This window comes from Hakea prostrata, chromosome 8 (assembly GCF_041222555.1).
Source record: "Hakea prostrata isolate BN-2017 chromosome 8, UWA_Hpros_2, whole genome shotgun sequence".
Taxonomy (NCBI): Eukaryota; Viridiplantae; Streptophyta; class Magnoliopsida; order Proteales; family Proteaceae; genus Hakea; species Hakea prostrata.
The window spans coordinates 47,766,484-47,836,296 of NC_142607.1; the positions used below are offsets into that span (position 1 = coordinate 47,766,484).

The 69,813-nt window shown below is 37.5% G+C and overlaps 6 protein-coding genes and 2 long non-coding RNA genes across 9 annotated transcripts in view; 5 read left to right on the forward strand and 3 right to left on the reverse strand.

Moving 5' to 3' along the window:
* Positions 1-2,134: 2,134 nt before the first annotated feature.
* Positions 2,135-5,438, forward strand: LOC149008281 (2-oxoglutarate (2OG) and Fe(II)-dependent oxygenase superfamily protein). The gene is made up of 2 exons (XM_089167561.1): positions 2,135-2,963; positions 4,624-5,438. The coding sequence occupies exons 1-2, from the start codon at positions 2,163-2,165 to the stop codon at positions 5,002-5,004; spliced, it is 1,182 nt and encodes a 393-aa protein (XP_089023687.1). The 5' UTR covers positions 2,135-2,162; the 3' UTR covers positions 5,005-5,438.
* An 825-nt stretch (positions 5,439-6,263) lies between these two features.
* On the reverse strand, positions 6,264-15,098 carry LOC149008282 (internal alternative NAD(P)H-ubiquinone oxidoreductase A1, mitochondrial-like). Its single transcript, XM_089166352.1, has 9 exons — positions 14,448-15,098; positions 14,092-14,305; positions 13,809-13,969; positions 13,539-13,604; positions 10,947-11,110; positions 10,687-10,801; positions 7,491-7,670; positions 7,243-7,410; positions 6,264-7,084 (listed from the first exon to the last, which is right to left on the reverse strand). The coding sequence occupies exons 1-8, from the start codon at positions 14,898-14,900 to the stop codon at positions 7,258-7,260; spliced, it is 1,506 nt and encodes a 501-aa protein (XP_089022478.1). The 5' UTR covers positions 14,901-15,098; the 3' UTR covers positions 6,264-7,084; positions 7,243-7,257.
* A 2,243-nt stretch (positions 15,099-17,341) lies between these two features.
* On the forward strand, positions 17,342-20,792 carry LOC149008283 (uncharacterized). Its single transcript, XR_016175182.1, has 3 exons — positions 17,342-17,520; positions 20,172-20,229; positions 20,695-20,792. It is a non-coding gene; the product is annotated as an uncharacterized LOC149008283 (long non-coding RNA).
* A 3,134-nt stretch (positions 20,793-23,926) lies between these two features.
* On the forward strand, positions 23,927-39,574 carry ACX4 (acyl-CoA oxidase 4). The gene is made up of 13 exons (XM_089164921.1): positions 23,927-24,116; positions 25,004-25,108; positions 29,423-29,529; positions 29,814-29,891; positions 30,023-30,146; positions 30,266-30,339; positions 30,421-30,480; positions 30,642-30,751; positions 31,165-31,324; positions 31,634-31,710; positions 31,805-31,976; positions 32,061-32,153; positions 37,451-39,574. The coding sequence occupies exons 1-13, from the start codon at positions 24,089-24,091 to the stop codon at positions 37,580-37,582; spliced, it is 1,320 nt and encodes a 439-aa protein (XP_089021047.1). The 5' UTR covers positions 23,927-24,088; the 3' UTR covers positions 37,583-39,574.
* A 1,739-nt stretch (positions 39,575-41,313) lies between these two features.
* On the reverse strand, positions 41,314-48,334 carry LOC149008285 (uncharacterized). Of its 2 annotated transcripts, XR_016175245.1 has the most exons (4): positions 48,063-48,334; positions 45,880-45,954; positions 44,830-44,969; positions 41,314-41,818 (listed from the first exon to the last, which is right to left on the reverse strand). It is a non-coding gene; the product is annotated as an uncharacterized LOC149008285 (long non-coding RNA). The 2 variants fall into 2 exon arrangements; XR_016175244.1 differs by having other exon boundaries at positions 41,314-44,969.
* Positions 48,335-54,004: 5,670 nt separating this feature from the next.
* LOC149008286 (protein trichome birefringence-like 45) lies at positions 54,005-58,254 on the forward strand. Its single transcript, XM_089166766.1, has 5 exons — positions 54,005-54,387; positions 54,491-54,662; positions 54,737-54,915; positions 55,511-55,669; positions 57,553-58,254. The coding sequence occupies exons 1-5, from the start codon at positions 54,077-54,079 to the stop codon at positions 57,848-57,850; spliced, it is 1,119 nt and encodes a 372-aa protein (XP_089022892.1). The 5' UTR covers positions 54,005-54,076; the 3' UTR covers positions 57,851-58,254.
* A 7,387-nt stretch (positions 58,255-65,641) lies between these two features.
* Positions 65,642-67,797, forward strand: TBL3 (trichome birefringence-like protein (DUF828)). Its single transcript, XM_089165638.1, has 6 exons — positions 65,642-65,952; positions 66,045-66,294; positions 66,390-66,561; positions 66,761-66,960; positions 67,047-67,205; positions 67,415-67,797. Exons 1-6 carry the CDS (start codon positions 65,772-65,774, stop codon positions 67,746-67,748), a joined length of 1,296 nt encoding a protein of 431 aa, XP_089021764.1. The 5' UTR covers positions 65,642-65,771; the 3' UTR covers positions 67,749-67,797.
* A 246-nt stretch (positions 67,798-68,043) lies between these two features.
* LOC149008288 (asparagine synthetase [glutamine-hydrolyzing]) overlaps positions 68,044-69,813 on the reverse strand; it is a 3,825-nt gene continuing 2,055 nt past the window's right edge. The window contains exons 6-13 of the mRNA XM_089165637.1: positions 69,809-69,813; positions 69,626-69,706; positions 69,285-69,506; positions 69,003-69,137; positions 68,797-68,877; positions 68,632-68,718; positions 68,390-68,497; positions 68,044-68,304 (exon numbers count right to left, since the gene is read on the reverse strand). The exon at positions 69,809-69,813 is cut by the window's right edge and continues 157 nt beyond it. Coding sequence (XP_089021763.1) covers positions 68,044-68,304; positions 68,390-68,497; positions 68,632-68,718; positions 68,797-68,877; positions 69,003-69,137; positions 69,285-69,506; positions 69,626-69,706; positions 69,809-69,813 — 980 coding nt within the window. The remainder of the gene's footprint in view (positions 68,305-68,389; positions 68,498-68,631; positions 68,719-68,796; positions 68,878-69,002; positions 69,138-69,284; positions 69,507-69,625; positions 69,707-69,808) is intronic.

Genomic DNA, 69,813 nt, shown 5'->3' on the forward strand with positions numbered 1-69,813 from the left:
TTGCTATATTTAGGTTGTAATAGACATTTTTCCTTTCAATAAAATCCTTTATTTCTTACCAAAAGAAACTGTTATCTAAAACAAACAAGTGTGGTATATTCCACCAAAACCTATATAACGAAAAACATTTTGCTCCACGAGCAATCTAATCTGCAAATATGTTTTTAGATCTAAGGAATAAACTGGAAAGCTATTTACCAAAAAATAGGAATAATCCTCCGCACTTTCTAAAGCAATGCGAAAGAAAGCCAATCAAGCTGATGTCCATGACCATTGAGTGCTGAAATTATAGGCTGAGAATCCAAATGTAGCACTACTTTAGAAACCTGCACAGAACGAGAAGAAGGCCATTTGGCACTGCTTCAATCTCCATTGCTGTGGAGGAAGACCCACGACTATGCTTTGCTTGAGCAGCGATGAAAAAGCCAGCTTGATCCTGTTGGTGCAGATTCTGCCGTAATCCTTAGACTGTGAATCCAACACTGAACCAATAAGATCTGGATTGATTTGAGTCAATCTGAGCTGAGCTGGATTCTCGTTTCCTGTAAAATAGGGAACTCGTTAGAAACAGAGCCAATCTTCTTGATCGGCATCGCGTCTCCGACGATCTAATCAGTAATCGGTAAAGATTAGGGTTTCAGTGCTCTTTGAGAGCTCCTGAGAAACTTTAATGGAGGAAATTAGGAAAAAACGAGAGTTTCAAATCTGAGTATCTTACCCTTTGAATGAGTATGTCGTTTCCTTTTATAGATTTTCTCGCTTGATCTCCTTTTAACTGTGATCGTCGGATCATCATAATGAATTGGATGGTCATGACCAGACCTTTATTTGTCTTCTGGGCAGACCCATTGATGGCTTTGTTTTATGAGCTTAAATCAATCGTATCAACTTAAAACCATAGCGAACCGGCCCGAACCGAAATTATGGATATTTTATTTACAACACGAGCCCAAAGTAAAATGCCTCTACTGCCATGTCCATTATCTGAATTCCATGCATCATCGGTGTAAAGCCGAAAGGCATATGCATCCACTTCAATGCTAGTTGCCCCAAAGGTTGAGTTCCTAGTCACAACATTGGACGTATTAGTAAATTGAATATCCACAACTTGCATGGAAGAGAGGTTAATATTCATGATAGAGGGGGCCGGTGAAACCTCCAAACAAAGCATCATTTAATGTTTTCCAAATAAACCATAAGAGGAGGTTCAAATAATATTAACATAATGCATATTTACTGCATCTCTAGTAAGAATGAACATAAAGAATCCAATCTTAAAAGAGTGAACATAAAGAATCCAATCAAATAAAGACTCCCCAATGATGGAGGAAGTATCTAAACCGATGGATGACAAATACCATACCTCTTTTGAAAAAACTCAACTTGATTTATTTATTTGCGCAATTTTGAATGCATTGAGGCGGTTAGAAGCAAGGTTTAAAGTATCGGTATCGAGTATCGTATTGGTCAATTGATCTTAAGAGACATATCAAGAGACGTATTGTTTAGTATCGAGTATTGTATCGCTCTGGTTAATGTATTTTAGTGTAATTCAATGGAGAAATGATCAAGATGTATCGTATCGGTTGGGTCAAATATGGATACATATCGGCTATATTGTATGGTATCGTGGGATACTTTAAACTTAGTCAGAAGAATAAATGACTCTAATGTTAATGGTAGGTTAGTTGAGCAGTTAAAAGGCCAGACTTTCTTCGGGAGGTCTTGGGTTTGCACCCATCCGGCAACATTTCATTTCCGGTATTAAAAAAGCACCAATACCCAAAAAAAAAAAAAAACTCTAATGTTAAAAAAATAAAAAATATTTATTATTATTTTTACCATTAAAAACAACTGTCTCCGTTCGAGATATTCCAGAGGAATGGTCACAAAACGCCCCCGACAAAAGCTGATATGCTTGCTGTGTTTTTACGTTTCTCTTTATCTGCTTTTCTTGATTTCCTCACATTTAGAGGTAAAGTTGAACATAGCCGTACAAATGGTACCCATTCTGCCAATATTTGACAATTAATTTTGATCCATCAGATTCTTTTGTATGGGACCCACCTGCCATGCCAGGTTTACGAATAAATGACTAAATACGAGTTCATTTTCTTCTCCACAGACGTGAAGATCACTTTCAGTCTTAGCTCGAAGTTCTAATGGCGTCCTCTGCTCAAGAACATCTTCAAACCCTAGCCTCTTATGGAACCATGACAGCTCCGCCGCCGACGCCGGCCACGGAACCAAATCGCCACTCGTCTTCCAACGCCGCCGACGCTCTCTCCCGACTACTTCATCGCCTCCCTCCGACACTCTCTCTACCATCTCGCCTCTCTCGTCCTATCACATCTCCTCCAATCGTCTCCTCCATCAACTCCGATGAGATTCTTTCTTCCTCATCTGAATTCGGTTTCTTCCAACTCACAAACCACTCAATCCCCTCCCAACTAGCTCTCGCAGCAGAGCTCGAATCGCTCTCCCTTTTCAATCTCCCCGACGAACAGAAACAAAAATTATTCCCAAGAAACTGGCCTCTTGGATTCGATGAGGAGGATGAAGACGATGGAGATGGAAACGGCGTATCTCTCTGCTTATCCGCCGATTCTCCAACCGAGTCAACCGAGTTCAACTTATCATCTCTAATCCAGTTCATTCAATCTCTGGAAAAACTTGGTTTGGAGATCGTAGAAGCGTTATCGCAAGCCTTACAGTTTGAGAATCCTCTGCGTCAAACGGAAGAGACCAAAAGATCTCAATCTCATCCATGGAGTTCCTTGGTGTGGATTTCCGAGTGTGTTGCAGGAAACAAATCGGTGATTAATGGTCGGCTTTATCCGTATATAGTAGCACTACAGTATCAGATCAGGCGCAGGAAGCTTTCATTGCTTTCAGATTCAGGTTGGATTTCTGTTTCTCCAGAGGTTGATTCTGTTCTCGTAACCATCGGAGACATTGCTCAGGTGAATCTCTTAACTCGGCTTTTTTTGTTTCAGTTCTTGACCCGTGACTCATTTGACACTAAGTTGACCCGGTAGTATCATTGGCTCAAAAAATTTTGCCGCGAAAAAGTCGTTAGGGAATCGTGAGCATTTCTCGAACTAAGCGTGAAAGTCGCCAAGTAGGCCCTGGAAATGGGTTTTATTTAGTTTGCCACGTCATCAGAATAGCCAACATGTCAGTTTCAGACACCTGGGAATATGACGACAAATCCAACTCAAATTCCTAGTTTTTCTATGGTCGGTTGGTTGGTGGGTCCAACATAAAAGCAACTCTCCAATGGGATCTCCTGAATAAGAATCACCACAATTTTTTATTTTAAACGATAAGATGGGCTATGGGGCAATGGGCCAATGGGGTACAGGTATTGGACCTAATCCACCTATTTTCTATTTTGGTATTCTCTCCGGTCGCTAGCCAGTTGAAATAAAGCAGGTGAGTTGGGACCCACTGAACCCTACACTCTACTTTTGTTTGTTTTGCCAGAAAGTAGTATTCTCATGACTTTCTTTTTCTTGGTCATCATCAAAAGTTAGGATTGGGGCATAGGCCTAAGAGTTTGGGGTATCTCAATGGTTTGTTCTGGACTTAATGATTTTGGATTGAAAACAACAAATTCAAAAACGAATCATTTGTAAAATAGCGTTTCAGTTTAGTACTGTTTGTGGATTTGGATCGACTAACGGTTTGGATCGGTTTCGACACCATCAATCCATTATCAAACCTTTATAACTTATTTCAAATTAAGAATGATATAGATCTTGGATCTTGGATCTTGCCTCTTGGGCTTAAGATCCAAACAAATCCCTCTCTTTAACTTCTTTAACCTATTTAGAAAGTTAGCTCATACTCCTATTAATAAAAGGACACGTGAGATCAATGCAGAAACATAAAGGCCTATCGTTCTAACTCAATTAATAAGCCATCGTAACTATAAGGTTTGGTCTAGGTAAAGGTTCGAACATTTGATTATGTTTAATGGGCTGCTAACGGATTGGACTAAATCAGTTGAAACTGTTAGATTTTTTACCCCTCAACTCATACCAGCACACCTTGTTTGGTAAGCCTGAGTTTGGTTCCTTTTAGGTCATAATGGGTTGGTTCTGTTTGGTTTAAAAATTGACACCCTTAGTGTGGAGGGAACTGATGTTCAATCTCAAGACCAACTTGATCTTACTGGCTCTATTTAGGAGGTTGCCACCATTATGCCAGAAGACATACTATTCTAACGTTTCATTCTAGTAATTTGGAGTTGGGATTGCGGGTAAAAGGATTGTGTTCTTTCTCACACCCTTACATCATACATTGAAGAAGGAGATGTACTTTCGATCCATGTTGTCAATGCTTAAAAGTGGGCACCTCTCATAAATGTGTGGTTGATGATTATAAAGTGTGCATAATCCTCTACCTGTGAATTTGAATTTGAAGTGTTTATTATTACCTGACAAAGAAACAGAAATTGAAGTGGTTCATTTGATAAAACCACACTTGACAGCGAAGTTATGTTCTTTCATATTCTTTCACATTATGAAAACGTGGGTCTTACACTAACACTCTCGATTTAACTGAATCTTGTTTGTCTCTGTGGTTCTAATAAATGAATGAAATGAAATCTCTGTGAAGGTATGGAGCAATGGAAAATTGAAGAAGGTGAGAGGGACAGCAGTGGCAAGTTCAGGAGACGAAGACAAGTTGCAATGCATATCAATGACTCTGTTAGTCACTCTCCCAATGGAGAGTTCTGTCTCTCCTCTTCTTCCTTTGGCATTAACAGTGTTGAAAGATGGAGATAATGAACATGACCAAACCAATGGTGAAGGTGAAAAAGAACTTCGTAAGAGGATTCACCACCAGCAGGAAGAAGGTGTGACTGATACTGAGACTGAGATTGAGACTGAGAAGAGGGCACTATTTCAATCGTTCTCTTTTGAAGATTATGCATGGAGGATTTATCATGAAAGGCTACTCTTCAAGGACCCTCTTGACAGATACCGCCTCACATAGAAACTTTCTGTGGATTTATTTGCATTTCATGATTCAGACTCTTTTCTTCTCTCTTGTTCTGTTTTTCCCCAGAACTACTAAATTTATTAATTTTTAAATTTTGAGATATCACTCTGATCGGTTAGAATTCCAGTTGCATAGCATTGCATCATCTTTAGAAAGCTCTTTCTTTTTGGAATGTAAAATTAATTAATTTTTTGGTATAACATGTTTTGATTATTGGTTGATGGATATAGAGTAGAGCCTCGGAATTTGAAGTCATAAAATGTTTCTTGCATATATTTTTATATATGGGAGAATGTAGCAGGGTGTAAAACTAAGACTTGCATAATACGAGATACACTGAGATACATTTACAGACTCAGACAATTTTCTTGGGAAGAACTCTCCATTTTTTCTGTAAAATGCCTAGATGTAAGTTAATACACACTAATTAAGAGTTTTGAAATTCTACCTTGTGAAGGATATGTTTTAAGGTTAGCAGAACAAAGGAGGAGTATATGAGGTATGGTGGGTATTGAGGAAAGAGAGATGCGACAAAGTATCTTTTAAAAATTTGAGATCAATCGATTATAAAAAGACAAGGTGACCACCATGATATAGAGGACTCAACAGAGAATTAATGCGGATGGATGAGATGCAAAGTGTGCCTATTGTGTTTTTTCAGACTTTGTTCTACAAGACTATTCTTCTATCGAACATGATGTATAAGATGGAATGTTTGGTTAGTTAAGGAATGTGATAGTTATAAGCTCGGTGTAGCAGAGAGAAGGATGTCAAGATGGTTATGTGAAAAAACTAGGAACGAATGTATCAAAGTTGATTCACAAGTTACTTTGATCTATTACAAACTCCACGAGACTAATTATAAGGGTGGCATGACTACATTCAATGGAGGCCTAGGTGTGTCTCAAAAGGGGTGAAATGATTTTGATTGAAGGAGCTAAAATAAATATGAGTAGACCTAAAATGATTATAGGAGAAAAGGTGAGAAAGAAAATGCGTAGAGTAAGTCTCATTCCAAATATGACCTTAAATAGAGGCTATTCGAGGGCAACAATACATGGTACAGATCCTATTTAGCCAATGCTTGGCTGTGCACTTTTACTTTTAGCATTGTCTTCATCTTTTTTATTTTATTATTTTAAATTTTTTTTTTTTTTTTTTTTTTTTGTATTTCTCATTTCCCAACTCCCCAACCCAAAGGAGAGAGAGAGGAAAAAAAGAAAAAAGTTAGGTTAAACTCTGATTTCCCTTTATTGGATGCATGTAGCCAAAACCCATTTAACTTGGGATAAAGCTGAGTTCTTTCGTTGTTTTTGTCCACAACTAGGATAAAGCAGGGGTAAATGGGAGGTGAACATTAAAAAGGGTGGTCTTTGTTTCAAAACTTCATGGGGAAGTGTTTCCCATATGCTCAGAGTATGGAGTGGGTGGTGGGCGTTGGTGGGGGGGGGGATGGGATCACAAAGCTGAAGCATCAGCAACTGGTCATTCCCACTTCTGATGGTAGAGCGGTGGTCATTTCTCCCCAATAAAGATTCTCCAAACTTTTCCTTGCCACTTTGAATAAGCTAAAAAAAGAATCTCAAATGAAAAGGTTTTAAGTTTCTGGTCTTCATTTCCAACCATATTACCTAGAAACAAATGGATTCAGGGGTGAAAAGTATGTCTAATTAGGACTTTTTTTCTTTCAAATTTCCAAAAGCTTTTAATTGAACATGAATGTGTACCAATGCTACAGGAGATCTCCTCTGCCTTCAAGAAGAGTAACAGAGATCAAATGTAGTATCTAGTCAGTAAAGAATTGCATTGTCAAAACAAAATCCAACAATTTGGCTGTCAATATTGCTATATGATATATAAAACAGAGACAAAGAAACAGTAACACAGACAATATCTATTCATCCAAAAAGAACAGACAATATCTCATATAACGTTCAAATTTTCAAGTTCTAGACAGACGTGTTGGTATCAGAAAGTTCCTTTTCGGGGAGGGGTGTATGTGAAAGAGGCAACGAGAATGTGCCTTATTAATAGCCATACTGAGTCCATCTGGAGGTATTCCTGTGTATGACACCTACCATCCACAAAAATGAGCTAACAATCAATCTTGCATGCAACAATAAACATTTGAGCCAGCAGCCAATATTCTAATTGAATAGATTTTGCATCCCCTCCTTCTTGACCTTGACTAAAAACAGATATAGTTGGAGGCCATAAATGATAATCTAGTACCTTCAATTCTTGTTTTCAGATACGGTTTATATCGCGGCCAAAAACTAGCGTGGTAGCCCAATTGACTGCAACATAGATTCTGTTTCTCCAGCTTACTACTCTTGTTAAATAAGCTGACCGCCAAATAAACCAACTAACAAATCCTGTTAGAGACAACCCTTTTGCTTCCTAATGAAGAAAATCTGTATGTCAGCAAGCCCAATATCTAATAAAATACATCAACAGACAGAAAGTGATAAGAAACTCACCTTGCTTTGTCTGAGGTCCACAAGAGCTTTATACCTTCCAACGGTTGCCATGCTTCCCAAATGTCTATAAACAAATGGGGCACCCAGTTCCATGCCTGTTGCAGAGTTTGCATGCCCTCCGCCAGCTTTACCAATCCTGTTTAAAAAGCTTGCTAGATATTTTCCCTGCCGCTCTGCAACCTGGTTCAATCGTTCCATCAGATAAACAGTAAATTGTTAGGTTTCTACAACCTTGCATGGAACAATTAAAAAAGAACCAAGAACTTGTGTTACTCTTAAGAAATTAGCTCTTTGCATTATTTGTCTTCCAACAACTCAGACTTATCCCACTAAATGGAGTTGGTTACATGGTTCCTTAACTTCTAGTCAGCTCTATTTAGAGCTATGAAACAGAACCTACCCATGCATGTCTTCCTCTCCTCCAGACAGGAGCATTTAAGTGTCTCCATTGTACATGTCCATGCCACCTCAAGCAAATTTGTTGCAACTTTACCATATAACATAGCTGCTCCAAAGTCAACAATAATTAGTTCATCCATTACTTTATCCTTCCAAATTTTTACCATGCATCTATCTTAACATCCTCATCTCACTCACACTGAGTTGCCTATGTTATGTACATGTTCCATTGGATACTTCTATCAGACCCTGCAGTACAGTGTCTAGTTAGTTTAGGTCATGATAGGGGGTTCCTATTGTGCTGTGATATAAGTCATAGAGTTGCTTTATTTCTTTGCAATGTGACTTCCACTATTCAGAAGCTGCTTGCTAAAAATATCACTAGATATTACAAATACCAGATGGGCACAATAGGTTGACACAGAAATTATCATTCTCTAAAAGTACTTCCCCCTTTCTTACTATTCCCCACCCCCACCCAAAAAAAAAAAAAAAAAAGAAGAAGAAAAATCTCTTCTACTATGAAGGTACTGGATTCGGGTTCTTTCACTACATGGTATTGCAGTATAATCAATATCAGGGGCTTGAGCTGGCAACAGTCATCAGTCATACTAGATATTCTGTGGCTAGCTCAAGTTGCAGAGGCTGAGTATAGAGCTATGGCTCAAATTGCATCTAAATTGATATGGTTAAAGTCTTGCCTGCAAGAACTGGGATTGGAGCCGCTAAACCAATTAAGATTTATTATGATAATCAAGCTGCAATTTACATTGCTAGAAGTCCTATTTTTTCATGAAAGGACCAAAAATATTCACACAGACAAACACTTCAGCAAGCAATATGCTCACCGCAAGGTTAACCAAGAAGTCTGGTTTACTTCATCAATCTGTGGACCAAGCCAATGGGCTGTAGGGCCAATCAGCCTAGCTGGGCCAGCCAGCCTAGCTGGGCCAGCCCACATGGACAGGAGTTTGTCATTTCTCTCAAATCCAAAGCTGTTGGGCAGAATAGGCCAATGGGTTATTTACAAGGTGGGAACCATAATACTGCAACACCTCACAAGGAATCTTAAGTGGGGCCTGCAAAGAGAAGGCTGGCTGCTGCACTAGTAAAACATTTGAATGCTGTTATTCAATTTTTATTTTCAAACAGTCAAGAGTTTCTAGTTTGTAACTTGATAGGCAATATATTGCTGGCTATATTTATGTAATGGCTTTTAGGAGCCTCCTCACAACTTGAAGTTGAATGAGACTGCTTTCATGCAAAGATTCTGTTCTGATGACAGGATAAGAGGCTCAAAGAGCTGAAAACCTATCCTCCTCCTACCTTCTATTTCCCTGTTCTCTCCTTCAACTCCCAATCGACCCTGCTTTGATGCTACCTTGTGACTGCACTTATGTGCTGCTTCTGCATCTATGATGAACCAGAAGACATCCCAAACATCAAATGCCTGCCTGTTTATGATCAGGGACAAAGAAGTCCATCTCAACACCTATGGTTGTACTCCTTTCTGTGTTTCTACTGCTGGAATTGAAGGCTACAACTTCAGCACCTTCTTTCCAATCAGAGAGAGATTTAGAAAGTTGTTTCAGGCCCTAAATGCCCATTCAACATACCTTTGAAAAGCCACCTGACCATTGATCTGAGAGATATCAGAATTCTCCCAACCAAGTAGCCAACTGCTTTTTCTATACAATTTATTACTGCAGTAACTTCTGGTCATCAAATCTCTGGCCAAACCATGCTAAGAATTTGGGAGGTTTCTCACTGATTTCCAGGCCTGTACTTATTCACTGTTTAAAGCCTTAACTGTTGCTGATACACAAGACACAACCTTCCGTTGTATTTTCAAATCTAGTTTTTAATTTGACAACCTCTATATCTCTTTATCTACCTATCAAATTGGCCCTATTTTGGAGGACTAACTCATTGCACTTTGGCCTACATTGAACCATCAATTGACTTCTAGGGACCCTATCCACCCTCTAATTCCTTTTTTTGGTTGGATAGCTCTGCTTTTTTTTTTTTTTTTTTTTTGGGGGGGGGGGGGGGTTGGGAGTTGTTGTGAGAAGTACCATCCCAGAGGTCAAACTCAAGGCCTCCTGGTGAGCATGGGCTTTACTAGCATTACTGCTCACCAACTGTGCAAAGCGTACAGCCCAGCCCAACCTCTAATTCTAGTTGTAGGGCCCAGTTCGATCCACCAGCTATGGTTTCCTTACTTTCTGATTGGTTATTATAATCTGGGTATTTGGTGTTAGTTAGCTACTTGGCTTGCTATTCTAAGCTCATATTATTTATTAAGGTTGGTCATCAACATTGGCAATCCAATTGGTGATATTTTAATGTAGAAAATGTTTTGACCTGAAGTTCTTGAAAGTTTTTCAAAGCTGGGTAAGGGAGATATACATACTCCAGCTTGAGGGGGAGTGTTAGAATACATGCATCCATTCCCTGGGATTATGATTCCATTCCTAGTTCTGCTGCTTGAATTAGGCTCTACTATGTTTCCTATGTACTTTAAACTTAGCTAGGCATGTATCCTATTCAGATTCTTCTGGATTTCCTTAATAATATGAAGTTCAGTGACTGAACAATAGAGCAACATAGTTCATCATCACCCAGTTCTCTTCCCCCTTCTATTCCAAACACCTCACCCCCTCTCTCCAATGTATCCTATCATCACAATGCAGTTTATGTTTCACAACAGAAATAGGAAAAGCATTACCAAATGGTCCTTTGAAAACTCAAAAACAAAAGCAATAGAAAAAGGAAAGAACACGATTCCCAAACTGACCTGGGCTAATGCTGGAAGTACTGGTTCGCCAGTGCTTTCAAGAAATCCGCAACAATCTCCTATTGCAAACACATCCTGCATGGAAGGAACATGCAACCATTGATCAACACCGATCCTGTTAACATTCATGCAAATAATTAGAGACAAACTTCTTGCAAACAATCATATAAAGCTCTTGTAAAATGGAAACTGCATTGAGCTATTCTAATTAAGATATGAAGTCTAATCACAAGTTACTGTTCCAGAGAAACATGATGTACCTTCCTCCTGGAGATTTTGGAAGTTGCAGAGATCTTATGAAAGAAGAGGGACCAACACCTGTAGACCACACCAACAACCCATATGGAACCTCTGTTCCATCGTTAAGAATAACCTTCTCTGGCTGGACATCTTTTACAATTCCACGGACAAGGTGTACACCTGACTGGAAACATGAATACAAGATTTATGAAAGAGCAAAATTGTACCACAATTGAACATGACATGACAGACTGACAAATTATTCAGGTAACTTTGGGAAGATGCTTTCTTGCAAGTTACAGACAATTGCAGTCTTCAAGCATTAGCCTATGAAATGATAAATGTAGTGGAAGTAGAGGCCAATAAACCATGAACCATGGAAGAATAATAAATGGAACCCGTTGGGGACAAATTGGGCATTCTATTCATCACACTTGGTGCCATCTGCACTCTTGATTCTTATACAAAACTGAGACCGTGCTTACATGTGTAAATTAAACCAGATTACATGGGAATCTTGAATGGGCTATTGTCAGTTGTTTGGGAAACAAGATTCTCATTGGCTGCTTACTGTTGATACTTAGACCCAAGAAGCCCTCATTGCTGCAGTTGGACGCTATGGATTTCGGTGAACCAACAGTTGACGTCTATCGATTACATTATGGTTGCTGGATTCATTTTCCTTGATAGTGGATCCACTTCACCCATGGCACATTTTGTTAATTGTTTACAAGGGTTTAGAAAATACTAAACAAAATTAGGGGCCTTCATTCATCGCTATGAAGAGAAATAAATTGCTTCACAATGGCATTTTGGGACATCCTTTTCACTAATACAATTCAATATATTGAGGGCAGATACAGTTTACCAAATCCATGCCCCAGTTCCTCTTCTCCAGTCTCACCTCTTCCCTCTGCCACCTAATCCTTTGCATCTCCCCACTTCTCCCTGGCCAGCCCTCTCTCTCCTCCCACTTCCTCTCCCAACTCCCCTCCACATACTTTTCCCAGTGGGTTTCTGCCTCTTCCTTATTTTTAGCAATTAAGGGATTCTACGTAGAATGAAGATAGAGAGAAAGAAAGTTGTATGACTGGAGGATTCTTATCTAAAACTACAAGGGCGAGAGACAAGAGTATACATCCTATAACAACATCACTTGTAGTTTCAAATAAATAAGGAGAGAAGAGAGGGCTGGTCATCAGTAGATGGCTACCAAAATCTTCTGTTTCTTCTCATCAGGGTTTAAAATCCCTTCCCTAATCCTAATGGGTTCAAAATCTTCGTTGTATGACTATTAGGTATTGTTATGCCCTGGTTTTAATTGTGATTGGACAACCAGCCCAGGATTTTCCAATCAAACAGCATTGAATGCCAATGTGATTCATTTTATGGTAATGGAATCCCTTATGTCAGGTTGACGGAAGGGGTGATGATCTAAGTTAGCATAGGAGGCATTGTGCTTCTTTTCTTTAGAGAATCATACTCCCCTTCCAATGGTTGAAAATCTTTGTTGTATGCTAATACGTATTTGATGCTTGATTTTAATGTAGGACAACCAGCTAGGACCAATTCAAATCAGCATTGAATGCCAGTTCAAACTAGCCAACTAGTCAAAATAGAATGTCCACTTGTTCCCACAATTTTGACCGGTCAACGGGATCTGCTACAATAGGAAAAAAATGAGGAAACAAGGCCAAAACACTGTTCACATCACTGCTCAAGTGGACAGTGTAACAACCATTTATTTGCTATGTTGGGAATGCTTCATAGAAGATTTGTGGGGTCCAATATCAGATTTTATTCTTGGGAGATTTAGGACCTTAGTTTAGTTTCTATTTCAGCTATTCATGCATGTGGCTGAAATATAAAGCCTAGTAGTTTCTAATTTTAATTCATTTTTATATTTGTAAGATTCTATTGTCACTAGTTACTATGATATTAGTTTCTATTTTAGTCTACTAAGTTTATATTTCTTGTAAAACTTTAGCCAAGCTATAAATAGGCCCTTACATTGCAATAAAACGAAGACTTATGTTATAGAAAAAAGATGGAAGTAAAGCTTGAGCTTTGGGCGTTTGCAGCCCCCCTTCTCTCTCTCACTTCTTCTAGTCTTATTCTTATCAGCATCCTTCTCCTTTTCCCCCTTCTTCAAGACTTGTTTCTAAGACATCCCCTTCTTCCCCGTATCTTATTTATCCTTCTTTCTTCTCTATTCTGTCCCCCATCAGATTCATAAATCTAATGGGATTGTATTTCACTATTCCCCCATGTATCAGTTCCACTCTAACATCAATCTTCATGGTGCAATTTGTGATGCATGGGTAGCTAGGTGAATCTAGTCAATTCATTAGGACTTGAGCATCCTCCACTTCCACAAAAATGGAGGGCTCTCATTGAAACATTTGTTTGAAGCAGAGCAGAGGACTATACTGGAGGACAGGAACATGACAATGCTCCTTGGACCTTTAGCCAGGACTATAGGGAACTTTTTTGGCAAGAAGGATTCAAGTTATCATAAAAATATGTAAGCAACAAGGGATCGATATCAACAACATAATTCATGTAAAGTAGCTGCTCATCTTTATAATCTGAAGTGAGTAAAAATCTCTTACCTTTGTCAACTGCTTAGTAGCATAATGCCTGAGACGATCATCAAAGGAAGATAATATCTCATTGGCCTGCAAAACAAGGAAAAACCTTTTAGTTTTTACAGCTTTAGTTTATAATGAACATAGCTTTTGACAATCCCAAAGTGGGTCACTATGAATTAATTAAGCAAAACAAGTGTTCGTCTAACAGAATCAAACTTTAAAGGAATGGTGAAAATCAAGGAACATAATTCAACTATGGCGTCTTGATTGTAGAGGTCAAACTTCACAAACCTCAATTAGGGTCACATGGATATAATCTTTAACATGGGCATATCTTTGATGAACATCTTTGATGATAAAATCGCTTAGTTCTCCGCTGAACTCAACCCCAGTTGGACCACCTCCTATGACAACACAGTGTAACAATCTGCTTCTTTCTTCCTCTGAGATTCCTGCATAAAAATTACTGTAGCTAAGTGGGAGAATTTCATCATAATGAACATAACCAATAGAGTTCATGGTGAACCCATGAAGCATTACTGTGTTTGTATTGCAAATACTCAGGAAGTAGTACCAGGCACAACAGACAACATCAAGTTCAGGAGTAGCCTCCTACGGATCTCCTGAGCATGATGAACTTCACGGAGAAAAATAGCATGTTCCTTCACACCCTGGATTCCAAAAGTTGATGCCTCTGCTCCTGAAGCAATAACTAACTTATCATATGCGATTTTAAAGCTCCAGGGCTGCAGGGTCTTTTCTTCATCTATTACAGTCTCGCAGTGCACCTTAATGGCATCAGATAAACAGAGGATTTTAAGGCAAATAGCACAGAATTCTTTCAATCCCCAAAATCTATATCAAATAACCAGAAACTAATTCTAAATACCAAAACTTGAAACAAAAGTAAATAAGCAAAGACGAACGAACCAGATGGTTATCAGAATCAATTCCCTTGGAATTAGCAAGAAAGAAGAAAGAACCAGGTTCTCGGGAAATGGCAGGTTGGATCCTCGCGACAGGCTCAGCTACTGATCGAAATTCAAGTGTACCCACACAGGTAGAAGCCAGTAAAGGAGTGAAAACCATATGATTCCGAGGCGAAACGCAAACAACATCATAGATACTGGTATCTATATCCTTCATGAACCTACAACCAGCCCAACCTGTACCTAGCACCACCACCCTTGGCTTCTCACCAGGCTTCGTCGGCCCAAGACCGGAATGCTGATTATCAGTAGAGGATGGATTCTGAAGTGTCGAATGAGTGCTGAAATGGGACAAAGAATTGAATAGAAAAGGAGAAGATGGGTACGCGTTTCTTTGCTTAAATGAATACCCAATGGAGGAATTGACATGACTGAGCCTTCTGAACCAGGACATTCTCGTTGGATTACTGGGAATTTTGCTTTGCTCACTATAAACTTTATGTAGGATTCATGATTTTGGTGCAGGAGTTGAAGAAAATCAAATCGAGGGACATGGGTTCTCTGCAATGGGGATCAAGAATTCAAGTTGAAGGAAGGGACACTTTTACAGAATGCAGTACGAAAGTAAGCTAATCATCACAGCAGAGCAAAAGATTCAGTGATTAAATTAGAGTCAATAATTGGGTTCCTGTGATATACAACCGTTGAAAGTCTTTAGCCTCATGATTTGGATCAAATCGGTCAATAGGTTAGCAACAGTAGTCAAACAATACTAGCTAACAGTGGCTCTTAGTTTACAGAAATAATTAAAATAGTGATTTTGCCAACACATACTTGCATTAGCAGATTCACCTTTCTTAGTGAAAAGGTTGTGGATTCTACTGGCGAAGCAGGCGTGTCTTCTGAAAATGTAATCGAGGTGTGCTCAAGCAGTCCGATAAACCCTAGTTACTTTTCTTTTATCATTTTAAAATTATTTTTATCTTTTTAAAAGTACTAATTTCAGCGGATAAAAATGTATTAAGGTGAATAAAGTTACTGTTTTGATTAATTTTATGAATTGAAAGTTAATTTTAACTAATTAAGTTAATTGAAACGTGACTATTTTTATAAAAGGGACCTAAAAATAAATAATCATGTTTTTTTTTTTTTTTCCCTTTTGTCGTCATAGAATTTTGTCTTTCTTGAGAGTTGGAGAGTGGGCTTGAATGGACAGCTTTTTATATTATAGACTCTGGTCATTATAGTATAAAAAATAAAAAAAAAAATAGAAAAAAACTGAAATTTAGTTTAAATTAAACTTAGTTCCTTATTTGTCGTTAGTTAAGGATTAAGAAATATAACTTAGAGCAACCTTTCAATCCTTCCAATCCTTCCAATCATTTACCTAAATTATCTAATTAAATATTTTTTATTTTTATAAATTTTTTAAATAAAAATTAATGTTATCTCTTAAATTAGCTAAATTATCACTCAAACCCTTAATCATGTATTTTATTTTTTTATTTTTTTTTATCATGGGGGGTTTTGTTTGTTTTTTAGGAGTTGGGAAGGAGAGTTGAAATGGTAGCTTTCAGCTTTGGTCATTGTTAATTGAGCAATTTTTAATGTACGATGATCTAGTTTAAATAAAGCTTAGTTCCTTGTTTGTCATTAATTAAGGACGAAGATATATCCGAGAGCAACCTTTCAATCCGTCCAATAATTTAATTAAGTTATCCGATTATACTTTATTTTCTTATTTTTATAATTTTATAAAGGAAATTTTAAACACCATCACTTGAGTTATCCCTAAAATTAATAGTATCCATTAAATTAACTAAATTATCAGTCAAACCTTAATAGGAAAAATAATATATTAAATAATACCTTTGTCATTAAAAATTACACTTAAGTACTAATGTAAGCAAGTTAAACTAAATATGATATGTAAATTGTACAAAATGTTATCATTTCTATTTAGTTGACTAAAAATAAAAATGAAAATCATGCCAAACACTGGCTAATGACTAATTTGCTAGGTAACAGAATATCCGTTTTTGTTTTAATTGACTTACGTTAATTACAGGACTAATATCTTGTCCATTTCTAACATGGTCCATATAATGATAAAACTGTAAAACCTTATATACCTTTAGTTGAAAATTTTACAATTTGAAGAAGCAATTGGAGGCCACCAATCATATGGCATTTGCATCACTAGATCATGGCTGCCTTTCCCATTCGCCTTCCCTGAGGCTGCGTTTGTTTACTGGAATAAAGATGGGGTGGGAAAAAGGGGTGGGAAAATTCTTGAAAAACATGTAAATTTCTTACTTTTCCTTTAAATTCCAAAATGATATATTGTTTGGTTGCATGGGGTGGGAAAGTGGGAGACAAGTTTCTTTGAATCAAGGAAATTTGTCTGCTGATGTGACCAACTTTCCCACCCCATGTCATTTTAAAACCCCACATATTTGGTGGGACTTTGTGAGAAAGTTGGAAAAAGTAAAAAGTGGGACCCACCCCAATCACTTTTCTACAAAACCCTTTCCTTTCCTTCTCCCTCACCCCACTACACATGGGACCCACATATATATTTTTTTTCACCCTTTTTTTCTCACTCCACCTTTGCAAACAGGGGCTATTTGCTAGTCAGACAACAACAAACAAATTTTTTTTTTTTTTGGTAGAGACAACAACAAACAATTAGTAGAAGAAACTGTTACAATCTTGATTGCTTGTTCAAAGTTTGGACTTATTCATGAGGGATTACTTGTACTCTTGTAGTATAATATTAAACTAACATTAATGGAAGAAATTCATAATTTAATTTGAAGGAAGAATCATCTTGGTCGGGTTGAACCACTCAAATCTATATGATTGGGGTTTCGTTTCTGCCTGCGACTAGGGTTTTCGTCTCTTACCTGCGATTGGGGTTTTCGTTTTTTAGTACCTGCGATTGGGGTTCCGTTTCTTACCTGTGACTGGGGTTTCTTTCTTATCTGCGATTGGGGTTCCATATAATTTGTATTCTTGCTCCTTGCTTTCAGGTTGCTTTCTGCTTTCAGGGTGTTGTTGTTTCGTTGCAAATGGTAAGTTTGTAAGACTACACTTCTAGCCTGTAGCCGCTGGTGAGTGTATGTTTTTCACACTTTTATTATCTTTGAGCCTGCGATTGAACAGTGGTACGCTCGTAGAGCTTCTCTGTTTCATACTTTTGCTTTCCACATCTGGCTATTTGGATATTGCGTTTTAATTTTCTACTTGCTTACTTCTTGTTATCGTTTTGTCTCTTGTGTTTGTCAAGTAAGTGGATTTGCTGTTCTGTTACATTTGGTTTTTTTGTTTCTTTTGTTTCTTTTAATTTGTTAAGCGCTTTTGTCAGCTTATTTTGTGGTTTGTTTTTTTGTCTTGCATTGTTTTATTTCACTTTTTGTCTGGTTCACTTTTTTTAAGCTTAAGGTTATCAAACGAGTAACAGGTTACATTTTCACTTGGGTGTTTTAGAGGTTATTTTATCAGTGGATCGTGAGATTTTTCTGCAATTTCCAGCTGCTTGTTTCCCATTATAAATATGAAGCTATTACTGTGGAATTGCTAGGAATGTGGTCAGTCTTTGACGATTGCTTATCTATGCAGGTTATGTAGACAATCTAGACCAAGTTTATTGCTACTTTTGGAAACAAAACAACATGCCAAATACATGGAAATGCTCAAACTCAAATTGGGTTTTTCAGATATGTTACTTGTTGATCCACAGGGGAAATCTAGGGGAATCTCGGTGATGTGGAACACAAATTGTTCTGTTATCCCTCTCTCTTTCTACTTATCTTGTTGATTTAATGGTTTCTTGGAATGTTGTGGATGTAGATGTCAGGGTAACTTTATTATATGGAGCATCTACTCGAATAGGACGTGGAAGGGTTTGGCAATAGTTGGGACAACTGGGTAACTCTGTTCAAGGTGCTTGGTTGGTTTTAGGGGACTTTAATGAAATCCTAACTCATCAAGATAAAAGAGGTGGCAGAAGGAAACCTCAATCTCATTTAGATGCTCTGAATTCTACAATTTCCAATTTTGGTTTGATAGCTTTGCCTAGTTATGGCAGTCGGTTTTCTTTGTTCCAATAAACGGAAAGGGGATGCTAACATTAAAGAGAATATTGATTTGGTATTCTATAATTCAGAATTGTTACGTCTCTTTCCTGATCTTCATGCTTTCAAACATGTTAGACTTAGCTCAGATCATACTCCTATGGAAATAGAGCTTCTCAAAGGAGTTAAGAAACCACAAATGTTTTATTATGAAGTTAAATGGGAAGAGTATCCGGAGCTCAGGGATAACATTTTAAAGGGTTGGACCACGCCAAAACAGGTTCAGATGCTTACAGACTACAACATAAGATCTATAATTGTGCTAAGACCTTACGTTTATGGAGCAAGGAAAATATTAAAGTGGCTTCACGAGAAATTCTTACAATTCAACAACAATTGGTTGATATACAAGCTTCAAATTTTGCAAGAGATATAACTGTACAAGAGGCTGAGTTGTCGAAGAAATTGGCTTCTTTGATAAGTGAAGAAGAGAGATTTTGGTAGCAAAATGGTTAAAGGTTGGAGATCACAATACTGCTTTTTTCCATCAGATTACCTTGCAAAGACAACAACGAAATCATATTTCAAAGCTAAAATCGAGTACGGGGCATTGGCTGTCGGTAGAGTTCGAGATAATGTCAGAGATTCGGACTTATTTTAGTAATCTCTTCACCACTTCTCATCCCCAATCCCCTTTATATTTTTTATCCAGCTTTACACATTGTGTGTCCCATGATGATAATGTTAGATTATGTAGAGACTTTTCTAGGGAAGAGATTAAATATGCTTTGTTTCAAATGAAAGGGAAAAAGTTTCCAGGAATTGATGGTTTTCCAGCTCGATTCTATCAGAAAAACTGGGATATTATAGGTGAGGACTTCGTTACGGACATTCAACATTTTTTTGATAGGGGCTTTTTATTAAAAAGTTTGAATAACACCATCATTTCTCTTATTCCCAAGAGGAAACACCCTCAAGAGGTTGGCCATCTAAGGCCAATTAGTCTTTGTACTGTCCCTTATCGAGTTATTGCTAAATGTTTAGCTAACCATTTGAAAGTTATTTTGCCCAACATTATTAGTGAAACCCATAGTGCCTTTGTTGTTGGTCGATCCATTTCTGCCAATGTGTACTTGGCACATGAATGTCTTCACTTCATGAAGAACTCTACCTCAAAAGCGTGGTTATTTTGCTTTGAAACTAGACTTGTGTAAAGCATATGACAAGTTAGAATGGGGTTTTATTGAGGAATGTTTGAACTTTTTGGGGTTTCAGGCTAAGTGGATGAGGTGGATAATGCAATGCATCACAACCGTTACTTTTCAAATTAAAGTAAATGGTCAATTATTGGAGCCAGTGGTTCCAACTCGGGGCATTCGACAGGGCTGCCCTCTCAGTCCATCTATTTTCATTCTCTGTCATGAGGCTTTGTCTAGGAGATTAAGTGTAAATATTGGTATCCCTAGGTTGCCAGGATTGCGAATATTTCGACATAATCCTGTTATTAACCATCTTTTTTCCACTGATGATTGTATGATTTTTTGTCCTGCAAGTGAATACAATGCTCATCATATAAATTTTTTTCTTCAAGAATACATGCATGTTTCTGGACAACATATTAATTCAATGAAATCTTATGTGGTGTTTAGTAAATGTACAATTTTGGATGTTCAGAGAGCTGTCACTTCTATTCTTCAGATTGCTGAGGTGAGTTCCTATGGTACATATCTAGGTTTACCATCTACTTCTAGTAAATCTAAAACTCTAAGTGTTTCCTTCTTTTCGGGAAAGAATGGCTAAAAAGTTGGCCTGTTGGAAAGATAAGCTATTATCAAGTGCTGGTAAGGAAATTCTAATTAAAGCAGTTGCTCAAGCTCTTCCAACCTATGCAATGTCTAATTTGTTATTCCCAAAAGAAGTAACAGATGGGTTATCACAACAAATTAGACTTTTTTGGTGGGGAAGGGGCTCTCAAAAGGGTATTTCTTGGGTATCATGGGAGAAGTTATGTAACTCAAAAAAGCATGGTGGTTTAGGGTTTCGTGATCTCTATTTTTTCAATAGAGTTTTCTTAGCCAAACAAGCCTGGAGATTACTTCAGAATCCTAGTTCATTGTGGGCCAAGGTTATTAAATCTAAATATTTTCCTAATGATGATTTTCTTGATGCTAGGTGTGCGAAGGGCTGCTCTTGGGGGTTGGTGAAGTTTACACTTTGGGAAAGAAGTTTTTAAAAAGGGTTTGATTCGAAGTATTGGTAATGGTTACCAAACAAAGGTATTTTCTGACCCTTGGATTCCTGATTTACCTTTGAACCATATTTGAAGAGTTCCACCCTCTGGCAGTCCTATATGGGTTGGTGAATTAATACATTGGCCCTCAAGATCTTGGGATACCTCTAAATTGCGGCTTTGGTTTTCGGCACCTGAGATTAGTGCAATTCTTAGGATTCCTATTTTATCTGAGGTTGTGTAGGATAGATGGATGTGGAAACATACTCACGCAGGTACTATCACTGTTAGATCTGCTTATTTTATGGGGTTAAAACGCCTCTTTGGGTTTATCTGCTAGAGGCACCACTTTTGTCTTTCTATCTTTTTGGTCTAACCTTTGGAAAATTCATACGCTTTCTAAGATTAGACTATTTCTTTGGAAAGTAGGTCATAATGCTCTACCTACAAATTCTCTTTTGTTCCAAAGAGGTGGTTGTTATACTCCTTTGTGTCTTTATTGCAAATGTGCCCCTGAATCAATTGTTCATATTTTATTTCATTGTCCTTTTGCAAAACTGTGTTGGAAGTTCTCTCCCCTTCGGTTGGATACAGATCTTTTCCATGGCCATGACATTGTGGACTAGTGGAACTTTATTGAATCACTCTTTCAGCATTTTGGTAATTTAGATTGGGTACATACTATATGGAGTGTAGTAGCTTGGTTAATTTGGAAGGCCAGGAATGTTTATCTATTTGAAGGGCGTGAACCCAACATTAATACTTTTCTTTGGTATCTAAATGGTTTGTTGCAAGATATTAGTGGTCATTTTATTGAGGATGCTTCTACATCGGCCACAACTGAAGTGTTGGATCCTCCTATGTTGATTGTTTCATCAAGTGTATTATTTAATGATGTGTATCTACAAACAACAAATGTTGATGATATCAATTTTTTTTCATGTATTCTCAAATGGTTCATGGGACTCCACAACTTCTTGTAGTGGTCGTGGAGGGATTATCAAGACATCCTCTGGATCATTTATAGCTGCTCATATGAAAGCAAGTTGGGCTTTATCTGCACCGCAAACGAGCTGGAAGCAATGTATGACATCCTTCAAGTTGCTTCTAATATAGGGATAAAGAATATCAAGTTATTTTATGATTGTTAGGCTGTGGTTTCCAGTTTACATGGTGATTCTAGTACTTTGGATTGGAATTGTTCAAACTTAGTTCAGCTCGTTAAGAACTTTTTGTTGGGATTTGACACTTGTGTAGTATTACATATTTCGCGAGCAGACAATGTTTTTGCCGATTTGTTAGCTAGAGGTGCTCGTTATTTGGGTATGTCTAAAGTTTTGGTGGATGGAGCCACCACGATGTCTTGATCCTTTGTACTGTTTCCTATTGGGAGGATTTCCCCAGACTTGTTTTTATGAATGAATTTTTTTTTTTTTGTGTTTGGCCAAAAAAAAAAAAAAAATCTAATATGTGAGCAAATCTGAAGTAATAATTGCAAATCAAATGAAGACTAAATTAGTTGGGTTCAATTTGAAGTAACAATTGCAAATCAACTGGCAGCAACAGCGAGACTCCCACCAGTCACGTGAAATGTTATAACCTCAAGTGATTTTATGTGAGCAACTGTGCATCCACTGATGTGTATTTATATATTTTTTAATTATTTTATTAAAAAAAAGTGTCCATATTTTGACCTTGATTTTATACATACCATATAAGATTCTGTATCAATTTTACTAGAGAAATGTGTCCATCTTGTGTTCAATCATACAAAATTTTAGTGCAGATTTTGTAACAAATTTGTCTAATTCGGTATAGAAGCATAAAAAGTGAATTATATGTTGAATTGTAAAATTTAGTACAGAATCATTACCATACGATCCACGTCAAAATGACAAATAATTATGAATAAGTGTGTCAGAATCATTGTCGTGCAACCAAGGAACTTATTTTCGCTGAATTTCGGCGAAATATTGCCCAAATTCGGTGATTTCGCCCCCCGAGATTGCCTATCTTTCGGCGATATCTTGCCCAACTAGCGATATCTGGCGATATCTCGCCGGAAAATCAACATTGTTTGCCTCTTTCAGTTTTTCTCTTCTTTCTCTTCGTCAATCCGAGGGAGCTCTAGGTCTTCATCAGTGCTGCCTTTGGTGTTGGTGGTGGTAGTATGTCTTTTACCGGCGACCCAAAGGCACCACCGGCAGCAGCAGCAGTAGCGATAGCCGTGGGAGAAGCAGTTCAAGGAGAAGAATGGAGGTGACGAAACCAAGGGTGCCTACCTGAGCCTCGCCAAGCTTTATCATCTAGATGCAGATGCAGTGACTTCCGGCGACTGCTAGCGAGACTTCGCCCGACCGTCCATGGTGAAGATGAAGATGAGAAGATGAAGATGAGATTCAATCTGATCCCATAAAAATCAATGTTCACGCAACCATCATTCTCAGTCATTTATGAAAGTATTAAACATTTGGTAAATCATTCCCTCTTAACTTTTTTGGCATTTGAACCTCATGTCACGTGGCTCTTAAATGACCATGAAATTGTTTAAAAAAGCACAAAAAACAAAAAATCTTATTGTAAACATGAATCTGATTTGACTAATCGACTTTTCATATATTATTATTTTATGTACAAAAAACCAAAATTCATACATATGTTTTAAATTTTTAATAATAAATTTGGGGGCGAAATATCACCGAGATTTTGCCCTTTCGCGCGGTTCGCTGGGTAGCAAACCGGGCGAATTGAACGAAGTATCGTTCCTGGCATGCAACCCCTAATTTGCTATGTAACCGAACATGCGTTTGTGTTTTGATTGGCTTACGTTAATTCCATTTGTGCACCTGAGCTCCGACCATTTTCTTTTTAAGTACAACCTCAGTCAAATTCTTGTCGTTCGAAGGCCCTTTTTGGTATTTGAAGGAAATCGAATCCTCACCTCTTCGGGGTTTAGGATCCAGATTTGGAATTTGCTAGGTAACCCCAGAACATGCGTTTCGCGTTTTGCATTGGCTTCACGTTAACTCCAGTTGTTTATGCATTTCTGAGTTTCGACCATTTTCTTTTCGGAGGGTCTAACCTGCTTAGTGCAAATTCTTGTCGTTTCGCAATCATGGCTCCTTTTTCGATTCATTATCAAGGTGTAAATCGAATTGACCTCATCCGTCTTCGGATTTTATATATATATTTGGAAAATCCTCACAAACCTCCAGATCTGCGTTCCGCGTTGCACGCTACACGTAAACTGTTGCTTATATACATTTCTATGTTTCGTCTATCTGCTCTTCGGAGGGTCTAATCTGATCTTATTGCAAAGCTTGAGTTTTCGCAATCATGGCTCCTTCTTCGATTCAGAATCAAGGTGTATATCTAATTGAGCTTCATCCGTTTCTTTTTAAATGTATCATTTATTGCTGGTGAATCTGCTTGGGGTTATGTATGATTTGATTTTTCAGATGAAGTCTTGAACGATTACGTCGAAGCGGAAGAAAAGTTAAAAACAAAACAAGGATAAAATTTTAGAAAAATCGTGACTCTGATCAGATTTGTACTTATTCGGATCACTGAAACCTCTTTAAGATTTCTTATTCCATTTGGGACTCTTTGTTTTCGAAAAAGATTGAAACTTCAGGTGGTTTGAAACAATTACATATAAAGCGGGCTTCGAGTTGGCCAAGACAAAGAGAGTTGTGCTCCTGTCAGATAATCTGAACTTTTTTTTGGAAAACGTCCTACCGTGAGATAAGTTATAGTCAAAACAAGGATATTCTTTTTGAAAGGAATCATGACGTCTGATCACCAAAAACCGCTAATCGAGAGCTCCATAAGTCCTAGAGTTACCTACCATTTCTGTAAATTTCTCTCCCTCCAAATGTGATAAGCTCGTGAAACAATGGTAAATATTCAATGTCTCAGCCAAGACAAAGAGTGTTGTGCTCCTGTTTCCAGCAAACTCCCTATTGAGCCATCTCTAGCTTCTACTGAATGAATACAATCTCAGATTATGCCCTTTACCTTGTCCTTTTCTCCTTTCTTTGTATTTTGATGCAGTCATCTACCCCCTGTACTAAGCTTCTGTACCTCTTTATTTTTTATGCGTGTTAACTTTTAGTGTTCCAACTGATTGAATGAAAAGATTGGTCAGAAAATGAATGTTATTTTTATGAATGGAGGACTTGTCTTGTAATGGTTTATGTTCAGGATGATCTTTCAAATTAATCAAAACATGATTTCTTTAATTCCATGCAGATGATACTTATAAGAATTTCAAGACCTCTTATTTTGGATTACCGGCATTGGATATGTCTGCTGCATTTCCCCAGGCGACTCCTGCATCAATCTTTCCCCCTTCGGGTAACTAGACTTAGTTGATTATCTCCTGAAAGATTTCTTACTCATCTCCTTTTCTTGTGTTGGATATGTGTGTGGCCACTATTACAATATTGGATTATCTTCTCGGTAGATGATATCAATGGATGATAGATTCCTAATTTTTGTTGCTTTTTTTTTGTTCATTTGGTTTTGTTTAGGTTTTTCTCTCTTCATCTACTCTTGTGCTTTAAGATGGTAGCTTAACATTTCCTTTCTGTAATTTCTTTTAGATTTTCTTTTGAACTTGCTTGAACAACACAATTAGCAATAGACTTGAACGTATGTAGACTCTTAAAGAACTGAATTGAATACTTTATTCACAGCCCTAATGGGGTATTTATCGTTTTAGAGTTGAAGGAAACCAACTTAGAAAAGGAGAGAGACAGAGATAGACCCAAAGGAGGAGTCTAACAGAAGAGGAGAAGAGGGACTGATATCTCCTTAATTATCCTTCTCTAGACTGGCACTAGTGCTAGCTAGCATCAATCCCAAGAAAGATTTTTTCTTCCTAAGTTGCCTTTGCCTACACTTCTAGTCAAGTTGGTGCATAGATGTTACACATGCCCAACATGGTTAGAATAGGATGAAACATTCATCCAGGCAATCATTTAGTGAATACATTAGCTGGCTGTCTCCATACTTTGTAGAGGTTATATAGGTTACTCCACTTTCTAACTTTTTTTTGATGAAGTGCTGGTCAATCTTCACTAGATTTTGCAATAACATTCTATTTCCTTTTGAGTTAAGTGACTCGATTCCCGCCGATCAAAGTTCCGCTTGATCAAAGTTCAGTACCTTGAAGCGAGAACTTTGATCATGTGATCCTCCCCAATTCACATCACTGTGGGCCTCAATGTGGAAATGATCGTTGTGGGGATAAATGCACTCCCTTATCAAGGGTTAGCTTCAAGCAATGAAGAATACAAAGAAAAGAACAGCAGCTATGTGAGCAGAGTGTGGGTCATGCATAAATTGAGCAGCCATACTATCTGCAGTAGTATTTGGTCGAGTGTGACACAGATAAATTAATTTCCCCACAGGTAATTTGATAATGGCTCTTATCAACAGGTTCCCCTCTTTTTCTATGAGTCGAATACTAACATCCGAAAGGAGTGTCACAGGGATGGTAACCAAGTAATCCGGTTTCAAATTCGAAGTTGAGATGGAAATATGCCCAAGCAGAATGGGGAACCTCAATCCCAAGAAAGTACTGTAGCTTCCCTAAATCTTTTATTTCCACGACCCAAGAATTTCTTAAATGTATTATGTCATCACCAATCATTGCCTAACAACTTTACCATCAACATAGACAATTAAGATGGTTACCTTGGCAATGTCCTTTTGATGAAGAGTGTATGATTAACATTGCCCTATGTATATCCCACCAAAACCATAGCTTTATGAAACCTTTTGAAGCACATATGAGGAGATTGCTTCAACCCATATAATGCATGTTTAAATGTACACACCTTCCCTTGGGTTTTGTTGTTAGAAAAACCCGGGGAGTCTTCATACAAACTTCTTCCAACTCTTTATGCAAAAAAGCGTTTTTCACATCGAGTTGCTGGAGATTGCATCTTAGGTTCGCAGCACATGATAGTAAAATTTAGACTCTGTTTAATTTGACAAGTGGTGCATACGTTTCCCAATAATCATTTTTATAGGTTTGAGCATAAAACAAAATTCAAACTTGTTGAAACCTGGTTCAACCCAGCTTGGACCAGCTGGTTCATGAGAAGAAAAAAAATCCCAAATTTCGTGGCGAAACATGGAAAATTTCATGCAAGTTTTGTAGCTTTTCCAAATATTCAATTTTTTGTTTATTTCATGTTTCCCCAAATACCACGACAAATACCCCCTCCATCAGGACTTTCCTATCCAAATTGCTTATTCCCTCAGACTAGTTATCTTGATGACCAGACTTATAAAGTTACAGTTTTCGATTACCTTGACAACCAGAGGCATAAAATGTCATAAGATGTTTATGTTCGTCAGTTGAAGGAGAGGATGTTATATGCATAGTACTACTCAATTCACAGGATGGATCCACCAATGCACTCCTCTTGGCACTTAGTTGTACTTTTTTTATTTATTGTCAATTACTTTGTATTTGATGTTTTGAAGTTAGAAATTATATATTGAATGTTATACTGTTATGTACTTAAGTAGTTAAGTTTATAGTGTACTTCTCGGACAACTCTACATTGAATCATTGATGTTATGTACATTGAATGACAGATCTACGTTGAATTTTTTAGCAAAATACTGCCAATGTGTTTTTTATACTCTAATTAGCTTTAATGCAGAATCCCACCCTAAAATACTCCCTAAAACTTGTCGAAACTTGATATCGAAACTTGCACAAAAATGTCCTAAGTTTCCTCGAAAATTTTCAGTTTCCCACTTAGGTTTCCCATTTTCACATGGTTGAAACTTGAGTTTCCCTTGAATTTTTTTCTATGGGTTTGAATGAGTCCTTTTCCTATTGATCGGGCTTTGTACTAGTCTGCAGTTCCATCCATATTTTGCCTCACTACAAACACCCACTTACAACCAATAGGTCTTTTGCTTGGAAGAAGAACAATAAGCTTCCATGTTCCATTCTTGTCCAATGTTTTCATCTCTTCCAACATCGCTGCCTTTCACTTAGGTTCTGCATAAGCCTCCAGCCACTTTTGTGGAATAATAGAAGAAAGTTAAGGCACAAAACTGCGATAGGAAGGAGAAAGATAATCAAAGGAAACAACTTGGGATATAGGGTAATTGGGTGTCCTAACACTCTCTCAAAGGGCTATAGGCAACTTAGGGGAAGGCCTTTGATGTAACCAGATCCAGCAAGCCCAAAACAGCCCCTAGACCATACAGCAGCCAGGGCCGGTCAAATGCCCTATAGAAGATCTTTTTATGCAGACTGAAGACCTTTTTAGAAGCTTTGTTAAAACCAAGGCCAATCATAGTTTTGGTGGCTGGATTGTTTCTGACCTTAGGTTACAAATGTCTGTCATTGTCTCTAGTTTACTGATTTGTGGGTTGATTTAGGCTAAGGTATTCTTGATCTCAGCCTTACGTTAGATATGCTTGAAGGTTAAAGATGAATCGGATGTATATGGCCATGTCACAATTTTGCATTTAGTGAATTTCCATATCTCTTAACTTCTGATGTCATGTTTCGATGTTCACAGATGATAGATTATAGGCTGTAAGTTGGAAGAACAATTGATCATTGATGTGAACTCTGGGCTCATGATGCATGCTTCAACGAGGGTTCTTGATTGAAATGCTTGAACCATTAGTGTGCATATTGGTTAAATTTGTATCTCTTGATAGGGATTGCAGTTCTTGATGTGAGCTGGCAACAAGCCTGATAGACTTTCCACCCGACAGGTTGAACCTTCTCTCTTGCACGCATTTGAATTTGCCATCTTGACTTAAAGCAGCTCAAGAAGTTGAAGATCTCTACTACTGGAAGAAGTGGTGGGGAAGGGTCATAGGCTTCGTTTTGGTAGGATTTGTTAAGTTGGTTGATATAAGTGGTGGAACCATATTGGGTTCTCTGTATATGTTGGAAGAGAAGAGTTTGGATGTATTAATGGGAGGGGAAGGGTCAGGTTTAGGGTTTAATCAACAAAATATTATATGCAGAAATCAAGTGGAAAACAGGGTACAGGGAGGAGCTTTAGATCTGAAATTAAACTTCGATTTTTACTTAATGATAGGAATTGAATATATGATGAAAGATAGCCCAGCCTCTTGAAATCAGATAGCAAAACACAAACAACAACTAGAGATTTCTATCATACTTCAATTACAAACGATACTTGGTGGTAGAAAAGAGCAGGGAAGAACCCAAAGGAAAATTTACCTCTCTGAGGTCAGGTTTCTCACCCACTATACAGCACAGCGTTTTAAAGCCTATAGAAGCCCGATTTCAGTTACTCAATTATCTGACTTTTCAGACCATGAAACTGGAAATTGGGCTCCTTTCATGAGTAGGAATACTTACAACCTTGCTGGAATTCAAAATGAACTAACAATGATATTCCTAGTTGTGACTAGTAAAGGAATAAACTAATCAAAACTGCTAAGAAACTCATGTGGGCTTTCCAGATCAGCACACCGCAGCCAATTGAATTTGGGGCCTATCAAAAGGTCTAGAAGGCTGCTGTCTTTTTTGTGCTGCCATCCTTATTCCTGTGGCTGTGGTGCAGTCCAGTGTAACTATCTACATCAAATCCTAGACTTAATTATGCTTTTACTTCACTTGTTTTTAATGTTTTTGCCATTTTAAATATGCAGCTTCAGACTATTATCACTTTGACGACTTATTGACTCCTGAAGAGCGGGCCATCAGGATAAAAGTCAGAGGGATCATGGAAAAAGAAGTAGCTCCAGTAATGGCACATGTGAGATTATAATTAAGAGTACTGCTAGTTAATATTTTCTTTTGATTAGTAAATGTTCGGGTTTATAGCTGTGCTGAAATTTTGGAGTGGTTCCAGTCCATCACTTTATAGGACTCTGTAACTTCCTCTAATTAGTAATTACAGGCTTACAACATATGTGTGGCTATTAGTTATGTTTGGATAATATTTTGTGTCAGATTTCATGCCATTTAATTTACAATATTGGTATCTTGAACTTTTAGCATCCATGCCATTTTCTAAGTTGTCCTACTTTGGTTTTTCAGTACTGGGAGAAGGCAGAGTTTCCATTTCATATTATACCAAAAATTGCTACCCTCGGTGTTTCTGGTGGCACAATTAAGGTAGTTTAATTTGGTCATGCTCCTTTTTTTTGTTTTTTTTGTTTTGGGGGGGGGGTGTGTGAATGTCATGCTTCCTATTTTGTATCTGCAGTTTGAAAACATGTATTTATCTTATCATTTCTGGTACGCAGGGTTATGAGTGTCCAGGCCTTTCTATCACTGGAAGTGCTATTGCTACCGCAGAGATAGCCAGAGTTGATGCAAGCTGTTCTACTTTTATTCTGGTTCATTCTTCGTTGGCAATGCTCACCATTGGTAACTTCCCCCTTCCCCTAGTGTACTGAATTGCTTAATTGTGAGCAATTTTCAAAAAACTTAAAATGTTGGTAACTAAGACTGACTTTGTGTGATTGATCTATTACTGTCAAGAACAGCGCTTTGTGGATCAGAGGCTCAGAAGCAGAAATACTTACCTTCTTTGGCACAATTCCACACAGTAGCTTGCTGGGTAAGTTGAATCATAACCTGTTTGAGATTTTTTATGCTCTTGCGTTATTTTAATGAATTTATTCCTGCTTTTCCCTGTTAGGGTTTGACAGAACCTGACAATGGGAGTGATGCAAGTTCTTTAACTACAACAGCAACACAGGTCTCAATATATTCGATGGTTTTGCAATTGAGACTGATACAAATTAGTGTAGTCATCCTGTAGATAATCTTTTGCAATGTTCCTCTCCTAGATCACCCTTCAATGTGTGTGAAAAGTTCTCAATGTCATGATCTTATTGTTCCTTCTGGCATTGAGAGCAGGTGGAAGGAGGTTGGTTACTTGATGGTCAAAAGCGCTGGATTGGAAATAGTACTTTTGCTGACGTGTTGGTTATTTTTGCTCGGAACACAAAAACAAACCAAATAAATGGGTGAGTTCCTTTCAAAATGAGTTGAGGTATCCTGTTGTCTAACCAATGTATACCATTGAACAGTCCAGCTGTCACATGGCTCATGTAGTTAGTGTGCCATTCTAGTAGATTTTAGTTATGAAAATTTCTGGTCCAATTTGGCACATATTTATGCTGTCGAAAACTACTTCCGAACCTAAGTAATTCTTAGGACGAGTAATTTGATTGTTGTGATAGAGTGAATCCCACTTCCATGGAATAGCAGCGGTAGCATGAAAATAATTCTTTTTGGGAATATGAAGGTTAATCTTGGACTATATATCATTCGAGTTGTTGCTAATAATCTTTCAACATGGAACTGCTGCTTAGGCATATTGGGATTTCTCACTGGTTAAATCTTTTAATGACCCAGTTGCTTTTGTTGATTATTTCAGATTTATTGTTAAAAAGGATGTGCCTGGGCTAATGGTCACAAAAATAGAAAACAAAATTGGCCTAAGAATTGTCCAGAATGGGGATATTGTCTTAAAGAAAGTGTTTATTCCTGATGAGGACAAACTACCTGGTGTCAATTCCTTTCAAGATACAAACAAGGTAAGATGGTGGTTGGTTCTCAAGAAAAAAATTTCCTTTTCCTTTCAGAGCCAGAAAATCTTTGTTTCTTTCAACTTAAAGTATTTATATATAAATATAGGCTAGCTTTTATATCATCATCTGGATATTCCTTGTTAATTTATTTAGCTGGATGTTTCATGCTGATTTTTTTTTTCCACTAGAACCAAAATTAGGTATCTTTTCGGCAAATGCAGAACATTCAAAAAAGAAAAACCTTTCTTCCTGTACCAGCTTATCCCCTACCCTTTTTGATTGCAAACTTTTTCGTTTTAATTTGATTGGTAACAGGTTCTTGCTGTATCTCGTGTCATGGTTGCTTGGCAACCAATTGGCATCGCAATGGGTGTATATGATATGTGCCACAGGTACCTAAAATATGCAAATATAATCACATTTTTCCATGTTGCTTTGGGACATTTAATTTTAATGACGACCTTTTCTAATATGGACTGAAACTAGGTATTTGAAGGAGAGGAAGCAGTTTGGAGCTCCATTGGCAGCATTCCAAATTAACCAAGAGAAACTTGTGCGTATGTTGGGTAATATTCAAGCAATGCTCCTGGTTGGTTGGCGCTTATGCAAACTCTATGAGTCAGGAAAGATGACGCCTGGTCATGCTAGCATGGGGAAGGTAAGAATGTTTGAGTAAGGTGAGACATTTGGCAATAATTTTGATTGTAGTGTCTGAAATTATATATGTTTCTTAAATTCTCAGGCATGGATTAGCTTGAAGGCGAGAGAAACTGTCTCTCTTGGAAGAGAGTTGCTTGGTGGAAATGGGATCTTGTCGGACTTTCTCGTCGCAAAGGTTCAACATCTTTCATTTGCTTCTCACATTCTCTATCTTCCAAATTACCTCTACTTTGGTGGAATTTGTGCAATTAATGCTTCCTATGATAAATATATTTCCAATTTGAGAAAATTACATTTACACCCCTTGTGTTTGCAAACAATTATTGTTTACACCCCCTAGAATTTTTTCTATTACAAACGTCCCCCTATGCCTAATACTGTTAGTTTTACATTTAAAAGACATTTATCCTTAGTGAATCTTAATGTAATTTTCTTTAAAAAAGAATAATATATATATATATATAAGTCCATCAATTTTAAATATAAAAAGACATATTTATCCTTCATAAATCTTAATGTAAGTTTTTTATTTTTATTATAAATCAAGAATAAAATATGCATAAAAGTCCTTCAATTTTTTGAGTAAATCAACTTTTTCCTAGGAGACTTTTTAGGAAACTACTTTGAAAAAGATTATTATTATTTTTAAAAACATGGGGTTATAATAAATTTAGTAAAATAATAAAAATTTACAACCAATAGCATGGGTGACTCATGACTGTTAGTATCCTCTACATTAAGAATTTGGACCTCAGAACTTGACCAGAAGCATGGTTGCAGCGGCTTCAGTCGTTTTCTTTTCTTTGTTTTTTTAGGGTTTGAAATAAAGAAGGGTAATATTAGGAATTTTGAAAATATGCGGACTCGTCACTTAACCCTATTATTCTAACAATAGGGGTACAGTTGTTTATAGAATAAACTCCAATGGGTGTGTAAACATAATTGTTTGCAAACACAGGAGGTGTAAATGTAATTTGCTCTTCCATTTTAATTTGAAATGGAAGTTTGTTCTTGGCTTCTTGCCCGAATTCACAAGGAAACGTGCCTTCTGGAAATTCAGATTTTACATGGAAGGTGATCTTGTGATGGTTATTCCATATTTAGTATTTCAGGATCATTAGTTTTTCCTTCCTTCCTCATTTTCTTTTTTTCTTTTTTTGGTTGTAGGTTTTCTGTTTCTAGTTTAGAATTTTGTATTTTTTTTCACTCTATTGAAGTATAAGATTCCCCTACAGTGTAGCCTTTTCCTTGATTAACCAGGTCTAGTTAGTTAATTTCTATATGGTAAATCGTGCCAAAGATTTCTTAGAGAAAAGTATATCATCTTATGCCCTTATATATGTTTTTTACTTTTGGAGACCTTTTTCCCTCAAAGTATATTCTTCTTACCCCCTGACTAGTTATTAGCTTCCTTAAATAACCTCTGTTACTGAACCATATGAAATCTTCAATTCAGTATCTTTTGTTGCAGTATGGAACTTGTATCATGATTCAATATGAATTGGGGTATCATAATTTTCAATGCAAAGTTCGATCTTGCATTGTTGGTTTTGTTTGTCATTTGAAAGAGTATTGCCGAGGAATCTAGGCCTGGTTTCTATGTACTAGGCTATTCCCACTTAACTAAAGGAGATCAATGAACATTAGTTTACAAACACTTGACAACTGGGTTCCTTGGGATTTTTTGTTCTTTGAAATTTGAACTTGGTCAATCATAGGTCGAGCCGTTCTTTTTATTGTGAAAGTTGGTGTATGCGATGGTCTGGATTGACTCTGGAATTTAAACTAGGCCCAGTATGTGAGGCTTTTGCCAAAAAGTTTTTGAGATTATAGGAATTGAAGTGCATCAATTAAAAAGTTGGATTGATGCAACACAAACAGACATTATTGTTCATGGTGGTGCAACCTAGAGGGGGGGTGATTAGGTTGCAACTAGTGGATTGTCCCAATTTTTCGGTTTGTGCGGAAATACAAGATAAATTGAGAATTCAAATGAATTTAAACAATGACAAGCAATCACAACACAAGATTTATAGTGGTTCGACTTTACAAGTCTACGTCCACTCCTCTCTTGGCCTCAAGAGAGATTTCCACTAATGATTCTCTTTCAATACAATGGGTAGAGATCAAACCCCTACAATAATCTTTGTTTAGCAAGTAGGGCAAGAGCACCCCTTAACAATCTTTAATCTTTGTTCACGGGCAAGAGCACCCAAAGACCAATTCTAATCTACCTAGACTAGAATTGAAACAATTACAAAGGAAGGATGTTACCTTACAAGAGGTGTGACACTTTGCCTCTTGTGTGAATGTGATGCAATGTGAGTTGTATGCTCAAATAGAGATGTGCACCACCTACGCCTTCAATCACTTCAAGCTTGACTTTCACAAGCTTACTTTGTACTTTGGTTTTGTTCTTCAAGGTTGGGAGAGGGTGAGAGGCAAAGTATAAGGCTTTCTTGCAATTTGAGAGCTTAGGATCACTTGGGGAGTGGGTGATCAAGTGTGAGTTTTCTTGCTCTCAAATGAGGTGAATTTGGTTTATATAGAGCACCTTTGAGTGCCAAAACCCAATCCCCAACGGATAGAAAACGGAGACATTTTAAATCCACTTTTCAGCCCAGACGGTCATCCGTCTGAAAAGAGCCGTTAAACTAGCCGTTATAGGCTGTTTTTACACCAGACGGTCATCCGTCTCAGAAAAGAGCCGTTGCAAACTAGTCGTTATGGCTTAGTTAAACCCAGACGGAATTCCGTCTGCTAGACGGTCATCCGTCTCAGACGGGCAGCCGTCTGCCAGATGGTCATCCGTCTCAGACGGAATTCCGTCTGAGCTTCTGTGACTTGGAATTAGTCACAACAAACCAGACGGTCATCCGTCTGCCCAGACGGTCGACCGTCTGAGCCCTGTTTTGCTGAATTAAGTTGGGGCTGGGACATGGCTTGGGTTTTTGGACTTTTTGGTCAACCCTAAGTATTGTACATCTCACTAACATGTCCTAGGTCACTCTAGTAATATGAATTACATATAATTGATGCATTTACATGAATGTGTATGCGAGAGTGTCCTAAGCCCTAATTCAGACTAAGTCTTGATCTTCGACTTGATTTTGTGCAACGATCTTCATGTCCATATTGGCATGGTCATCTTGACTTAGAATTCATGTCCATCTTCATGTCTATCTTGGCATGATCTTGGTTTTGACTTGGAGTTGGTCCACTTGTTCTCATCTTGAACTAAAACATCATAACTCAATATAGCCATTAGTAATTCATGCTTATTATCATCAAAACCAATAGAGGCTGATGTGGCAAATGCTGACATGGCATTTCCCAACAGTTCATGCTACAGTAACGTGAACAGTAACCTAGGAGATAATTCTTCGTATTTGGTGGTCCCCAAGTCCAGCTTGCAAGGAGATAAAATAAGAACTGTTTTCGTGGGAGTTTTAGAGATGATTTAGGATTTTGTTATTTACTTATTGGGATAATCATGTAATCAGTTTTTTAATTCAGGTAGGATATCTAGGATAAGTTTTAGTTAGTTTTAAATTCCTAAGAGTCCTAGTATGATCAATGTATTTGCTAGTTTTAAATTACCAAGAGTCCTGCTATAGTTGTTTTTTGTATCCATGAATGTCTTTTTTATTATTTAAGCTCTTGTAATCAGCTTATTTAGGATAGGAAGTAATATAAAAAATAAAGTCAAGCTTGAGCTTTGTGCGTTTGCAGCCCCCCCTCTCTCCTCTTTTCTTCTTTTTCTTGTGAGTGTTCTTCTCTCTTTCCTCTTCTTCAAGACTAATTCTTCTAAGATTTTCCCTTCTTCCCCCTATCTTCTTTATCCTTCTTTCTTCTCTATTCTATCCCCCATTATGGATCCCTAAGCATGTTTTGAGGACCTTCTTCCACTGCTTCTTGCTAAATTCTAGATTCCTAATTCTGGTGATTATGTGTTCTAGAATGGACACAAGAATATTTTGTATGTAAATTTTACTGTCAAGCTGGAGAACCCCTTCTCTACTTTCTATATAGGGTGTGCTTTATCAAGTAACTTCACACTTCTATCTGTTGTCTTATGAGTAGAGTGCTGATTTACTAGTTGAAATTAGAGGAAAGACAGAGTGGCTAAATAAGGAAAAGATAAAGCTACTGATGCTGCCACTTCCTTTCAACTAGAGATTATGGTGCAGAAATTTCCAAATTTTTTTATCTTATTGTGCAATGCCTTGTTATGTCTGTTTAAACCGATAATTCTGAGAATCCCAGAAGTTAAAGTGTGAATCCCGTTCAAGCGTTCAGTGCCTCTATGAGCAGTTTCTTGTGCACAATGTTGGATGCTAGAATTTCACCATATATTTCCTACATGTTCTTATTTGGTTATCTCCAGATGTTACAGTTCATCTGAGTCCATTAGACTTTGACCCTATAGTTCTGATATCCATTCCAAGACCAGGCCTAAATAATCTGTTCTCTGCTGCTTGCTTAGGGCTAAGTAGATGAAAATTGGGGAGGACTTAGACTGCCTCAGATGAATTACCATAGAATCTCAAGATTCTCAGGTTCACCATCAAGTTACCATGTTTAGCTTTCAGGGGTTCCTAACCTGAATTTGCATACTTAAAATTATTTTTTTGGGCAGCCGAGACATGCTTGATTTGTACCCTAATTTGTCTTTGAAGAGAATAAAATGGTAGAGCCATTCATTCCCCCCCCCCCAGTTAGGTGGATAAAGATTATACCTTTTCTCATGATGTGCAAAATTTCCTTGGTCGGAACATCAAATATCAGTTTACTTGCTGTTCCCCTGTTTTTTGTTCTGTTGTGTCACACTCAAATAGGAATGACAGTTCCTCTTCTACCATCCTGATGTAAGTTTCTTCATAATATGACAATAATTTTCAATTGTTAAAACTGCAACACTCTCAGATTGTTAGTACTGTTCGTAATGGTTGATATGACCTAGATGGATGGTCAAATATTCTGTGGAGATCGTCTTCCAGCTTTCTTTTTTATTTTTGTGCTTTGAAAGTTGAAACCCTGGCCTTCTATTTTTTCTGGTCACCTTTTCTCCTCTTTTGGGGGTGTGGTTTTTGTCATTTTCAATTTAAAAGAGGTGCAATTAGAAGAAAGAATGAGCTTCGCTTTGTTAGGTCAAAATCCATCTTCCACCTGGTTTACTGAAATGCAAACTATCAGCAAGTGAAGGACCGATCCTTTTGCGCCAGTACTGTTGTGAGACTGGTACTTGGCAGTTCATGAGCAACATAGAGACTTAGGTTGCCCATTACTCCCTTGCTCCTTTTTGAAGGCCCACCTCTCTCCTTCCTCTCCCAGTGAAATTCAGTGGGTGAACATTGTGATGACACTGCCATGTGACGTCCTAGAATTTCTTTCAGAACAAATCAGTACTGTACAATTGAGGGCCGCCAAGTGACCATGGCTTCTAACCCCTTTCCGTTATTTCTTTCTCAGGCTTTTTGTGATTTGGAGCCCATTTATACATATGAAGGAACCTATGATATTAACAGCCTGGTGACAGGGAGGGAAATTACTGGAATTGCAAGCTTCAAACCAGCTGCATCAACACGTCGAAGCCGCTTGTAAGAGACAGTCTCTCCAGACTCAAATCCTTGAAAGTGCTCTGTCCAAGGTTAAATAATGACTCTCCGTTACTCTTTGACTTATAGTAGTGACATATAATAAGCAGGACACGTTTGATTGTAATATCATTACGAAATTCAACAGAAAATAAAATGCATGGTGAAGTTCCTGCAGCATATAGCCACAAGGATTCTTTCTTTCCCCTTCCCTTCTGGTGATTGATGCCTGCATTATCTGGAGGTGTTGAGAATATTTTGTTTAGCTAGAAGTATGGAGAAAGCATTTTTCTTTTTAAGAACTTTTTAGCAGAAATAGGATGCATTATCCATCCGAGTTGTCAGAGTTCAGCTTTCTTCCAAGACAAAAGGAATTGGGTACCTATTCTTTTGAAGAGCTGAAAGGTTCTTCTTGGGAGAACATTGCCTGGACTATACAAAGCAGTGATCAATATTTAACCAAATTGTTGGGATCTGTGTAATCAAATTGTACAGAGCAGAGCCCTACGTAATCCACGTCTGAACATTTTTGCTTGACCATTTTATCTTTCAAGCTTGGTTGATAGAAATCCTTGACATTGTGAAGGGGCTTCTTAAATGGAATGAAGTACTAATTAAGGATCAGGTAAACTCACTTATTTGACCAAATAAATCAGGACTAAGACTCAGTATGTTCTTTCAGATACTGATTACAGGTGACTCAAAAGGAATTGTGCTGAGCCAGGTGAGTACCTACTCAAACCAGATTTGCAGTCAGTCATTGCCATCAATCTGGGATTCTTGCAGCATAGCACCTTTCTTGTTTGCACTTATCGAGTGCTTGTTGGAGCTTCTGATCCTATTGTGTTGTGTCAATAAACATTGTGTGTCTGAGTGAGTGTGTGTGTGTGTGTGTGCTTGTTGGAGCTTCTGATCCTATCGTGTTGTGTCAATAAACATTGTTGATGCTCTTTCTCTGTTTGATCTAGTTTTTTCCTTGGACTAGTTTTGGACCATTGTCTTCTCACTCAAATTCATCCATTTCTATTCCATATAGAAGTATGATTTATCTGCTTCAATGCTTGGACCTGTTCCCTTATGTTAATGGTTTAATAACCCATACTTGGTTTTCAATGAACCGTGATTTTGTGATCGAACCGATCCACGACATTGTGCTCAAGAGAGTAGGGATACAAGGCCTAAGTGGTGCATGCCTTTCCTCACTTTCTTCTCATTAAAGTCGTTTTAGCTCTACCCTCGATTCTTTTAGTTTTCTTAATTGGAATGAAATCACTCATCTGAAACAAAAAAATTAGGGTTTCATAATCCAAATATATTTGAGGAATTATTTGTAGCCATCTCTGGATTTTATTTACTTCTACATCCCCAGCAGATATATTCCATTATTATAGAGTAGAGAATGTTGAATTTATTTAGATTAAATCAAAGGAGTGCTGTGTTCAACATCAGTTCCTCTATGGTTTCAAGAATATACAGCTACCTACTAGTTTCTTCCAAGAGCATTGATCTCAATGAGGTCAAACATGTCCAGCCTTTAGCATTTCTTTTACAGGCATGATCCTCTTCTCTTTTAATTCAATAAACCCCTATTTCTCTTATCCCATAATAAAGGGAAACCCATTTCTTCTTGACCATTTAGCTGATAACCTTAAATGATATTACTAACTATTTTATTTTAAAAATAAGGGTAACCCATACATTGAGAGCTTTAAGACCTTTTCCATATCCATATCCACGAGAAAAGGCCAGTTAAGGTGTACTTGTTTTTCCTTTTATGGGAGTTATTGACATGTCTAAGGTCTATAAGAGATTGGAATGAGGTTTCACTAGAACTATAATTGAGGATGTTTGTTGCATATATCTACTATTCTTACAATTGTAAAATTCAACTAACCTTTGAGATTGATGTATAGTTTGTATAAAGGGAGAATTTGATGCCAAAAGCTTCTACACATAGTTCAAGGGGTAGTTTTCTTACGTAGTCTTGTCTCAATAATTATTACTAGAATGTTTTTTCTATACCTTAATGTGAGATTTTATCCAAAACATTAATTTAGTTTTATCGTGATGGCAAAATCCATTTGTTTTTACATGTTAACTGTGATTTTTGAAGTCAAAAGTTAAAGGTTTAATCTTTTCTATATAACATCACATCATCAGAGGATTTCTTCTTTCATGGCTCTTTAGCTGATCCATAAATAGTTTGAAGAGTTATTCCTATATTAGGATTACTGTCAAATTGCTAAATTGATGATTACCCCACCACGATAAGTGAATTGATATCTTATCATAATCTTTTTCAACAGTTTTTTATTTTTTTTGGTAAAAATCTTTTTCAATAGTTGAGTTGATCTGATTTAATTTTCTTCAAAAGAAATACTCTCACTCTCACGATGATTTATGTTGATCTTTCATCATTATATATTCAAGAGATCTACTTTATCGGTGCTTAAAGGTAGACTTCTTCCCATATCTTCGGTAACAACATCGAGCTACGATATCTCGATTCTTGAGCGATATATGGATGAATAATAAAGCACATTTATTGTATTGTGGATTTAAAGGAATATTAAATTTTGATAAAATCCAGAAAAACTTTTGTCTAGGATTATATCCAATGACCATATCCCCTGCCTTTCCGAATCATCTGTTGAATGGTTCAAATCAAAAGGGTTATCAATGACTCCAAGAAAGTTTTTAAGGTAGTGGGTTTGAGATTGCACAGCCACATCCATTAATGAGGGGTTGTTCAATGCTGCAGTCAAGATTCAAGACTGTAAACAAGTCACAACTTGATCAAGAATCCACACTGTAAACAATGAGTCTTGTCTGTGCACTATTCTCCTTCTTTTATCAAATAAAATTCTGTTCTTTTTATTTGTTTATTTATTTATCATTGTTAGAATCAACATGGGAGACAAGTCTTGATAAAATAGTTTGTAGATCATAGTGCTTTTTGGATTGCAGCAGGAGATGGAAAAAGCAACACAAAGTGTGATAAAGATAGATGACACTTGGACAAATAACTCATAGATGACAGATCTATTACCACGGCCCTCAAGAGTGACATGTTCCTTTTCTACCTTTTTTTTCTCAAATCTAAGAGGGCTTTTTCATAAAGGAACAGTTGAAACTCTATTTAAAATAAATAAAAAAAAAAAAAAAGGGGGACCAGGTAGGCCCCAAAAGAAGGCTCTACAACATTCTAAATGGTGAAATTCGTCATCACCACAAGGGGGAAGTGATCATTGAAAATCCATTTTATGGTAAGAAAAATGGTTGTTGTCCAATTTTAGTACAGGATTTTCAGCTTTTATATGCATGGACTCTCAGTTTAGTTTCAATGACTTTTTTTCTACCAAAATTTAGAAGTTTAATTGATTTTGAATCTTCTAATGTTAAAAAAAAATGACAGTTTGACTATGAAGATCTAATAAAATACATTAAATCAATGGAAAATTACATATAGATCTGATTAGATTTGCAATCAATTATATCTACTACCTCTAAAAAAAATCAGTTATAAATACCCCATTTTTGTTAATATCATCAATTGTTTGAACTTCTTTTTGTATCAACAAAAAAAAGGTTACTACTTAACAATAAGGAAATATTTGTAATTGATTTCTTTTTAAAGGTAGTAGAAATAATTAATTATAGATCCTGAGAACCTATATGTAATTTGTCCTTAAATCAAACACCAACCTGATGTTACCATCTAAAAGGACTATTGTAAGTCGATACTATTTAGTTGGGTCAAGACTGAGTTGTGTTAATTGTATCAAAATCAATGAAACGACAATTCAGTCGAGATTGATGGTTCCAGTTCTTCTCAAACAATCAGAAAAGAAGAAAAATAGGATAAAAGATTGTTGTAGTTCTGTTCATTATGAGAATTCAAATTGTGATAGCTGATTCATGGGAAAATCTGGAACAAGTTTAGTGGGCGATCGATGTAGTCATTGAGGTTGCACGCTTGTTGAGGTGTCCCTTCCTTCCATGAGGATTGACTCTTGAACAGTGACAAATATTTCTGAGATAAACTTCATGCTTGGTTGATGTGAGGCTGAGACTCCAAATTCCAAAACTTCACATTTCTTAGTTGACCCTAACACGTTTAAAATGGGTTCAGTGACAAATGCTATGTCTTCAACTTCTTCCTCTCCATCATCAGTCTCATATTCACAGATCATTTATTGGGATCTCACTCATAAAAGCTGGTTGATCTTGTGCTGTTCCTAAACTGGCTCAGATCACCAAAGAAAGATGGTGAGAAAAATAAAGGAAAGGTGTAGGTCTTAGGAAAGTTCTTTCCAAGTTTCATTCCCAAAGGATTTCTTTAGACTAACTATGATCTGAAATCAAGTTTCATGATCTGCAGTTCATGCATGTTAGAAAAATGGAAAATGAATAGCTGATGCATGCTGCTGATGGTCATAAGTGAACAATATAGAAAAATGTAGACAGCAAACAAAAAGACAAAAAATGAAGAAAATAATAGCAAAGCAGTACCAGTACTACAGCAAGCTACGGTTAGTACGGTGAAGTTAAGTCTTTCTGCTAATCTATTTCTTCTCCACTTTGAACAACTAAAGTTCAAGTTACTTAGCTGACTTCCTTTCTTCTTTCTCAATATAGCCCATCATTTAACTTGAAATAAGCCAAAGGGATAGCTTCATGTGTGGTGACAATACTTCATGAAATGTGGTATCTTCTACACCATCACCCCCACTACCAAAGCAATCACAACTTCACAAACACAATCTGGTTGGCTTCATTTTCATCAAATCTTCATTCAATCTTCTACATGTACTTGAAAGACATTCATTCCATCACTGAGTATTTTATTAGTGGTGGAGCTGTGTAGAGGTCATCTCAGAAAAAGAGAGAGAGAGAGATGTAAAAACTTAACGTCGGCACCAAAGTCAGTGGTAACAAATCAAAACCAGAGCAATAAAGGGGAGAGAGAGACTCGATCTGGTGCTCCTTATAAGAAAGTGGTGTAATAAAAGACAAATTTTCACCATGTAAAATGTTTCGAGGCCTAGATATGTCTGGATCGTCATCTTTCAATGTTGGTCACCTCCGAGTAAGTAGTGGGTCATGACTGGTGGTAGGCCCCAAGCTCCTTGGAGGTACTTTTTTTGGGTGTTGTTGTGCACACTTGCATTTAGGTCTTTTTATGAAGTAGGGTTTTGACCTTATCTAAATATAGTCTGTCAACAGGTTGAGAAGGGTAAAAAATGATAAGTTATCTATTCTACTTCTTCATGGTGAAACCATCTCTGTTCAGCCGTGGACGTAACCTTCAGGTGAACCATGTAAATCTTATTTTGTGCTTGTGGTTTTGCGTAACTTTGCTAACAAGGAGAGAAAACTCTTCCTTGTTGGGGGAATTAAGTGGTGGTGGTGTTGGCATTCAGAAATGGGAGGGGAAAGAAAGGTCAACTCTATTTTCTAATCCTACTATGCCAAGTGTCAACTGGCAAGAATGCTCCTGGCTATAAATAGGTATATCTTAATGTGCTTGCCCAAGTGAGACTTCCCAGTTCAGAAAATAGAAATGGGTTTGGTGGGACTAAAGCTATGGTGGAGCATCTTCTTTGCCATGGCAGTTATTACTGCTGCTGCTGCTGCCAGGAACTCCATTTTGCTTTCAGGTGCACACTGTACAGCTAGACTTAATTAGCTTTTCATACTCTTATGAAATTAAACAAAACTTACATTTTTGTTCTTTAACATATATAAATATTGTTGTAGATAAGAGAGAGGTACTAGTGGTGGGAATGGAGATGAACAAGGGTGAGGTTCATGGAAAGTTTGTGAAGCTGATCGGCCTTGAGGACTACAATGACCCATCAGCAAACCATGGTCATGACCCAATCAAAAACAGAGGAGGTGGTGGTGGTCACAAGGGTGGCCATGGCAGCAACAACTCTCCACCATGATGATGCACTTGCTGCATGTGCAGCTCATATATACTGTTGTCTTCTCTTTCCATAGTATTTTCCTTATAAACCTCGTGAGAATAGAAGAATAATTGCATGTATTAGCAGAGTGACTAGAAAAGAGATATGCTGGAGCTCTGTTCTTGGAATCCAATCTTTATGGAAAGGTAGTAAGTACCTTTTTAATTATCATGAAGGCCTACGGTTGAGGTTAAAGCTGTTACTAATGGAACAGGAACAAATAATGTAGGTATTGAACATTTTTCTCAATATAATCAGTCAAATGCTTGATAATTAGAATCAGTTTCTATAGAAATTAAAGAAGAGTTAGGTATATGGAGGATTCATTAACATCCACAAGCTGGTTGATCTAGAAATTCATGTAAAAGACTATAGCCAGTGCACAAGTCTCCCCATGTACACAGCCTAAGCTCTATTCCAAGAAAGGCTGTTCCCAGGACCTGAACCTTAAGCAAGTGTTCAGCACTTGAACATTTTATGTGGTATAAAACTATCCTTATATTTAAAAATCTTTTGCACAAGGTTGTTATTGGTGCTCTTGATATTAGATAGATTTGTCTCATTCTATTTCTTAAATTTGGATCTAATGTGTTTTTAAGTAGAATCTTACTCTCATTTATTTCTATCAAGTTACTTATCTAAAGGTATGTGGGCTACAAGCTCACTAGGAATTCATATTGAGATTTGAGTCCCTCAAAGCTTCTTCAATCTTCTAGTTCTGAATCTAATTTACTTAATCATCTATTTTCTAAATCTGAGAAGCACGATGTTCATGTGCCAAGTATTGTTAATTACCAAAATTATCTTTTGTGAAATAACCAATCCTTGTATATAATGGTTGCTTTGACCCTCTCATAGGAGAGGCAAGGTGGGTCCCACTCTAATTATAACTTGTTTTGTCTTTGAAAGTACTACTTGTGTAATTTTGTTTCCTTTTTTGAGACATTTTCCTAGATCTATGGGACAAGAAAAAGAATTACAAAACTAGTACTTTCAAAGACAAACAAGTGTAAAATAAAGTCAAACACATTTGATCTGTACTTAATATTCTTTCTCTCATAGATTTAGGTAATTTTCCTTTCATTACTCTTTTTTTTTTGGGGAGAGAGGGGGGGGGGGTGTGTAATGCTGAGAGCAGTAGTAGTAACTGCAAAACAAGAGATCTGGTAGGATCAGATTCAACAATATCAGATAATTTATATCATACGTCTAGTAGACTTTGTAGCAATTAGTTCACAGTTCTGGATGATAAATCTCATTTCAAATGACAGTTACAGATCAATACCTGCTTAGTTCACGAAAGGCCAATCTAGGCCTGAAGCTGATCTGCCTTCCATTAGCTTTGACCACAGGCTACAGCTACCATTCCAATCGCCAAACCAGCCCAAAGTACACAAGATACAAAATCTTATGGATTTCGCCCGCCTGAAAATTTGCGAAACATGAAAATCTCATGAATTAGTAACTAGTTTCCAACATTATGAAGACGAGAACTACGATACCTTGACTAAGGGTGACTAATAAGCCAAAGCAACGGGCAGATACTGCAGTTTGGTTTACCAATAAAATTTATTACCTCAAAAGGCTTCCACTCAATATATCATGTATTGGAGGCATGAACCTATTGCTAACTTACCTCTAATGTGTTTCATTACTTAACTCTAATTTTTATAGTTTTACCACCCATTCATGCCAACATCCTCATCTCAGCAACATTAATTTTATTGTATGCTTCCTTACCAATTAACATTCAACTCCATATAGTGCTACTGATTTTATAGCTATTATGTCGCATTTCTCGTTAGTTGAGTGAATGCATAATTATACAACACTCAAGGAGCGCATCTTCACTCTACCTATTCCCAGCCCAGGTAGTCTAGCAGACCAAAGTTAATATTTAAAAAACTGATCCCTATAGTTCGAGATCTCAGTTCAACAAGTTTCCTAGACGAAAACCTTTTTTTTACCATGTAGATCAGGTTTCAACAACATGTAAGAAATTTGATACTTTTGACTAAAAAATACCAAGTTTCCACATGACCAGTTTTGATCAATCCATGACATGTGGGCACATTTTGGCATATTATCTGTATCACCAAACCAGCCTAATAGCTAACCCCAATTTGCATTGAACTACTTTAAGCTGTTAATGTGTTAATGGAAAATTACTATGTACATCCATGAACATAAACATAAAAGATTCCTCTTTTTCACAATACTTGTAAGAGAAAAGGTTAGCTGAATTTCATACGAGAAGAAAAATAACATTGTTCTTCTCTTACAATGAAAAACAGGGGAAGATTTGCCCAACTAATTCATGCCCACAAAGATGTACCTGCAAGTAGTCATATTGTTCCGACCACACCATGAATTCTAGAAACTTTAGAAGGACTTACAGCACATGAGTTACCTGCATCAATTAATCAGAAGTCAATCAGTGCTTCACCTATCAAAGACTAACTCTATAGGCTCAAGTATCTCTGTTTCTAATGTGACAAAAAAAAACAGATACAACTCATGAACAGTGTTCCAGAATATTTAGATGGTGCAGCGAGACTGCTTTTTTAATATCTATATTCATTCATTCATGCTTTCTTTCTTTTTTTTGGGGTTAAATCTATCTTCATTTAACAGTCTTGGTTCATGAGTGCATGTTTATGTTCAAATTTGAAATGCAAACAACCAGAGTTCTACAAACTCAACAACATTACAAGCCAAAACAATTTATAGTTCTGTAACCTCTACTGAATCGATTGGGTCCTCCAGGATCTCATCATCATCTTCGTGACAGAGCTTACTCTTTCATAGGAAAAAGTGAATTTGTCATGTTCCAATCTCATTAAGTCCCTCGACCTTCTCCATGGTGTACAGAAATGCTCAAAAGGGTAGGCATCTCTTTGACAGGTGAAATCTCCTATTTAGTTACATGAGGGGATGATGCATGCCAATCCAGTGCTCTACCAGACAGATTACCTCTGCATTGACCATATTCCAGTCGGGGCCCCTCACTCTCCCCCCCCCCCCCACTATTCATTTGTTTTCTTTCTTCTTCCAACCAGCCTGATATTGTCTCAGGACTATCTGTTGTCATACCAACATAGATATTGCTTTTTTTTTTTTTTTTTTTTTTTTGGGGGGGGGGGGGGGAGTCAAGATATCAAAGTTTTTACTGAGAGAAGAATGACAGAGAAATCCATTTGTCTCCATGGTTGTGGATGATATGGCAATAGTATTTTATGAGTAAAAGATGACACAGCTAACTCATGAAGCCCTTTAGGACTACCAAAAACATGAAAAGCGAAATATTGCTTGCCAGGTGATACACCCACTGAAACACTTGGACAGACCTTGCAGATTTGACTTGGACATCAACACATCTGCTCAAAGATCAGTCAGGTTTCCAGTGATGGCTATTATGACTTAGTCCCATATCACTTAAGCTTTGATTTTGTTCACTCCAAAATCATTTGGTAGGATATCCTTTATCCTAGATGAGAAGTCTTGTATCCATTAAAGGCTTAGCATCCTAGGTATTGTTATGTATAAGTTCACATTCCCCCCAAAGAACATCATAGAGTACGCTAAAATACGTGAAGCCATCTACTGCTTGCTTTGCTTATCTACAGGCATGAATATACATATGTGCACTAATACAATAGTCAATTCACTGGCAGTTCATTGATTTACAAAAGCATCATCACGTGTCGGTCGGTGTAATCCAAAAATCAAAAATAAAAGTGAAAATGCCTCAGGTCCCTTCGTAATGGAAGCTAGACAAAATCACACAGGTATAAGCAGGCTACAGCCTTTATGTCCCACGAAAGAAGCTGAATCAGGAGCATTGCGCTTGATACAGAGAGGGAAGCAGTTCAGAAGGAAAGCAAGCTAAGCTCAATCTCATGACATCAGTGGAGGTCTTTCTTTTCAAGTAGGATCTCTAATCTGTTATACTTGACCTTCTGAAAGCAAGGAAAGTAGCTGAAAGCAAGGAAAGTAGGTAGGCTAGGGAGATACTCAAACCAGGGCTCTCACTCTTCATGCTGTACATGGTACAGAAACTATTTAAAAACTTCAAATGACTCAGACACTCATAAAACTTGCCCTGAAACATGTCTGTCCCATGTGACACAGAGGCTTGGATAACCATTCCTCCAGTCATCACAAAATGTTGAAGCCTTTTAGACCCTAAAATCAGAATAAATTGAACCTAGCTGGTCTTTCTCCTTGGGCAGTTCTAGTCACTGGTGGATCACCTCCTGAATGTTTATAGACGCAACATTCCTAATTCTTATGTAACAGGATTCTCTGAATGATTATTATTTGAGCATATAGAAGACACCAATCATATAATAAGTTAAATTTGACAAGACATCCATGCATCTGAGATTCAACAATCGTACGAATTTGAATGATTTTGTTCCGATCATTATAGAACATACCGGTTAGTGAATTTATAGTACGCAAAAAACGAACCCAAATAAAAGAAAATGAGACAAAATTATCAGACGAAGCTCTAACCAATTTGAGTGTCAATAAAGCCTTCCGATTGATCTGGTGAATTCAAAGCTCTATTCAAATACTTGTGAGGGAACTCCAGCAACTCCATCTGTTGGCATGGGTTATCCATTTCTCTCTTCCACGTCGTTGAATCACAACAGAACTCAAATCATAATCAGTAGAAAAAACAACACAAGAACTTCTGGATTCGAGCTCAGCAGCAATTGATGAGGTTCCAGGAGTTCAATTCTAACGGTTTTTTTTGTCCATATGACATCCATAACCCTAGGTCGTTTAATTAGCTTCTGTGTTGCTTATTTGATAGGAAATTTTTTTGGCGTCGACCCTTAAGTTATACTTTAAATTAATATCATCCCTAAAGCTATTTAATTTATTACTCATACAATCTATAAAGTGGAAAAAAAAAGTATGGTTGGGAAACAAAAGGTATAGTTAAACTCCCCATGGGTGGTTCAGTTGGCTAAAGACCAACGTTTCCACATAAGAGGTTAGAGTTTGAATCCCCTCGGCCGGAGGTGAAGATTCATTTTTATATTAATTATATAAAAACTCCCTTGAAGATGTAATTGTGGTGCGTGCAAGCTGGCCCGGACCCACTGGCTTTTGTGGTTCGGAAGCCGGAGAGCAAGATGGGGAGCTGATCCCGACTCCAAAAAATCACCCACTACTACCGCATCACTAGCCCCTCCATTATAAACCACATAGAGAGTAATTTAGGAGTTTTTTTTTTGTCCAAAACGAAAAAAAACTTAAGAGGTTTCACTGATGTATTGGTAACTCAAATGATGACATTAATTTTAGGGAGTAACTCAGTGGCTGGTGTTGAGAATTTCCCAATATTTGTACACTCACAATATGGAGAACTGAAGAAAAGGCTGAACTGATTTACCAGAGTGATCATGAAAGGGAATACTCAATCTGCCTTTTTTGAAAGGTTTACTCCAGTAGTGCTCTTCACCCTACTGTCCATCTTTCCCTTTCTTACCTTAACAAATAGGCCTACCCTTGAATCAAGGACAAGTTGGTGTTACATCCACTTTGAGAGTAGAAGAATACACAGACACTCCACCTGATGGTGAAACAAAGTGCGATAGAGCCCCACTTGAGACTAGTATTGATAGAAATTGAGTGGCCATCACAAAAAGAACACAAAAGAAGGTGAATCGGGTAGAAGGGATCCTTCAGTATTCTGAAGGAACTATCTCAAATGCAGGTGATTATCCCATGTTGAACTCTTTCGGGTATTCTTTTTATCTTCTTTTTGATCTTATCCTTTTTTGTAAAGTGTATTTCGTGATAAAAAGAATGAGAGTTTTTTACATGGCACCTATTATTATCGAGGTAAAACTAATGATCACTAACTATTATGCTATAAATTACATGACAAACACTTAAAAAATTACAAATTACCCATAGTTTAAGTTTTCTGCCAAATGACGATAAAATTATCTAAATATCCTTACTTTTATTTAAGTCATTTAATTTTAAAATTTAAATTATCTAAATGCAGGAAGTCCCGGCGCCGGCGGACCGCGACACGGTGACTCCGACAGTCGCGAGTCGGCGACATGGGAAGAGAAACAAACACCGGTGCTTCTCCTTCTCTCGCCCCCTCTTCCGTCGGCTCGCCTTAATGTCTTCTTCTTACCCCCGTCTTTGCATTTGGTGCGTTGGTGACGTGTGTCGTCCTGCTGCCACAACCTTATGGCGTGGTGGGGTTGGGATACAGAGGGCAAGAATCGGGTGGCTTTTGGGCGTTCGGGGGGGGGGGGGGTTGCTTTCTTTGGCGTTCTGTGGTGGGGGGGTCGTTGTGCTGGTGCCGGTCTGGCGCGCCGTGCTCGGGGCTCTTGTGGGTTTGGTTTCGCGGCTGTTCGCGTGGTCTTCTTTGTTTATTCTGGTTGGGTTTTTTTTGGTTTTTTCATTTTTCTTGATCCGGTTGGGTGTGTTGCGGCGTCCGGCGCCTTCTTGCGCTCGGTTGGTGGGTCCGCCCGCCGGCTCCTCGCCCGGCTCCTCCCCGCCGCGCCGCCGCTCGGGGGTCTCTTGCCGTGCTCGGTGCCTCGGTGTTCGCGTGTTGGTCGGTCGGGGGGCGGGCCTCGGCCCTGTTGCCGGTCGGCGTCGCCCGCCGTCTAATGTCCTTTGGGCAGTAAAATGACATTATTATCCCTCACATTTAATATCCTCCCATACCCAACCCTTAGGTGAGTGATCTATCTTCTACCTACATCTTACAGTAAAATGCAAGCCACCGCCATCGGCGAAAACCAGTTTTGGGATCAAATAATCAGATAAATTGGTCTTAAAAGAAAAGATGCATGCTGCCATGGATTCTACCTCTTCATCTCATTATTCAGGGCAAGGTTTAAAGTATTGGTATCAAGTATCATATCGGTCAATGATTTCAAGAGACCTATCGTCTTTAATCGATAATTGTATCGTTCTAGCTAATTCAAAACCTAGACCTTATGCAATCCTCTCAGGGTTTGAGAATCCCAACCAACCCCTATCATGGGTTCTTCTCTAATACATTAGTGCTGGGTGCTAGGTAGGGGTATCATTCTAAGACTAACTGACATTGAATTGGATTGAATTGAGCCAAACCGTGCCGAAATAGACCAACCCAAGGTAAATTCCACTTTTACTCGTTAGTAATTTGCAAGTTGAACCACTAACTAAATTGAACCATTAAGAACCCAACTTTTTTTTTTGGGGTACAAAGGCGTTTTTTTTTATATAGGGATAGGGATATTACATATGCCGCCGGTAGGGGTTGAACCACGATCTCTCCACTGAGAAGTCAGGTTCCTAACCATCCTACTACCCCTCCATTGGTAGAACCCAACTTGCTATAACCTGATTTAAAGAGGTTAATGATGTTGCTTTATTTAAGTGTGATCATTTTTAATATGAAACAACATAATACAATTTGATAATCGGTAATGACTTATTTTCATTCACACCTTGATAAACCCTTGTTGAATTGGTTTATGTCCATTTGGATAATAACTTGCTATGGTATTTGGAAGGTCATAAATGAGATGATGTTTAAAAAAATACAACACAATCCTCTACTAGTCCTAGAATATGTTAATAATTGGATGCAAGATTTACATCTTTGACCTCTAAAAACCAAAGAACTCTAGAGGCCTAACTATAAATACTATACCAACATGGACTGTATTTGTAGAATATCCAAAAACTTAAGAATCAACAGCGATACGATTCTTATGTGTGTAGGAACATTTTCTCAAACGACAAACCAAACTAGGTGCAGCTGGGGCTTAATCAATACGAATATGCAGTGGGAAGGGGGCTGTTGCAATATTCAACAATGAGAAGGATGCGATCAAAGGCATGATTGTTGGATTACCAGAAGGAATGCAAGCAACACAAGCCAAAGGAATTCGGGTTACAACCATTTGGAGCAACTGTCAACACCTGGCAAACTGGATTCCTATTACCAAGATGAGATGGCCTATCATAGTAGCAACTGAACTCCTACAATTGGAGGCTATATTAGGGCATATCAATATCAAACCTTTTGACAGTGTTACAACATTATCATGGCTTATAAACCTGTGTCAAAATACTTTCATTGTTAACCACACTGTAGAATGGATGTATACTACCCATTTGGATATCTGTACTCATTAAGCAAGTTGTTTATGTTTTGGTAAATTCTAAAAAGAAGAAGAAGAAAAAAAAAAGAATAATGAAAAGCAGAGTTCATTCCTTTCCTTTTCATCTTTATGGATTCTCTTGTCCTCCCACTTTAGGGTTTAAAGCATACATTAATTAGTCCAATATGGTGGCCTAATGATGTTATTCCATATAAATGAGCATTGAGGAATCATAGAAAAGCTAATAAATGGTGTAGGTTCACTGAATGGTCTAATCTAAATCTCAAAATGATGGAGGAAATCCCAACTAGGGGGAGAATGAAAGACAAAACACCATTTGACCCAACCTAACAACTTAGTAGAAGATAAATTTCAGTATTGAAAGCTTTTGTACAAGTAGACTCTATGGGGGAGTAGAAGTGTCTTATCTCAATAATCTTCTTTTTGTTAAAAAAAAATATTTCTATGTTTTGATATTAGGTTATAATTGTGGAAAAAACATCCTCAGATGTGCACAACAGTGCACTTATGTGCCAAATAAGTGGCTGAGAAAATAAAAAAATCTAAAGACTATTAAAGATTTGTTGTTATTTAGAATCAAGCATATCTAATCACAACGTTCTATTTGCTATAAAAGTGCATGTTGGGCACAAAAGAAAAATGTACACAACAAAGGATTTTTTTTTTCACAATTGTGATTCATCGACCGTTATCCCAAGACTCCCTAACCTAGCAACTATAGTTACCCAAGTGAAAACTTAGGTTCAAGTGAAATAGGAGCTTTTGGTAAACTCACCCCCATCAGCCTATTAGAGTTTTTATTTATTTATATTTTTTATGCATTAGAATATTGGGTTCGACTTTAGTGTTGCAATCGAACTGAGTGGTCGAGATTTCAACCTTGACCACTCATTTTGCAAATTTTTTTGGATTACAGGTAGGTATGTTTAACAAAGTTCTAAAAAAATATATGAAACAAGTGGTTGAAATTTCGACCTCGACCACTCATTTCTTCATCCTCACAGTATGCAGCTCAATGTTAATTGTGTATCACTGAAGTTCTTTCTTAGAATAACAACTTATTAGACTTAAAAATATCGAGACTGCGTTTGTTTGATGAAATAAAGGTGGGATGGAAAAAAAAAAGGAGAAATTAATTTTGAAAAAATCTAACTTTACCTATTTTTACTTTAAATTCTAAAATAAAAGGGGTGCACTTTTTCTTTCCTCACAATGGTGTACTTTCAGAATCCTTTGTCGTCCCTAAAATAGAATAATACAGTTCAGGCACCTCAAGCAGGACAAAACCTAGAGAACTATCAAACAACTCTCTACTTTCACCATCCTAATGTGACCAACCCTAAATTTTGATCCTGGTTTTGGGCTATCAAATTGAACCAAGAAAGAGTCTGGTTCATTTTTTGGGCTTGGCTACTAGGTCATTTTAGTTTTTAACGTGATGGGTCACACTAAATTTTGAATTTAAGGTACTGATCATTTTTTTCATCATTAATTCACAAAAGAAGCCTACCTTTGAGAACTGCCAAGGGCCTGTTTGGTTACATAAATCCAAGGATTTGAAATGAAATGAGATTTGAACTCTATACGGATTCATGGTTCAAAAAATTAATTGTTTGGTTAGCCTCAAATATAAAAAAATTAAATATTCTTCTATTTAAATCAAATAAACCAAAAAAAAAAAAAAATTTTATATTAAAAAAAAAAACAAAAATTTCCCCCAAACCAAAAAAAAAGCAAATACCCCGTTTTTAGAAAAGGAAATCCTTGAATTTCAAGAATTGAGGGATGCTTTACAACCAAACAGGTATAAATCTCCGATTTATGAATCTAGAAATTTGAAATCTTTGAATTTAGATAACCAAACAGACCCTAAATGAACCCGCGTGAATGTATGACGATGGAAGGGGTGGTCTAGAACAGGTGTATCTAGATTTTTTTTTTTTTTTTTTTTTTTTTTTTTTTTTTTTTTTTTTTTAAGTGGGTTTTTTTTCCCACCAAAACACAAAAAACGGTGAAATAAATCAAGGTTTTTTTTTAAAAAGGGTGCCCACCCCAAAACGTTTTCACCCCCTTATTCTGGACTCCTAATCTTTAAAGTTAATTTGGTTTGATCATCTATAACCTCCCCTCACTGCTCAACCCCAACTGGTTCAACCCAAAATGCTAAGACCAGACCAAATTGGGTTAGCCATTTCCACCGCTAGTTCAGGATCTCAGCACCACCACCATATCCATCAGCTTAGAAGATCACGGGAAGCTTCACTGTAGCTGATCATCTTCACATGCACGCCCTATTATAAAAATTAAAGCACCCTTACCGCGTTTCTCTATCCCCCTCTGCAGTGCAATCTCTCTTTCTCTCTCTTTCTCTCTCTCATGGCTTTTTGCTTTCCGGCTTCTTATTATGGAATTGGGTTATGTTTTATGATTCTGGTTCTTTCCCAAACAGCTTCATCTCTACAGAAACACCATAACACCCATCATGTGAAGAAACAACAACCCATTGAAGCCAATAAAACCACCTGCAACTTGTTCGTTGGGAGTTGGGTTTATGATGATACTTACCAGACCTACCAGTCTTCCTCATGTTCTTTAATCGACCCAGGTTTCAATTGCCAGTTGAACGGTCGACCAGATACAGATTATCTCAAATATCGATGGAAACCCATCAATTGTGACCTTCCCAGGTACACACCCATTAGAAATAATAATTCTTTCTCTGTTCTCTGTTCTTTGTTCTCTGCTCTGTTCTTCTCTGTTTTCTCTGGTTAATTTAAATTCTGGAAGCAGATTCAATGGGCTTGATTTTCTGACGAAGATGAGAGGGAAGACTGTTATGTTCGTGGGTGATTCACTGGGTCGAAACCAATGGGAGTCTCTGATTTGTATGATTTCCACTTCGGTTCCAAAATCACCCACCCAATCGCTCAGAGCAGATCCTCTGTACACATTCAAGTTCTTGGTGAGTAATTTTCAGGCCTCTTGACAATAGTGAGAGTGTATGGGTTAGTATTTAATACGTATTTACATGTACAGAAATACGGAGTGTCGGTGTTGTTCTACAGAACACCGTATCTGGTGGACATAGATGAGGTGCAAGGGAAGCGAATTCTGCAGTTGGAAGACATCTCAGGCAATGCAAATGCTTGGAGAGGTGTTGATGTTTTGTCGTTTAATTCTGGGCACTGGTGGCTTCACAAGGGGGACCTTCAAGGGTTCGTACACTTGCTTTTTTGTTTTTTTTTTGTTTTTGTGGTAAAAGCTGATAAGTATACTTGCTATTTTTAAATGGATATCTCTAATTTTATCAGGTGGATGAATCATATGGTAAATCTAACCTTGGGTTTTGAAGAGCTTAGGAAACAACGTTTGGAATTTAGTTTCTCTATATTCATAGTGATTTTCTCTTTTCCTCATTTTTAATTCAGTGATAAGATGGAAATCCATAGGCCTTGAGGAGAGGAAGAATGTGTAAAAAGGCAGAAATTGTCACCACTATACTAGAAGCACATTTACAATCCATAGCGATTGAGTTTTCTTCCCTGGGAGAAGACAAGAGAAGGGGGGCGAAACAGGGTAAAACCTTAGGATGATAATATTTGTTTTTTGAAACACTAGAAAAAGCAAGAGACGTCATTGAATAGTGTTTTTGGAATATGGAGTAATCTCGAGGGGCTTCGAACCTTGGGGTAATGAGTGAAATGTTCTCCATGAGTGAAGGAAAACTTTCTTCTAATTAATGGTAAAAGTGTTTATTGAATTTACATCTTTTTTAAAAAGGTCGAGAGATAAATATGTTGTATGATGCAGGTGGGACTTCATGGAATCGGGAGGGACATTGTATCAAGATATGGATCGGCTTGTGGCGTTCGAGAGGGGAATGAGAACTTGGGCTAACTGGGTTGACACCAATATTGATCCTACCAAAACCCGTGTCTTCTTTCAGGGCATCTCTCCTACACATTACAAGTAATTACTCAATCCCTCTTTCTTCGTTAATTCTAATTAATCAACACATAATGAGTCACAAAGATTAGGGGACTATAGGTCTAGAAGATGGAAAATGAAAATATGGGTTCGAACTCATATGTTTTTTGTTGTAGTATCTTAAAATAAGAAACTACCACTTTTGTGTTAGAAATATATCTACTATATTCGATCATTTCATGTTTGAATATGGTGGCTACTTTATTTATTTATTTATTTTTGTTGCCAACCCGGTTTTCAAGGCTTTCCCCTGACTAATCCGACATTCGACCCGGGTTGCACACCTAGCTATGGTGGGTGAGTCTCCTAACGGAGATTTTTTGCATCCACAAGATCCAAGAATTAATAAAACGACCTTCCTAATAATTAACAAGAGTTACATCAATTGAAAAACCATCTTGGTGATGCATGAATGATTGTTTTTAGGGTGTCTTAGTGGAATAGTTAATCCATGCCCACATGGGAATGGTAGTTGGAGATGGGGAATTATTGCACTTTCTCCTAGTGCTCATGTAAGCTGGCTTCCACAGGAATTATTGGAAAAAGCCAAAACCAAACTGTTCTAAACTATTTTCACAAGTCTTGCATTCCGTGACACAAAAGTGAATCTCAAAGTTTGAATCTTCTTTGACTTCTCCCAATAATGAAGATTTAGCATGTCCCCTACCTACATTTGCTGCCATAGTGCATCTTCTTTTCTTCTCATCAAATTTATGCCTTCACTAAGTGGGCCATGGATGGGCCATGGATGGGTGGAGTGAACTAAAAGTATCCCTTTCATTGTTGAATTCGGATTCTCCATCAGTATGGGTAGTTAACTGTATTTCTATTTCTATGTTCATTATGCATTTTTGAAGAGAATTCACATCTGGATAGTTAAGATTTTGAAAAGTTCTGTGTTCTCCTTATATTTTTTTTTATCACACAATAAGAATAAAATTCACTTATGAATATTGATAAAATAAATCAGAAAAAATCTCAATGGATTATATTTTTATTATATAGTAAAGAAGCATGAAGAGAGCATAAATTTCTATTCTGATTGGATAGAAAATTTAACACTATTGAGTACTTGTAAGATAGATCAGGAGTAAACTCTCTTCTAAATATATGGTCGATGAATGTAACAAGAGCAACATTCTATGGGGATTTACAGCTTGACACTTTGTTGGTATGTCTTTAGTAGTGTAACCTCAGTATTGCGTATTAAATGCGCAGCACTAGCTACCAACGGTTGAGATCAAAATCTCGATCGAGATTTCGATCTCGACCATTGGCTTCACCGTCGCATTAAATGCGCAGCACTGAAGCACGATCCATGTCTTTAGTTTATTCTTTTTGAAAGCAAATTTATATAAAGCTCTCTAGATAAAAATCCCTGAAATCGGTGAAAGAGTTGTTTAACATAAAATACCGGAGACAGTTCCACTAAATTTTAAAAATATTAAAGGTTCCATTAGGCTTTTATTGTCATCAGTCATGGCTCTAGCGGCAACATTTGTAGCATTAAAAATCTAAAAATCTGGTGAAAAATATTTAAATTATTTTGTCGGTGGTGGCATCTAGCTTGACTTCCACAATCCACCATGACCATCAGTTGTGTTTCGGCGCCTGATGCGACACTTTTCTTTGTCGCACGTGTTTGGTGGCCCCACGTGAGATGCTCAAGTGGGCGCCATCTTTCTTGCTAGAGAAGCATGGGGCCCATTTAACGTGCAGGCGCCGTTTTGTCACAAATGAATGTGTTGAACTATCATATGGGCTTGGTCTTGGGCTTGAGTTTGGGCCTGGGCTTGGGCTTGGGCTTTAAAGTAGTGTTCTAATCATTGTTAGGGTTTTTTTTTCTTTTTCTTTGAATGGTGCAGTCCTACTGAATGGAGCAGTGGTACACGGGCTTCGAAGAATTGTTACGGTGAGACGGCGCCATTGAGTGGTGGAACATATCCAGGGCCATATCCCAATCAAATGAAGGTGGTTCAAGGTGTATTGGGAAAGATGCAAACACCAGTGAATCTGCTAGACATCACCATGTTGTCTCTACTTAGGAAAGATGGGCACCCATCAACCTATAGTACAGATCACACCACAGATTGTAGTCATTGGTGCCTTCCGGGTCTTCCCGATACATGGAACCAACTCTTCTACACATTGCTGTTCTTTTAGAGTGGTCTTGGAGTAGTTCCTGTAAATGATAAGCTATGAAAAAGTCGATTGAAGTAACAAAATTACGTTCAATGGTGGCTTTAGATGTCATTGTATGAATAAATGCTTTAATCCAGGTCAAAGGAACTGGAAGAGCTAAGAGCAGACTTGAGATAATCTTAGAAGAAATGTTGAAAAAAGATATGCATAAGTTAAACCTTGTACCATGTATGGTCTCAAATATATCTGATTGGGAGGTATGGATCCATGTAGCCAATTAGTTTTTTGTTGTTTTACACTCAGGGTTAGGTTGTTATTCTTGTTGATTATGTTTTAAGAGCTTAAATGGATAATAAAGTGGTTATCTTTCATTTGTATCCAATTTGGAGAAGATTAACTCATGTAAAGGTCGAATTAAGTTCAACATGGTTCAACCATATAATTGCTTGTTGTAGAATATAGTACCATGGGCTAAGAGTATCAATTGTTTAACTAAAAACGAACCGGATCATTTATTTTTTTGGTATTGGTGCTTTTTTAATATTGGAAATGTAATGCGGCAAGGGTTGAACCCAAGACTTCTCCACTGAGAAGTATGGATCTTTACCACTCAACAAACCTTGCATTGGCAACCGGATCATTTATTATTTGGTTTGGTTTTGATATGAACCGGTAAACCAATGGTAAAAGATAACTTGGTTCTTACAAAAACGTTAAACTTTGATTTATGAAAACGACCAATTTAAGGCAAGTTATTTAACTAAATTAGGGCTATAAATTTGTCATTACCCATTCACTCGCTATTTGCATTCAACCGTTTGGATGTATTAGAGGAAATTGAATTCTAGATTTCCTCAAAAGAATGGGTCTTTTTAGGAAAAATATCCACGGCTATGCACATCTCTCTGATGTGCACAATAGTGCTCTTATATGCTAAATAAGAGGTTGAGAAAACATGAAAAGTAAAAGACTATTGAAACTTTTTTCAATTTAAAATTAGTCTTTAATCTATTTTTTTTATAAGAAAGATCTTTATTAGAGAAAGAAACCACGATTACAACCTAGAGATAAAACATCAAATATCATCAACAACCTATATGAGTAGGGGGTGTGTGCACATATAAAAAAGCTTCCTGAGTTGACGCTTCTTCCTTAACCAAAGCATCTACAACTATATTTGCCTCCCTCAGCACATGAGTGAAAGATATGTAATCAAAAGCACCAACCAAACTTTTAATATCTGAGATTATGGGAAAAATCGTCCAAGGAGCCGTTGTAGGATGTTTTTGGAGGATGACAATTAGTGCTTGGTTGTTGCTTTCCATAGAGATTTTAGTTAGACTGAAATCTTGGGCCCAGAGTAAGGCCTGCCGCATAGCCAAAGCCTCAAGAGTGAGAACATCTTGAGAAGATGTACCACACCTAAAACCAAACAACATCTTACCCAGATAATTACGTGCAACGCCACCATAGCTAGCTAGATGCTTCTCCTTGGATAAGGAGCCATCAACATTAATTTTGGTAATATGTTGATGAGGAAGTACCCATTTAATAACTCCATAAGAGGTGGGAGGCATGAGCTTTAAAGATGTAGATGAATGATAAAAGTGTAGACCCTTCCATATTTGGAAGCTAAGTTGTGATGTCTGAATATTGGAGTCAGTGGCGATGTTTTCTATATAGGATTTCCAAAAAAGCCATAAGGCGAGGAAGCTCTTGAGTACCTTGTCATTAGCATTGTTGTTATGTGCCAGTGATATAAGCTGTTTGATTGTGGCGATGATCGAGCCAGCCGTAAGTAAGTCGGGGAATTATACATGTCACTCTAGACTTGTTTGGCTTACAGATAGTGAATGAAAATGTGATTTGGAGATGTCTCTTGAACCCCACAAAACAAACATACTAAGGAACAAGAACAACCTCGAGAAGCTAAGAGAGAGGCAATAGGGAGTTTCTGATGCAATAATTTCCAAAGAAAATGAATAGCCCGCGAAAGGAGCTATAATCGCCAAAGTTGCCTCCATAAAGAAGGGGCAATCGCATGATCACCCTAACTATGCATATGAAAAAAAGACTAGTTTGTATGCAGATCTAACAAAGAAAGTCCTTGATAAAGTCCAGTGCTAGACGATGCGGTCCTCCAAAGCTTGATGAGGAATTTGGATGGCAATAATTTTCTCCACCATATGGCTAAGCCACCAGGCGTATAAGAGTTCCCGATTCCATGTATGTGTACGCTGGTTGATAAACTTAGCGACTTTGGTAATTGGTAGGACCATTCATGGCAAAAGGATAACAGCCCAAATCTGGGAGAACATCATGAATCCAGTTAGAAGTCTAGGGATTAATGAGTTTGCCATTGCCTATCTGCATGAACATACCTTGTTTTATGAGATCACGACCCATCAGGATAGAGTGCCAACCCTACGAATCAGTTGCTTGAGGTTGCACTTCCAAGAAGCTAATGTGTTTGCAATATTTGTGCAACATAAGTCGTCCCCACAAAGAATTTGGGAATAGGAGTAACTCCCATGCCTTCCGAGACATAAGCGCTTGGTTGAAAGCATGAAGGTTTCTGAAATTCAGCCCACCTTCGGATTTTGGAGTGCAGATCGTGTGCCAATCCATTGTGTGAACTAGTTGTTTTTCGCCATTAGACCAATAAAAAGTTTTCATATATTTCTCCATCTCCATCAATGTAGCCGCAGGAAACTTGAAGCAAGACGTGAAATGGGAGGGCAAGGCTGCCAGAGTAGATTGGATGAGAATCGCATTCCCAGGAGAAGAAAGGAGCTTGGTCTTCCATCCTTGTAAATGCCTAGATACTCGCGCTAATAGAGTATCACAGTGTTTCTTCTTCAACTTCCCTGAAAATAGAGGAATGCCCAAATATATATCCATTTCCGATGTTGGGGGAAAAATGGAAATGAGTGGAGAGAGCCCTCTTCATACTAGCTGATGTGCTTGGACTATAGTGTGCCCTTGTTTTTTGAAAATTTAGTTCCTGTCCCGACCGGGAACAGGAAATCTGGATTATTCCGCCAAAGGTGCTAGCTTCTAACTTCTTGGCTTGACCAAATAAGATTAAATCATCCGCAAATGCAAGGTGCGATAACTTGTCACTTCCCTATGCTAAAGGAATGCCTTTTAAAATCTTTTGTGCGACAACAAGCTCAAGATGAGAGGATAATAGCTCGGCACACATGATAAAAAGATATGGGGATAGAGGGCCCCCCTGCCAAAGGTCCCTAGAGGGAGTGATGCTGCCAGAAATGGATCCATTAATCAAAAGAGAATATTTGACCGTTTGCACACAGAACATGATCCATTTAATCCATTTAGGTGGAAAACCATAAGAGCAGAGGGCTTGTTTAAGAAATCCCCATTCCAGCCTATCGTAGGCTTTGCTCATATCCAATTTGACTGCCATAAGTCATGTCTTTCTGTTTTTGTGCCGATGGATTTTAGTAAGGAGTTCATGAGCTATCAGAATGTTATCTTGAATATGTCGCCCTTTGACAAAACCATTTTGATAAAAAAAAAAAAACCAAATGAAGAATAACATGTTTCAGTCGGTTCACCAAAAGTTTTGAGATGATCTTGTAACTCTTATTGCAAAGACTACTTCTATTTGATATATAAGTGCACTGCTGTGCACAATAGATAATTTGTTTTGGTCTTTGTACTATTATTTTCATCCTCTGTCTATTTAAACGAAATAAATACAACAATCTATTTTTAGTTAAAAAAAAAGAGTTTAATTATTTTTGTCCAGAATAAATATAAAATGAAAAATAAATTTGGTATGTCAAAATGAAAAATTGATAAAAAAAATAATAATGAAAGTTGAGAATAGATCCTTAAGGTTTAGGAGTAAGAAGAGAGAGAGAGAGAGAGAGAGAGAGAGAGAGAGAGAGAGGATTTTCATGAGAAGTAGATCCTTAATGGTTTTAGGAGTAATAGAAGAGGTGACGCTCGGTACCTTGAGCGAGAGAGATATTGTTGTTGTTATTCCCGTTTACGTAACCATCTATTTTGTTAAAAGGTTTTGGTGATTTTGGTATGTCAAAATGAATTGTAATATGAGTTGAGAATAGATCAGGAAGAGAGAGAGAGAGAGAGAGAGAGAGAGAGAGAGAGAGAGAGAGAGAGAGAGAGAGAGAGAGAGAGAGGGGATTTTCATGAAAAAAAAGAAGTATATTTACTAACATACTCTTAATTTGCATTTGAATTTTTAGTGGCTTTTACAAAAATTAATAGAATGAGTTTTTTTACCCATAATCTATGGTAGACAAAAAGTCTATTATGTACTTTGGAATCTTTTTTTAATTCTTTTAAACAAAAATATGTCTTACCAAACACATAAAGAAAAATGAAAAATATTAGAAAATGAGAATGATAATTGATATAAAAAATTGATCTAATTTTTTTTTTGGTAAACAAAAGAGAGGGATGCAGTAGCGGCGACCTAGCGCCCCCCCCGCTAAGCAATGTTTGGATTTTTTATCGAGTGCATTACCAACGCAAGCACTGGCCCATCAGTGGAGCCCCACCGGAGGCCTAGTATAGTCTATAGAAGCCAATAGCACTCATGCCCAGGCCAAAGAGCACACAACTGTTCAATGCAAGAAACAGAGGAGCAGAGGGGATTCGAACCTAGACATGAGATTTATCAAACCACTTGGAGTGAGCTTGAGACCACTAGACCGCCACCCCCGGTGGTAAAACTGATATAATTTAGTGAAGACCTTAATTAAGCTTTGGCCAGAAATGAAAAATGATGGGTTTTGTCCGAATATATTATGAAATGGAACTTTTTTTTTTATTTTTATATATCAAACTGAAAATTGATAAGAAAAGATAATAGTTAATATTGAGAACAAATCTTTAGAATTTATGGGTGAGAAATTGAAGAAACAACAAGCTTTTTATAAAAAGAAAATATGTTAAGTATTATACCTTCAATTTGCATCGGATTTTAATTGGCTTGTACAAAAAATGAACAAAATAAGTTTTTGACCTAGAGCTTACCTTAGACAAAAAGTCTATTATGAATTTTGGAGGCTTTTCTTTTTATTTTAAATAAAAGTAGGGTTTAAAATGAATACCAAGCACATCAAAAAAATGAAATATGTCAGAACTAAGAATGAGAATTGATACTAAAAAAACCCTTAGAGTCTCTATTTTTTTCTTCTTAAATTAATATTCAGTCTCATTTTTTTGGCAATGTTTCACTTTTTATGTGTATTGGGTATTTATTATGGAACTCATTTTTATTTAAAAGAATAGAAGAATATTATCCCTCATATCATTTTTAGAGTAACTTTAATAAGCGTGTTCTCTTATGACCAAAAAACAATGGTAAGAATGTGAAAATGATCAATTTTTTTTGGACAAAGGCAAGAATATTATATTAATAAAACTTTAAGCTATCCATTTCTTCACAAAACATTTTGTAAAAATGGCCAATTTTACTACACAAAAATCGAATGTTTCATGTCTCGCCATCTCGAAAGCTTTTGCCTAATCAAAATGGCAATTCCAATGGTTTTACCTCTATTTAAGGCTTTCATTGGAACCGCTTAAATTGATTATTCATAAGTAGACCATAAACATAAGTATAAATTATGGTAAGGAGAACCTAAGTATTTGAGGTTTGTCACAAGTCTTGAGTTACACCTCCAGCTTAGCTTTTATTAGGGGTGTAAACGGACCGGATTCGGATCGGATAGTGGTATATCCATATCCGCATCCTATTATATTCGGACGGATTCGGATAATATCCTATCGGTTTTCGGACGGATTCTGTAGGATTCGGATGATAATCGGATAGTTATTTTCTTAAGTAGATTATTCTAAACAGACATGAATATAGATTGAATACAAGTTTTCGACTATTTGTTTATATCTTTACATTTTTATTTGTGAGGGCTAGGTTTGAAATTTAAGAATTTAACAACTTTGGTAGCTATTTTAGTAGAAAATCTAGAAAACTAGTCACATGTTATAGGTAAAAATTATAAAAATAAGAATAATAAATCTAAATAAGTAACTTAATCGGATAATTTTATCGGACGGATAATATTCGGTAAGAAAGGTGTATACCATATCCACATCCTATTAATAATCGGACGGATTCGGATACTCCTTAACGGATGCGGATGCGAATTCGGAAGCGGATTTTGGTTATCCATTTACACCCCTAGCTTCTATGGACCTGGAAATTTTTGAGAATTAGGCCTCAAGATTTGAACTGACCTAAACTTGCCTTGAAGTCTACACAATTAGGGCTACTAGCACATAATGAATTCCCAGCCGAAGACGAGCTAAAGGCCATATCCTCTGCTCCCACTGCTTCCCTACACCCAATTTTTTTTCTTTCACAATCAACCTGACAATAGGTGGGTCCCCGCTTATGTCAAATGGGTTGTGAGACAATAAAGTGGACTTTGTTTCAGACCTGCGCCATAATGGCGTAGGATGGTCTTGCCAACCAAATCAGCCATTGGATAGAGATTTCAACCAAATTATCGATCTCAGCCGTTGAAAATCATTGGTCGAGATCGAGATTTCGGTCGAAATTTTGACCAAATCCCGATTCGACGGTCGGCAAGACCGTCCTAGCATAAGACTGAAACAAAATTACAATAAAGTGCCAATGGAGGAGTAGTAGGATGGTTAGGAACCCGCTTCTCAGTGGAGAGGTCATGGGTTCAACTCCTGCCGGCGGCATATGTAATTATCCCAACCCCAATTTCCCCATATATAAAAAGCGCCTTTGTTACCCAAAAAAAAAAAAATTACAATAAAGTTGCCAATGGAAGAGTAGTAGGATGGTTAAGAACCTGCTTCTTAGTGGAGAGGTAAAGTTGCCAATGGAAGAGTAGTAGGATGGTTAAAAAAACCCCCAAAAAAAAAAAAGAACCACAATAAGTTGGGTTTAGGGGCTGGGAGTGAGCTGTAGAGGATCCAAATTTAGACCAGTTGAGGAAACCACACTTTGCCTTTCGTGGTATTTTTTTCTTTTCTTTTCCCGGTAAAATCATGGTTTATTACCTAACCCTCATAAGATAGAACAGGAAAAGGGTGATTTACATCATCAAAGTCCTAATCTCTATGCTGAATTCATAATTATTCAGTTAATAAAGTTCATGAAGATCTCTCCACTCTAATTGATACCCACAACTCTGTCTAATCAAAGATAATTATATGGTTTGTTATATAATTATCTACAGCTATAACTACAGATCATTTCTGGTTTTGCAAGTCACTTCCAATGATTACCTTCAATGTAAGATAAGAGAAAGGGAACTATCACTTTCTGCTTGTTGGGCTTTCTAGATCTTGTTCCCATTTGCTGCTGCTTCTTCTTCTTCTCTGGTGGAAAAGACATTAGAAGGTGAGTTCGGGTCAGCCTCATTATATCCTTGATTCTGAAGATACCCATTGTAAATCGGCTAGGTTTAAACTGGTTCAATAACAAGAACAGTCTCTTTACAGAATTACTTGATATGAGAGTTCGGTTTAGCCTAAGCTAAATCAGATTCTGGTCTGGTAGTGGGTCTTGATCTGGATCTAGAGTTGTCAAGTATCAACTTTGGTAATGGCTAAAAAAAATAAAAAACTTTGGTAATGGCAGAAATTTGAATCATCTTATAATTGTTTCCATTGTAGGGTCTATTACAAACCTGTAGATGTGAGCTTTCCACCATCTCCTACCTCCCAGCACTTTATGAATAAATATCCTTGCACCTTCATAGATGGCTGTAACTTTACTCAAACTCAATACAAATAAAACAGCTCCCCAAGATATCTGTCTCTCAACCTTCATCATTTGTTTCTTCTCTATAAACTATTTAGTTTCTCTTAACCATTCAACCCTTCAAGGATACACCCTCTCACTTGAAATAGACTGCATTAGTTCATCACTTTCCAAAGGAAAATGCTGGTTGATAAGATGAAGCCTCCACGAATAAACTTACCGGTCTCTGTTGTTGCCGTCATGGTCTCTGCTTTAACTTTCATCACTGTCATCTACTTTGAAGATGCTGGATATCTAAATTTCAGGGAAAAATCCTGTTCCATAAATGAACCCAAATCCCATCCTCATGGGCCAAAGCCTGGTACTCAATAGTGATTCTTCCTCTCTTATTTAATCTCTTTTTTGTTATTTATGTTTGATTTTGTTTCTGGCAATGTGCTGTTCTATGTTCAGTGGTACAGAATATCAGCTCATCAGTGGAAGAAGATCTTCTTGAAGACGTCGACGGAGAGAAGGAAGATTTTGATCCAGATAGTTGCAGGATTTTCAAGGGGAAGTGGGTGTTCAACACTTCAATTGAACCTTTATACTCTGATACGTCTTGCCCATATGTTGATCTGCAATTCTCTTGTGTGAAGAATGGAAGGCCAGACTCCGACTACCGTTACTGGGAATGGCAGCCTGATGACTGCATTTTGCCAAGGTTGAGATCACTTGTTTTATGGACTTATAATGTGATTCCATATCTGAAATGAATTAGTTTATCTGAAGATTTACTCTGAATGGCCTCACTTTCAGATTTGATCCCATTGGTGTTCTCAAGAAACTCAGAGGAAAGAGGTTGATGTTTGTTGGGGATTCATTACAAAGAGGTCAGTGGGAATCCTTGGTTTGCATGGTCGAGTCTTCCATACCACCAGACCAGAAGTCCATGAAACCAGGTCGTTCTCACCATGTTTTTGAGGCAAAGGTACAATTATCTGATTTGATATCCTTGGCTTGAAGAAGCATTTCTTGATTTTTTTTTCACTTAGAGGGGAAGAGTGTCGGAAGGTAGTACAGCAAGAACTTGGTTTCTACAATCAGTAAACAGCAGTAGTGCTTCACCATGCATTGTGTACAGAGGGCAGGCTTCTGTAGTTAACCTAATAGTTATCTTCATTCTACAGGAATACAATGCAACCATTGAGTTTTACTGGGCACCCTTCCTTGTCGAGTCCAATTCTGATCGCCCCATCAAAGCAGATCCCAATGACAGAATTCTGAGAGTTGACTCGGTGTTCAAGCATGCCAAATACTGGGTTGGAGTTGATATCCTTGTGTTTAACACTTATGTTTGGTGGATGAGTGGTCTAAAAATCAAGTCACTGTAAGTTCAAACTCTAAATCAAGCCAACAGAAGTGAATTTAGTTCATGTTTACAACCTTCTAAGGCACTCTTTTTATTTAGCACAGATGGGGTTCATTTGCAAATGGGGAAGATGGATATGAGGAGTTGGATTCAGTAGTTGCTTACAGGATTGCCTTGAAGACATGGGCAAATTGGGTTGATTCTAACATTGATCCGAACAAGACCCGCCTCTTCTTCACCACTCTGTCTCCCACACACATGAGGTTCTTTTACTTTCCATTTCCCTTACAAATTGTGGAATGGGGGCTTCTGCTTGGTCTTGTTATTTGATATAGTAGTTTATGAAAGATTAAATATCGAGAAAAGTACAATGTAGAGACTAGGGAGTACTGTGAGACCCATTGAGTTCCTTGTGATCATCTGAACTGTAATTGATTAAGTTTTGATAATGACCAAACAATGCTCATTGCAGGAGTGCAGATTGGCACAATAAGAAGGGAATTCGTTGTCACAACGAAACTCAACCTGTGATGGACAAGAAATTCTGGGGAAGTGGTTCTGATCGACGGATGATGAATGTGGTGGTCGGTGTAACACAGAGAATGAAGGTCCCGGTATCATTCCTCAATATTACACAACTATCAGACTATCGAAAAGATGGACATGCACAAGTTTACACTGAAGTGGGAGGAAAATTATTAACAGATGAGCAGAAGGCCGACCCATTAAAATATACAGATTGCATACATTGGTGTTTGCCAGGAGTGCCAGATACATGGAACAAAGTGTTTTATGCTTACTTGTAACCATGAAAGCTTAACAAAAGAGATTGTTATTCAACTACAGTATGTTGAATACACAGATTCTTTTTGTGCTTCATTGCAAGTTTGCAACTACAATATAGTGAATACATAGATTCTTTTTGTGCTACATTGCAACATTCTTTTTGTGCTACATTGCATGAGTTTTCCTCCTTGTACAGTGGAAAATCAGATTCATACATGAGAAAAAGAAACCCAAAAAAGAAAAAAAAAGAACTTCTGAGCAAACTGCTATGCTATCTAGAGATTCTTGTAGAAATTATTCCTCCACAGATGGATATTAGCTTCGGATTGCGAGGCTTGGAGCACTCACTTCCACCATCCTGTGAATATCATTAATGATTTTAGTTGGGACATTTGCAACTCCATTTGCAACTCCATTTGGATTAGGTAACTGCTGCTCGTACGCAGAAGCATGAACCCCGAATGCAGCTCTGCCTGAAGGGTCGAGATTGTTAGACCAAGTAGCATCCCATTCAATAGCTTTAGCAGTACTGCAAGCCACACTTGGGCCTCCAGGAACTGTCATTCGTGCAGAATTCTGTAAAGCCAAACAATGAGATATCAGTACTACTCTGTTTCATTCTTCATATTAGGACAATTCAGCAATAAGTTTTAATGGCTACCTGAGGGAAGAACCTCTCAAAGATCATTCTGTAGTAGTAACCCTCCTTGGTGGAAGGTGTATTATGAGGATATATATTGCTTGCATTAAGCATCATTTTATCTGTCACCTGTCAAAAGAAGAAGAGACTTAAAATAAGGCAAAACAAAGAAACTCTACCTATCCTATTTTTGGGGTTTTTTTTTTTTTTTGGGGGGGGGGGGGGGGGGGGGGGGGGGGGGGATGTATGCATGGAGAGAGTACATGCTCAGCAGCATGCGCCTTAAGCCCATCGATCCAACTGTAGCCAACACCATCACTAAACTGCTCCTTCTGTCTGTAGAGAATATGCTGCATAAGAATGACAATCTGTGTTAGAAATGGGTGTTATTAAGAAAAAAGACAGTACGCCTGATCATTATGCCAGACCTTTGGCAGATAAGGATGTTCTTCATCATCGAAGGCTTTCCTGAGAACCCACTTCTCAATCCGTCCCTGATCCTTTTTTATCTATACAAATCAGGAAAAGTCAGAGAAATCTACAAATAGAAATTCCAAAAGTTCAAAGTGCATAGAGAGAGCAGGGAAGGTTGGGGGAGTCTGAATTAACAAGTGGACAATCTCCAACCACATACCAGCTTCCACTCAGGATCAATACTCATTGCGATGTTGATGAACTCCTTGTCCAAGAAAGGGACTCGAGCTTCTAAACCCCAAGCTGAAGTTGCTTTATTAGCTCTCAAGCAATCATACTGATGAAGAGCCTTTATCTGAGATTGAAAATGATGTTCTGAGAGTAAGATCTCAAGAAGTTTCAAACTAAAACTGCAAAGGTCAATACAGTTCCTTGTCATCTCTTCTAAGTTCTGATTTCATGAAGTTAATGAACAATGGAAACCAGAAACAGCATATATTACCTTCTGACATGTCTCATGATGGAACTCTTCCTTGTTTGGTGCCTTATGAAAATACAAGTATCCACCAAAGATCTCATCAGAGCCCTCCCCAGAAATTACCATCTTCACTCCCAATGATTTAATCTTGCGGGACATCAGAAACATAGGGGTGCTTGCCCTGATTGTGGTAACATCATAAGTTTCAATATGGTAGATGACATCCTCAATGGCATCAATACCATCCTACAACATGTCCAGGGGAAAAACAGAAGCTTGATACATAAGGTTGATCTTACAAAACAAAGAGAATACTGATATCCTTCTCATTACTTTAGAGGAACATAGTAATTTCAAGTCAATACCTGAACAGAGAAGTGAAATTCATGATGAATGGTTCCCAAATAATCAGCAACTTCTTTTCCAGCCTTCAAATCAGGGGAACCCTGAAGGATACATGGGACAATTTAAGCTGAGAAACTAAATCAAAATAGCGAGAGACAGCCGAGAGATATATAGTGATGAATCAAGGCCCTTTGAGAACTAACCTCAA

What these genes read in the sequence shown, in the direction of transcription:
- LOC149008281 (XM_089167561.1), top strand. Translation starts at nt 2,163, where the DNA reads ATGGCGTCCTCTGCTCAAGAACATCTTCAAACCCTAGCCTCTTATGGA. An exon ending in CCATCGGAGACATTGCTCAG is followed by an intron (nt 2,964 to 4,623) that starts GTGAATCTCTTA and finishes ATCTCTGTGAAG; the next exon opens with GTATGGAGCAATGGAAAATT.
- LOC149008282 (XM_089166352.1), bottom strand. Translation starts at nt 14,900, where the DNA reads ATGTCCTGGTTCAGAAGGCTCAGTCATGTCAATTCCTCCATTGGGTAT. An exon ending in CCAAAATCTCCAGGAGGAAG is followed by an intron (nt 10,802 to 10,946) that starts GTACATCATGTT and finishes GAATGTTAACAG; the next exon opens with GATCGGTGTTGATCAATGGT. An exon ending in TGGACCTCAGACAAAGCAAG is followed by an intron (nt 7,411 to 7,490) that starts GTGAGTTTCTTA and finishes TTTCTTCATTAG; the next exon opens with GAAGCAAAAGGGTTGTCTCT.
- ACX4 (XM_089164921.1), top strand. Translation starts at nt 24,089, where the DNA reads ATGGCTCCTTCTTCGATTCAGAATCAAG. An exon ending in ATCAATCTTTCCCCCTTCGG is followed by an intron (nt 25,109 to 29,422) that starts GTAACTAGACTT and finishes TTAAATATGCAG; the next exon opens with CTTCAGACTATTATCACTTT. An exon ending in CGGACTTTCTCGTCGCAAAG is followed by an intron (nt 32,154 to 37,450) that starts GTTCAACATCTT and finishes TTTCTTTCTCAG; the next exon opens with GCTTTTTGTGATTTGGAGCC.
- LOC149008286 (XM_089166766.1), top strand. Translation starts at nt 54,077, where the DNA reads ATGGCTTTTTGCTTTCCGGCTTCTTATTATGGAATTGGGTTATGTTTT. An exon ending in ATCAATTGTGACCTTCCCAG is followed by an intron (nt 54,388 to 54,490) that starts GTACACACCCAT and finishes TTCTGGAAGCAG; the next exon opens with ATTCAATGGGCTTGATTTTC. An exon ending in TGTACACATTCAAGTTCTTG is followed by an intron (nt 54,663 to 54,736) that starts GTGAGTAATTTT and finishes TTACATGTACAG; the next exon opens with AAATACGGAGTGTCGGTGTT.
- TBL3 (XM_089165638.1), top strand. Translation starts at nt 65,772, where the DNA reads ATGCTGGTTGATAAGATGAAGCCTCCACGAATAAACTTACCGGTCTCT. An exon ending in TCCTCATGGGCCAAAGCCTG is followed by an intron (nt 65,953 to 66,044) that starts GTACTCAATAGT and finishes TTCTATGTTCAG; the next exon opens with TGGTACAGAATATCAGCTCA. An exon ending in GATGACTGCATTTTGCCAAG is followed by an intron (nt 66,295 to 66,389) that starts GTTGAGATCACT and finishes CCTCACTTTCAG; the next exon opens with ATTTGATCCCATTGGTGTTC.